At 34.9% G+C, this 72,089-nt stretch overlaps 1 protein-coding gene across 3 annotated transcripts; it reads left to right on the top strand.

The window, feature by feature from the left end:
* The first annotated feature begins 22,009 nt into the window (after nucleotides 1-22,009).
* Nucleotides 22,010-68,212, top strand: ZNF280C (zinc finger protein 280C). Of its 3 annotated transcripts, XM_015238918.3 has the most exons (20): nucleotides 22,010-22,133; nucleotides 30,006-30,051; nucleotides 30,173-30,219; nucleotides 34,084-34,230; nucleotides 36,624-36,689; nucleotides 36,790-36,926; nucleotides 41,692-41,806; nucleotides 44,681-44,851; nucleotides 44,991-45,100; nucleotides 46,825-47,045; nucleotides 50,714-50,871; nucleotides 51,566-51,666; nucleotides 52,446-52,592; nucleotides 56,244-56,375; nucleotides 59,817-60,127; nucleotides 60,589-60,729; nucleotides 62,679-62,741; nucleotides 66,116-66,234; nucleotides 66,377-66,413; nucleotides 66,540-68,212. In XM_015238918.3, exons 3-20 carry the CDS (start codon nucleotides 30,189-30,191, stop codon nucleotides 66,553-66,555), a joined length of 2,223 nt encoding a protein of 740 aa, XP_015094404.1. In that variant the 5' UTR covers nucleotides 22,010-22,133; nucleotides 30,006-30,051; nucleotides 30,173-30,188; the 3' UTR covers nucleotides 66,556-68,212. The 3 variants fall into 3 exon arrangements, with proteins under 3 accessions (XP_015094404.1, XP_072812490.1, XP_031527205.1); XM_072956389.1 differs by lacking the exon at nucleotides 36,624-36,689; XM_031671345.2 differs by lacking the exon at nucleotides 44,681-44,851.
* Nucleotides 68,213-72,089: the final 3,877 nt, after the last annotated feature.

Raw genomic sequence — 72,089 nt, 5'->3', positions numbered from 1 at the left:
CTGTTCTCCTTTTAACTGGTTAAATCAAATGATCCCTTTGGCATTCAAGTTTTAAATCTGCAAGTCTAGACATTACATCAAAATTCAGATGTCCAAGTCGAGGAAGCTGAACTCCAGCCCCGAGAACTAGTGCACAAAACAGAGAGGTCAAACTGCCTAAACTCCACATCGCCTTTTTCTTTGTCTTTCCTTCCTTTTTTTTTGTAAACCTCGGCAGCACTCCAAGATGCTGCGGCAAGTTCTCAAACCGCACTCAATTCCAGCAGGTCGCTCAGCTCTTTATTGGTCCCTATAGCACTGTTGCTGGGATTCATCTTAGGACCACTTCCAGCAGGTCCTAAGACTGGGGAAAGAGGCTCGATGAGAGACCACCGAAGCCAAACTGGGGAGTGGGCAGATAGGACAGGGGTGTTGGGAAGGAGGAAGAAGGTTGGGGGCGCCGGGCTGAATTCCAGTGTCCCATACTAGTTCCCAAAGTGGTGCGGGCAGGAGGCGGGAGAGCCCAGGGTCAATTCGGCATCCCGCCAGCAGGGCGGCGGCGGCAGCGAGGAGAGATGTGAAGTGACAGGCTCGCCCCGCAAGGACAGAATTGACAAGCTGCAGGGAAGGCGCCTCTGGCAGCTCCGGGTCCGAGCGCCCGCCGGCTGTCCCCAGCGGAATCCTGGGGTGGGAAAGCAGGTCCAAGGAGTGCTGTTTAAAAAAAAAAAAAGTCTCGCTGTCGTCTGGCATCCTCCTCCCTTGGCTTGACCTCCTACCACTTTTGCGGTCCAGCCCGCAGCCGACCAGCCCCGGACCAGCGGAGACTGTGAGATTCGCTGGGCGTAAAAGCCGCGCGCTCTCCCACGTGCCCCGGAGCCCAGGCGCCCGCCCCAGCCCAGCGAGCCTCCCGCGGGCTCGCGATCCAGGACTAGCGCCCCGCTCGGCTCCCCAGTGTAGAGCGGACTAAGGGCTCGGCGCGCTACCGAGGAGTGCAGGAGTTGGGGCGCGAGCCAAGGGTACTACTCTCCCCGCCGCCCGCCCGAAATTGCCGGCCGCCCCACGGGATTCAAGTTCCTTTGGTGGGGAGAGCGTCTCGGTTCACTTTGCCCCGCACGGGCTCTGGGTCCCGGCGTGGGAAGCGGCTCTCGGTCCTGGCCGCCCCTTCCTCCCGGGACGAGGTGGCCGTCCCTCAGAATAGACTTGGGGGGTCGCCTCCGACAGACATTTTTTCTTTGGGGTGGTGTCAGCACTGGCTTGGCCCCAGCTCCAGCTCTGGCGCGCCCCCTATGCCTCGAAGAGCCCCTAATTAACCCCTTAGTCCCTGGCTCGCAGGCGCCACCTGTGCGGAGGAAGGCGGGGCCCGCGGGTGGCTGAGGGGCGGGGGGCGCCAAAGAGCAGGCGGGAATCTGGGTGAGGGAGACGCTGCGCAGCGGGAGGACAAAGCCCTCAGTGGGGGAAGGCCGGGCAGACGGAGAGGAATGCAGGCTCCCTGGGGAGCGCAGGGCCAAAGGCACCGTGGCGCCTCCTGCCTTCCGCTCTTCTCGCTCCTTCCTCCGCCCTGACTGGAGCCAGGAGATGCTGCTGCGGACGCATCTGGATACGCTGCTCAGGCCATTGATGGCTGCCGTCCCCTAGCCAGACGCGCTGGATGCTGGCGACACAGGCCTGGGGAGGCTGCGCTGCGCTTGGCGCTGAAGATGGGCGCGTGAGCAAAGGGAGGCCACGGTACCTTGGCCCACTCTTGGAGTAGACTTAGGTTGGTCAAAGTCGGTGCGGAGCTTAATGTAGACTAAAGGGCAAAACCTCCCTAAGACTCTAGAAAGCAGTGTTGGCTTCAGATTTCCCAACACTACACTCACTGAACCCCTCACGTCGACAATCATTTCCTCCCACCAGAATCCAACTTTTCACCCTTCGAATAACAACTGATTTAGAGGGAGAAATAGCTATCTGCCTAAATTCTCAGTCATGGTGCCTCCTGTGGGGGTACTGACTGGTAGAATTTTTCGTATCTATTATGGCCCATGATGTTTTATTTTGTACTTTCTTTTCCTCGCTAGACTGCAAATTCCATGAGGGTTGGAGCTGCCAGGCACCTCTCTACAACACACAACAAAGTAGACCCTCGAAAAATGGGGGCTGGAATGAAATCTGTCAATCATTTGACATTATAACAGAAAAAAAATTTATGCTGTAATATAGTATTTGTGTGTGTCATTTTTAATGACTTTTAATGACACATTTTGTTATTCTCACCAGTGAATTTCCTATAATAGCTCTGTCCACTTGGGACTAGGGTAAACAATATGAAAAAAATTAGTTTAATAACAATCAAACCCTTCAGTTCACCACATGTCAATTATTATTGAACTAAAATCCAAGATTTAAATCTAGTTTATCATAAGCCAGGTTTCAGCATCTATCAACAGTTCATTCCAGCTCTTCTCCTCTATCAGCCAGCAAGAATATCTTTATTTACATTTACTCTCTGAACATTGGTAGATACAAAGTTTTCTCTAAAACTTGCTGGCATTCTTGTTTATTTTTATTAAGGTAAAATTCACATCACATACAATTAGCCATTTTAAAGTGTTCAGTCAGTGGTATCTAGTACATTCACAATGTTGTGCAACCATCACCTCCATCCAGTTTCAGATCCTTTCATTATCCCAGAAGAACACTCCATACTCAGTAAGTAATCACTCCCCATTTTCCCCTCCACCCATGCCTTGACAACCACTAATCTGCTATCTATCTTTATGCATTTGACTATTCTGGATATTTCGTATTTAACAAGTCATACAATATGTGACCTTTTGTGTCTGGCTTCTTTCACATACATCATTATGTTTTCAAGTTTCATCAATGTTATAGCATGCATCAGTACTCCACTCCTTTTTAGGGCTGAATAATTTTCCATTTTACAATTACACCATATTTTGTTTAGCCTTTCATCCATTGATGGACTTCTGCATTGTTTCCACCTTTTGGCTATTATGAATATTCTACTTTTTTGATATTATGACCATTGCTATTATCAATACTGCTGCTACAAACATTACTCATGTACAAGTTTTTGTTTGGATATGTTTTCATTTCCCTCAAGAATAAGTGTTCCCTCAAGAATAAGTGTTGGCAAAAATGTAGAGAAATTGGAACCATCATATATACTGTGGGTGGGAATATAAAATGGAATAGTACCTGTGGAAGACGTTTGGCAGTTCCTCATAAAGTTATAGAGTTACCATTTGACCACACAACCCACTTTGAGGTATATACCCCAAAGAATTAAAAATATATATTTACACAATAACTTATCTATGAATGATCATAGCAGCATTATTCTTAATACAGAAAAAGTAGATGAAACCCAGATATCCATCAGCTGACGAATGGATAAGCAAGTGAGATAAACTCATAAAATAAAATAGTATACAGCCATAAAAGGAAATTAACTACTGCTCTGTGCTACCACATGGAGGTACCCTGGATACATTTTGCTAAGGGAAAGAAGCCAGACGCAAAGGGCCATATATTGTATGATTACATTTGTATGAAACATCCAGAATAGAAAAATTTATAGAGATAGCAAGTAGCTTGTGTTTAATTAGGGCTGAAAGAACATGGGGTGAGGGTGATGATAATTAAAGTACAAGGAGTTTCTTCTTGAAGTGATGAAAATATACTATAATCAACTATGGTAAAGAAGACATGTGAATGGCCAATATGCATATGAAAAGATGCTCAACATCATTAGTCATTAGGGAAACACATCACAACCACAATGTGATACCACTACAATTTAACAATACAATATTATACAGTCATAAAAAAGAATGAAGTACCACTGCATGGTGCCACATGGATGAACCTGGAAAACCTTATGCTTTGTCAATAAGCCAGACACAAAAGGCTATAAACTGTGTGATTCCATTTATATGAAATTTTCAGAATAGGCCAATCTATAGAGACATCAAGTAGAATAGTGGTTGTTTATGGCTGAGGTAGAAAAGGAGGTTAGTGACTGTCTGCTTAATGGATATGGGTTTGCTTTACAGAGTGATAAAGATGTGCTGGCATCATATTGGTGATAGCTGCACATTATTTTGAATATACTAAAAACCATTGAATTGTACACTTTAATAAGGTTAATTTTATGGTATGCAAACTACAACTCATTTAATAGTATATTTTCTATAAATGAACAATACAGAAACAAATAAAAATTATATTTCACTTCTAATCTCACCAAACAGATAGCCAATAAGAACTTTGGGGTACATTTTCTTTTCCTTTTAATCTATGTATGTGTACAAAGATATATAATATATATTTCAAAATTAAAAGTAAGATCTCCTTCTAAATACAACTTTATAACCTAATTATATTTTATGAAAAATTCATACTCTTATAAAATGGATAAAACAGTATAACAAACCCCTGAATCTACCATCTGAATCAACAAATATTCAACTCATGGCCAATCCTGCTTCATCCTTATTTCTTGACTAATTTGAAACAAATCCCAAATATCAGTCCATTATATCTATAAATATATTGGCATACATATTTAAAAGATAAGGATACTTCTTAAAAATATTGCCATAATATCAATGTTATATTTATAATTTTATAATAATTTTAATAACATCAACCTTTCAGTCAGTGATCAGATTTCCCCCAATTGTATCATGAATATTTTTGTTACAGTTCTTTTGCTCCAACTTGGATCCAAGTTCTACACACTACAATTGTTTGATATATCTTAAATATCTTTTAATCTAGAGCATCTCTCTCCTTCTCTTTCAATGCCTGAAGCAATATTGGGTTGTCTGTCCTACAGAAGTTTTCCATAATCTGGGTTTTCTGACTCTGTCATTTCATGTGTTATTTATCCTCTGTATTTTCCATAAATTATTATTTAGACTTAGAGGCTTAGTTAAGTTTTAGTTTGATTTTTCACAAGAATACTTCATATGTGGTGTTGTATACATGTCATCAGGAGGCAAACAATGTCTACTTGTCTCTGTTTTTATGAAGTTAACAGCCACTTAAGATCCTTTCCTAGCTGTATTATTTCATTAAAGATAATAAAATGATGACCTTTATCATTTCTTCTCCATTTATTAGCTGGAATACGTTTGTAAAGAGAAATATCCCCTTATTAAATCTGTGGTTATCCCGAGGAACAATATGCATATCAAAAGTAGGATAAATACATCCTTCATTCTCTTTTATTTTCTAGTTTTTAAAATGAGTTGGTTCCCTATTGTTGTTTAGAGTATCATCCTGACCTAACATACTGAAATAGATTTGATATGTTTCAATCCATTACAGTTATTATTCTCATTGATATTCAAATTTCTCTTCTCTTTGAGCAGCAGGAGGATCTTGAAGTTGGCTCCTGAGTCCTTTTTACCATGACCCGGTGGTTTGTGATACTTAACTATTGGTATGACAAGATGTTCCAGGATCATCTTGTAATTTCCTGTTCCAATCCTAGAGTCAGCTATATCTTCAAGGAGACCTGGAAAAAATGATTTTAATGGCTGCACCTTATGGATGTACGAATACTTATTTAACCAGTCCACTATTTGGAGGGAAAGAGCTTTAGGTAGTTTCTAACTATTCTTTATTATAAATTAAATACTGAGATATTTTATAGAAATAAATGTATATAATTGACTGATGGTGAGCTTATGTTTTCTTTATTATTTAATATTTAACAAAAAGCCTAGTTAGTTGACCCATTTATGGCCTGACCCATAAACTAGTATGCATCATTCACCTATTACAGACATCTGTTACTAGAGGGTGGCTTGCAAGTAATGAATTAAAAGGGGGCAGCAAAAAAAATTAAGAAAATAAAAGGTGGCAGCAAACATGAAATAAAACCTCTGGAGGGAAAAGTATGTATTTTTAGTCCCTAATACTCACTAGCCCTTAAGGATACTCTGCTTCCTAGAATTATAATCCCTCTGACAGTCCCTGGAGACTTCATCACTAGCCAAAAGGATAATACTTGGTGAGAATATGATAACTGAGAGGTGTTTGTTGCTAGCCTTCATTGGAGGTGGCTAACTTCTTGTTCACCTGTGCAAGAAGCTTTTATCTAGAAAACTTATCCTTATTCCTAAGAGTTATAAACAGAAAGCACTCTCCCAATCATGCAAAATTCTCTATCTGGTTGCTTGGCAATGGGTGTAGTGTCTGAAATATTAGAGTGAGTTAAACCATCTTATACTTGGTGTATATACCAAAACAACTGGTATATATTTTGGAATACTAAAAGTTTTCTTTAATTTTTTAACATGATGCTTCTAATTCCAATTGATACATCATACACTCTGTCTCTTTCTCAGACAGAATGTTTGAAAACTATTTTTCTAAGACTCCTGGACATGGGCAACAACTCTGTCTTTTAGGGAGAATTCTCCAGAGGGAAGCCAGCACGTGCTTTCAATTTTTTTTACCACGCTGTTTTCTTTATTTACTTTAAGCCTCATTTTATCTATAGTTTGAAAGAAATATGAGTCAGGTTCTATAGGATAAAGGTGTTGTTGGTCAAATTCATTAAGCAAAAGTAGTTGCAATTCATAGGTGTATTTGAAAAAATTTTTTTATTCTATGGAACAGTTAATAGAGAACCACTCACCCTTCAAATTACAAAGACCTCAGGCATGGAATGCTTATACGGAACTCAGTATGCTTGAAACTGCATGGAGTTTACATGTTCTGCTGTCATGTTATTTATAATCTACTGTGTCAAAACAGAAATCTGGTGTACATGCATTCCTCTAGGCTATTAGGTTACTTTTTCTTTTTGTTGATTTTCTTAATTGTAGAGAGAGTAGAGTTGTCAGATAGAACACAGGACATACTAATACTAAAAAAAAGCATTCACTGTTTATCTTGAAATTCAAATTTAACTGGAAGCCCTGTATTGTTATTTGTTAAATCTGATACCGCTATGGATGAGTAGAGAGTAACAGTGACTAATCTTTGGAAATTAAAAAGGACTTTCTATTGTATAATGTAGAGCAGCAATTCTAAACTTTAATATTTTGTACAAATGAATAATCTGGAGTGGCCGTTAAAAAACAGATTCTGATTCTGAGGCTCTGGAGCAAGACCAGAGGTTCTTCATTTCTAATGGTTGATGCCAATAATGCTGGTTTTGGGAGCACAGTTTGAGCATGGCTGTAGTGGAAATTTGAGTGTGCGTGTGTTTGTGTGTGTATTTGTTTTGGCTGCCCAGCATCTGAACTTGCTTTCTGTGCATAGGGAATTCACCAGTGTATGATTCTTGGAGGAAAGCAGAGCCTGGCTATCACTATGGAAGAAGAAAGGTGTCAAATACTCATTTTACCAGTCTGCCCTTCAGCCTGGATTTAGCTCGATGATCTACACTGGGCCAATCAGAAGCACCTGCATAGGAATTTGAGTTAAGAACTAGTAACACATATGAACTTTGATGGCAGTGAGCTTTCTCTCTTTTGCAACAGCTGCAGTTGTGGCTAAATTGCATTCCCAGGGCGGTGGCGGTGGTGGAGGGAAGGAGCAGAGACCAGCATGCCTGGGAGCATCAAGAACAGCAGTTTTCTCTCTAGGCTGAATCTGCAGCGTGATTTTAGGCATTGTTCCTAGCTGCACAGCCTTGAGTCTGGTTCTCAGTCCTCATAATGATTCTGTGAACTGATAAATGCCTTTCCTACCCTAATCACTCAGAACTGATATCTGTTGCTTGAAACTAAGCTCTCTGATCAAGCCAAAGGGTCTGCCAGCGGGTAGCTGGTTTGCACAGCCCCATCAGCTGGCAGCATATGTGTGAGATGCCATGTAGGTCACCACCCAGTGTGATCTTTGTTTCACAGGGTGAGGACCATTCTGAGAAAGGGGCAACCTCCACTTGTGGGAAGGGTACCTGTTTCCTAACAAGTACCTCTATATCCCTTCTTTTATTAGTACCTCTAGTGATGACTGGTCTTGGGTTAATAGGACTAGATTCATATGCTAACCTTAACACTAACTAGTTATGTGATTTGGGGCCAATCACTTAAGTCTCTACTTCCTTGGCTTTTAAAGGGGGACAAGACTACATGATTTTACTATTGCATGTATTCACATTATTTTACAATTACTATTTACAACTTTTTTGAGGTAAAAACCGCACATTCTAAAATTCACCCATTTCAAATGTACAATTTAATGACTTTTAGTAAATTTACCAAGCTGTGCAGCCATCACCATAATCCAGCTTTAGAACATTTCATCTCCCCACTAAGATCCCTTAGGCCTATTTACAGTTAGTTCATCCCCATATCCACCCTCAGGCCTGGGAAACCACTAATTTTCTTTCTCTCTCCATAGATTTGCTTTTCCTAGTCATTTCAAATAAACAGGACCATACAATCATAATTATTTGTTATACAAGCTTTTTTCCCCCAAATCCTGTGTCTAAGAGCAGAAATTAGTGCAACTGAAAACAGAAAAACAATGAACAAAATCCAAAAAACAAAGAGCTTGATCTTTTAAAAGATCAATAAAATTGACAAACCTCTGGCAAGTCTGACAAAGGGAAAAAAAAAGACACAATTACCAATATCAGGACTGAAGCAGGTAATATCACTACAGATCCTACAGACATTAAGAGGATAGAAAGAAAATATTACACATAATTCTACACTCATATATTTTAGAATTGAGATGAAGTAGACCAATTGCTTGAAAATCACAAACAAAACTCACTAAAAACAAAGCAGTTACTCTGAATACTCCTACAACTATTAAAGAGTGTTCATTTATAATTTAAAACCTCCTCAGAAAGAAATTTCCAGGCTCAGATAGTTTCACTGAATAATTATACCAAACATTTAAACAGAAATAATACCAATTCTACCCAACCTCCTCCAGAAAACAGAATAGGAGGTAACACTTCCCAAGTTATTATGAAGCCAGTATCACCTTGATACTAAAACCAGACAAAGTACAAACACAAAGAACTACAGACGTATCTCCCATGAACTTAGAAAAATCCTCAACAAATTGCCTAACAATATATAAAAAGAATTATAAACCAAAACCACGTGGGATTTATTCCATGTACGAAAGGCTGGTTCAACATTTAAAAATCATTCCGGGTAACTAACCATAACGACAGGCCAAAGAAGAAAAATCCTATGACACTGAAAAGCATTCGGCAAAATTCAACCTCCATTCATATAAAAAGGAAAAGAGGGGAACATTCTCAACTTGGTAAAGAACATCTACAAAAGCCTACAGCTAACATTATGTTTAACAATGAGAGAGCATCATACTTAACCGTAGAGGAATGAATGCTTTTCCTAGGGGAGTGCAATCCACCCCTGTGGCCCTGGGAGAAGAGCTGCGGTCCAGACCACTTTGCCTCTCTTCGCGCCAGCCGCTGGGCAGGCGAGCAGCCCCTAAAGGAGGAACTATTTATCCTTCCGCTTGGTCCCGCGCAGAGGGAGGTCCGACGGCCTGCGGCCCCAGCGCAGTTGTCTGCTCGGATGAGTGGCAGGAGATTAGCCTGGGGCTAATTCAGAATCACTTCACACCAGCAGCCTCAGCCCCCACGCACACTCCCCTTCCCACCCGCTTGCTTGCTTGCTTTTTTTTTTCTTTCTCTTTTTTCTCTTTCTTCTGCAGCGCTTCTCCTTTAAAACTTCTCCAGTTCTGTTCCCTGTCTTCTGAACACCTTTATGCTTCTCTCTAAAGTGAAAGTGAATGAGGAAAAAGAGTGTTTTTTAGAATAGTAATTTAGCATGTTTTCAAGGTTTATGCTAAACATTCTACCACCGTCCAGGCTTTCTTAACAAACGGCACGTAGAGATGCCATGGAGACTTCTCCGTGAGGAGAAAGAGTACATCCCTTCTGATTCTTTAGGGACTCCGTGGAGAACTCTTTGAATATTCGTTAGTGTTCTCTTTTAAGAGAATCTTAAACTGGTGAATTTCTCACTTGGTTTTTAGCTATGGTTCATTCAGAGCACTTGCTATCTTTTTATATCTGAAGGAAAAAAACCAGCAGCACACGCTCCTGCACACATTTTCAGATTTATGAGGCAATTGATACACACTTTTGAAGGAGAAAGATACTAAATTGTGCCTTTTTTATTCACTTGAGTTACATTGTCCTGGGACTGTGGCGTTCCTGAGTATGACTGGCATGGGGAATTAGCAGGCTAATAACAGAGAACCAAGAAAGTGCTATCAAAGCAAGTACATACAGGGACATCAGAACAATGGCTTGAGAGCCTGAGGACTTAGTGGGCCATCCCAGCTCTGCTACAGACACCTTCTGGGACCTTGGCCAAGTTAGGTCAACTCTGTGTCTTCACTTCTTCCTGGTAAATTAAATGAACCTCTTCTTATTCCCTATCTATGTCATAAAAATAAACAGATAATTGATGTGAAAATGTTGAAGGTTTCTTTTTGGGGGAGAGAAGAGAGTGGCAGGTAGAAGGAAGGTACTCTCTGAATGGAAGATTCAGTAGAAGGAAGACATTTGACCTTCAGTTTAGAAACCAGTCACTTCAAATACACTCAACACACGTCTGTTGAGCACTAACTCTGTATATGCAGCATTTGAGCTGTGTGCTGTGTGGCCTTCATAGGATTTATAATCTAATGGAGCAATGCTAATTCCTGCATACTCTGACCTTCTCCCATGCCCATGCCACTTCCCAACCCTGAGTCTGGGCTATTTCCATTCTCTATGTATGCGCAAAGGCAGCAGACCATTCTAGATACATGCACAAAATGATGCTGAAGTTAGGGCCCCCACTTGAGCCTAAGCTGTAACTTGGGGCTCAGACATGTCCAATGACTCCAGTGACTGAGGAGTCTCCTGACAGAGAACGTGTCCTCAAGGAAGAAGGAGTCAAGCACTATAACCTTGTGCCAAAAACAAAGACCAGGTCATCAGGAGGCAGAGATCCTCCGAGTCCAGTTCTGTGTCTCCTAGCCCTTGTCTGAGTCCAGTGGGAGGTGGGGTAGGGATGGGGTGAGGGGGACAAAAAGGGAGAGGGCTACAGGTAGAAAGCTAAATTACCTGTTTCAAACTTTTCAAATTCCACGCTTCATTTTTATCACACATGCTCTCACTTCTTACTCTACTCGAAAGGATCAAGGCATCAACACAAGTGCAACAGGATGCCTGACCAGAAGTGACTTATTTTAATAAGAAATTTATTATCTCATAAAATAAGTTTTGGAGAAGATGGTTCCAGTATTGGTTAATTGAGTTGCTCCAGTATGTCATCAAAGACCCAGGTGGATTTCTTCTTTCTGCTCTGCCATCCTCAGCGTGATAGTAATATCTCCTGTCACCTCCTGGCAAAGCTACACCAGGGATGTCAGATGCAAATGGGGGCATCCAGCAAAGAAGAGGGATGTTGCCTCCTGTACCTATGATGTATTCATTTCCTCTCTCTCTCTCTCTCTCTTTCTCTTTCTCCAAAGGAAGGAAAGCCCTCTCATGAGACCTTTAGCAGATGACTAATGACATCAAGTATTTTTTCATGACCTTATTGGCCATTTATATATATATCTTCTTTTCATCAAGTATATGTTCAAATCTTTTGCCCATTATTGTTTTGTCTTCTTATTACTGAGTGTGTGTATGTGTATGATGGATATAAGTTTTTTGTTTGCCATATGTGTTGTGAATACTCTTTGCCAGTATCTCGCTTGCCTTTTCTTTTTCTCAATGGTGTTTTTAGACATTAATAAAAAGCTTGCTGGGTTTTGTTTGTGTTTGTGTTATACCTATAGATCATTTGGGGAGAATTATCACATTAACAATAATGAGTCATGATCAGGTATATTTCTCTATTTAGGTATTCTTTAATTTCTCTCAGCTTTGTTTTATAATTTCCATGTAGAGGAATTTAATTAGATTTATTTATAAATATTTGATATTTTAATGCTATTGTAAATAGATTTCTTTTTTGAGTTTCATTTTCCAATTGTTTGCTGTTGGTAAATAAGGATGCAATTGATTTTCTACATTAACCCTCTATCCTGTGACCTTGCTAAATTCGCTTATTGGTTTTAATATTTGTTTTCTAGGTTTTCTAGAGTTTTTATATTAATAATCATATCCTCTACAAATAGGGATTTTTTTAAAAAATCTTAATGCCTTCGATTTCTTTTTCTTCCTTTTTGCAATGGCTATGACCTCCAGTACAATGGTGAATAGATGTGATGATAGTGGCATCCTTGCCTTGTTCCTATCTTAAGAAAGAACAGTTCAATCTTTCACCATTAATTATGGATGCTAGCTATAAGTGTTTTGTAGATGCCTTTTATTTATTGAGGACATTCTTTACAATTTCTAATTTTCTGAAAATTTTAATCAAGAATGGACATTGGATTTTGTCATGTGCTCTTTCTACATCTACTGAAATGATTGTATAGATTTTATCCTTTATCCTGTTAGTATGGTGGATTACATTAATTGATTTTTGGTTCCTGGTAATGGATATTTATTATGAGTGGGGATTTCTAGAGAAAATACCCCCTTCAGAACACTAGTGAATGGAAGAAATTGAGTGCAGGAAAGAAAAGAGAGGCAGCAGTGGAAACATTGGGTATACAGTAATGATTACAATTGTAACTAAAAATTATATAGCACTTATTGTGTGACAAGCACTGTTCTCAGTACTTTATAAATATTAATTATTCAATACAACAACTCTATCAGGAAAGTACTCTTTTTATCATCCCCATTTACAGATGGCGCAGAGATGGAAAGTACTTTGTTTGCAGTCACACAACTATCTTTTCTTTTCAGATGTTCAATAAATATGTGTTGAATGAATGAATGAATGAATAGATAGTATGAGATACTAGGATCAGAGATTCTTGGGAACATATCAAATTACAGGGGATATTGAACAATGCTGCCTTGGTGTAGAATAAGTGCAATAGAGCAAGTAGAATAAATGTCTTATTAAGATAAAGTCACTTGTCATAAACTTCGGTGAAAAAAAACATGTTTAATCTTCTAGGCCTCTAAGATGCCAGTTAAGCCTTTATATGTCCCTCACATTTCTGATTAAACCAATTAGCAGTAGAGGGCTCTTGAACACGTCTCAAGAATGATCAGTTCACATGTATAATTTCTAGGAAAAGAATTTTCACTCATCTCTGACAACTGTATATAGATATTGACTTAGCCCTTCAAAGTTGAGAGTTTTAAAATTTTGTAATCAGTACTTTACATAATTGCAATATATTAAAGGGGAGTACAAGGAAGCATACAACATAGACCCTTCCTTTGTGACTTTAACATTTGATTGGCAAGCTAGGCTCAACACCCCAGAAATGATTAGTGAGTAATGCAAGAACACTTATAATCAAATATGTGATTCAGACTGTTAAGTGCAGTGAGAATTCAGAGAAATGGAAAATTAGAGAAGATGGAAATAAATGTGGAAGGTCTGGTCTTAATCTGAGTTTGGACTAAATAGGGTCTTGAAGGATAAACACAACTTAATAAGGCAAAGTAGAGGCATTTGAGGTAAGAGGAAAGACATGAAGGAAAGGAAACAACGAAACAAATAAAAATAATCTTTCTATGACTATCAATGGACCAGTTTGATTTGAGCAGACATTGTGTATCAGAGGTAAGGGAGCTGAGTTTGGGTACTAATTCATTTACTCATCCACTCATGGAGAAAATACTTATTGAGCACAATGATAGGTCTTGGGAATACTGTGATAAATGGGACCCAGTTCTTGCTTTCAAGGTGCTTATATTCAAGTGGTAGAAATGGTTCATAAGCATGAAAGTGTTATAATAGAGGTATGCTCTAAGTGGGCTCCTGACTCAGCTTGGGTGTGTCAGGGAAGGCTTTCTGGAGGAAGTTATAGCTGAGCTTAAATTACTGGTAGGAGTCAACCAATCAGAAAGGGTGTGGACAGAGTGGTAGAGATAGTAGCATGGGCAAATACTATAGAAGTACGATCATGTAGCAGCCATGACAGTACTCCATTCTTATCTTCCTATGAGAGCACCTTCTGTGCACAACCACTCTTTAAGATCAACTCTAGTCCATTACCCCAGGTCTGTTAGTTGTAATAGTTACCTAGCGAAGAACAAGTCCCTGAGGTAACTTATGCTAGGGGTAGGTAAGTTTTCAGAGAAAAATTAGGGCAAGAGGTAAGAACTGAAAGACATAACAAGCCACTCTCTGGAGAAGGCAAGCTCAGGTGGGTGTCATGAGCTTCCAGAGTACTTGTCTGTGTTGGCAGTAGGGAAGGAAGCATGGAAAGTGAAGAAGGGAAAGAAGTACCAGACAAACTTCTTTCACAATGTCATAATGCTGCTTGGAAAAGGTTTTTTTAAACAGTGAAGGGAAGGGAATCAAGGATATCTCCCAAAACATGTAACACTCATATGCTTTTCTACTTGAGTTTGGAATTATTTTTAATTTTCATCTGAATATACATCTGTAGGAGTCCTCTTCAAAGTAAATACGACATGACTCAGGAAATGTTAAGAAACTAGTTTTCTTATCCTGCTTTTCTATTCAACTACTTGCTGCAACTCTGCTCCATGTTTTCGTGGGACCATGCTTTCTCAACATGATATATGGGCTTCCCTCACAATTTCAGTGACCAAAAGATAACTTAAGATGGGGTGATATTTAATTTTTCCATAATCTCCATCAACCCACCTATTAGCCACCACCCCTCTATTGGTATGGACAACCTACCGTTTCTCATTCTTATGTAGAGTGCAAGATCTAAAACCTACTTCCAACTAATCGTGTTGGGTAAGCCTCTCCTATACAGAAACAGAACCTCAACTGGTCACTGACCTTTCTTAGTAGAGGAAAGAGGGTAATTTGAGTTTGAAAGGACTTCTCTGTAGACAAACTCAATGCAAGGTGTAAAGATATCCATGAGGTTGTGGATTAGGTGATTTCGGCATCAACTCTCAGCAGTCTTCTAATACTGAGGCAGTAGGTGCTCAGTAAAGTCATTGATTGCAGTAAATAAATTAAAAAGAATTAGCACTTAAGCATTAATCCATTGGCCTGATTTCTCCATTCCCACACTCTCAGTGTCCTGATATTTCACCTCACAATAAAGTGCTGGTCCTCAAGTTTGCTCAGGCTCTGCTTTTCTAGACCTCTGTTTTCTTAGCCCAGGGTAAGACATTTGCTGTCATACAAGAATGTGAATCACTTGGAAAACTAAGAATTCTTGGCAAAAAAAGAGCCTGAAGAATTATGATTTTTAAAATGAGCATTTAAATGCTTATAACATTAACCAGAAAAGGCAAAATACAGATTTGTATATGCAATCTAATCTTAATTTTGTAAAAATAGAAAAAAATAATTGAAGGAAATAAAAATTAACGGTTGCCTCTGGGAGGTGGCATTACGCATTTGGTTTTTCTGTAAACTTTCTCATACACTCAATTTTCTATAAGGAAACTGTATTTCTTTAATAATCAAAAATATATTAACAAATCAATTTAAAGGGGTAGGGGTATAGTTTAGTGGTAGAGTGCGTGCATAGCATGCATGAGGTCCTGGGTTCAATCCTCAGTACTTCCATTTGAAAAAAAAAACTTTTAAGTACACGTCTAAAAAAAGAAATCAATTAAAAACTCCAAAATAATAATATGTAATCTCAATCAACAAAAAACATTTTATGTATGTGTGTATGTGTATATATATGTATATATGTAGCAATTTATCCCATTTGCTTTGTCATTTGATCTATCTATTCATCTGTGGTGGACTGAATGTTTGTGTTCCCTCTAAATTCATATATTGAAATTCTAACTCCCAATATGATGGTATTAGGTGGTAGGACTTTGGGAGGTAATTAGGTCATTAGGGTGGATCATGAATGGGATTAGTGTCCCTATAGATGATACCTCAAAGAACTCTCAGATCCCTTTCACTATGTAAGAACACAGCAAAAAGACTTCAGCCTATGAACAATGAAATGGGCCCTCACCAGAGCTGAATCTGCCAATTTCTCGATCCTGTACTGCCCAACCTCCAGAACTATAAGAAATAAACACTTGTTGTTTAAGCCACACAGTCTATGGTATTTTTGTTACAGCAACCCAAAATGACTAAGACACTATCTATTTACTTATCTATTGACACACACAAACACATACACACACACATATACGTATGTTACATTTTTCTGAAACATTTGAGAATAAGCTGAATGTATCATGACCTTTTACCTATAAATACTTGGATATGTACTTCTTTTACCCATGAATACTTCAGTATATACTTCCTAAGACTAAGAATATCCTCTTACATATGCACCAAATTTCAGTAAATTTAATGTTGTTATAATATAATAATCTAACATCTGTATTTCCATTTGTCAATAAGTCCAATAATATCTTTTTAAAATATTTACCCTTGAGTTTGTGACACAGTCTAGGATCAGGTATTACATTTAATTTACTCCCCTTTAATCTGGAAAAATTTATAGCCTTTCTTTGTCTTTTATGAATTGACATTTCAAAATAATGCAATCATTTTTATAGAACATTCACCATTTTGGGTTTGTCTGATGTTTCTCTTGATTAGATTCAAGTTTTATTAATGGAATATTACTTGGCCATAAAAAGAACAAAATAATGCCATTTGCAGCAACATGAGAGAGCGCTGAATCCTAACCAGTAGACTACCAGGGAGTGCATCATTTGCAGCAACATAGATGGGCCCGGACATCGTCATTCTAAGTGAAGTCAGCCAGAAAAAGAAAGAAAACTACCTTATGATACCACTTGTATGTGGAATCTAAAAGCAAAAGACTCTGATGAACTTACTTACAAAATAGAAACAGATTCACAGACATAGGAAACAAACTTATGGTTACCAGGGGAGAAATGGGATGGGAAGGGATAAACTGGGAGTTTGAGATTTGCAGATACTGACTACTATATATAAAATAGATAAACAACAAATTTCTACTGTATAGCACAGGGAACTATATTCAATATCTTGTAGTAAACTATAATGAAAAAGAATAGGAAAGTAATATATGTATATATATGTATGACTGAAATATTATGCTGTACACCAGAAATTGACACATTGTAAACAGACTATACTTCGATAAAAACAAAAAGTTTTATGTATCTAGCTAGAATATATAAGTGATGCTGAGTTTTTGTGTCCTTCTCAGGGCATCACATCTGGAGGTAAGTGATATTTCATCTGTACCTCACTAATGATACTAATTTTAATCATCTGGTCAAAACTGCTGTTTTTTTCATGTGTGTATGCACTTAAATATCTGTAAGTTTCCCCTTACACCTTGGCAACACTGTCTTAAATATTGTAGTGGGATTCATTATTATTGACTTATGCACCCCCCCACCATCCCCTTTACCTCCACATAAAATATAAGAACCACAGAAGCAAGAATCATTGCCAGTTTTGTTCACTGATACAATATATTCCAAGCACCTGGTACCAGAACCATATTTATTGACTCAGTGAATCAACAGATGATTACAGTTAATAGGATGTTAGATAACAGAGTATTTATTATAGTAAAAATCCTTTGTGGAAGAACATTATCAAAGCAATGCTAAGTCAGTACTTCATGATAGTAAAACATAGGAACATAATGTAAAATATGTGACTGATGATAATCTTAAACCCTCCCCCCATTTTTGCCAATATATTTGACTGAAACCATCAGTAGCAAAACTGACTGGCTTAGGTTGTATTGCATATTCCTCTTGCTACTCTCTGGAAGCAATATTAGTAGAAATAAAATTACTAAAAAGTGGGGAGAAGGAAGAGGTATGAAAAGGAGAGAACATAGGCACAGTTAAATTTTGCCCACCAACGTTGAGCGATGGATATGTTCTCCTTTTGTGTGATTCTGATATGCACACATTACCTATAGCAGAATTTGGTTTAAAAAATGCCTGTCCAAAATAACATGGTTCAAACTTCAATTACCACCGTACATGGAGTATAAGGGAATAATATGAACAATTGTATGTCAACAAGTTAGATAACCTGGATGAAATGGACAAATCCCTAGAAAGACATAAACTGTGGAAATTAATGAAAGAAGAAATAGAAAATCCAGTTTCATAAGTTAGAAGACTTGTCATATTGTTAAAGTGGCAATACTACCCAGACTAATCTACAGATTAAACGTAATTTCTATCAAAATTCCAACTGTTTTTGTCATAATGGACAAGTTTATCCTAAAATTCATGCAGAAATACAAGAGACCCTAAAGAGCCAAAACAATCTTGAAAAAGGACAGTGAAGGACTCACACTTTTTGATTTCAAAACTTAGTACAAAGCTAAAGTAATCAAGACAGTGTGGTACTGGCATAAGAATAAACATATAAATCAATGGAATAGAATTGGGAGCCCTTAAATAAATATTTACAGTCAACTGATTTTTCACAAGAATACCAAGATCATTCAATGGGAGAAAGAATAGTCTTTTTAAAGAATGGTGCTGGAACAACTGGGTATCCACATGCAAAAGAATGAAGTTGGCCCACTAAGTCACACTATAAACAAAAATTAACTCAGAATGGATAACAAACCTAAATGTGAAATCTAAAACTATGAAACCCTTAGAATAAAACATAAGTAAACTTTTGCAACCTTGGATTAGGCTACAGTTTCTTAGATACGGTACCTAAACATGAATAAGAAAAAAAGATAGATTGGATTTCATCAAAATTAAACTTTTACACATCAAAGGACACTATTAAGTAAGTGAGAAAACAAGCCACAGAATGGGAGAAAATAATTGCCAACCATTTATCTATAACAATCTAGTATCCAGAATGTTTAAAGAACTCTTACAACTCAACAAAAAAAGATAAATAGCCCAAGTAAAAATGAGCAAAGGATTTGAGTAGACACTCATCCAGAGAAGGTGTACAAATGACCAATAAATACATGAAATATTATAGATTAAGGAATTGTATTAGGGACATTAGGAACATATATCAACACTGGGATAGCTATAATAAAATAAAACCCCAAAACCAAAAATAAACAAATGAAAAACCGCGCCAAAAAGCCACACACACGTACACACACAGACACACAACAAATAAACAAACTGAAAAGTATTGGTGAGGGTCTGGAGAAATTGGAATCCTAGTAACTCTAATGGAAACAAAAAATGATGCAGCGACTGTGAAAAATTTTGGCAGCTCATCAAAGAGTTAATCATAGAGTTATCATATGGCCCTGCATTTTACACTTTTAGGTATACACCAAGAGAACTGAAAGCATATTTTCACAAAGAAATGTGTATATGAATGTTCACAGCAGCACTGTTCATAATAGGCAAAAGGTGGAAACAACCTAAATGCCCATCAACTGACAAATGGATAAACAAAATGTGGTATATACATGCACTGGAATATTATCTGACCATACAGAGGAATGAAGTACATGCTACAACATGAATGAACCTTGAAAACATTATGCAAAAGGAAAGAATCCAGTCACAAAAGATGACATATTATATGATTCCATTTATTTCAAATGTCAGGAACAGGGAACTCTATAGAGACACAAAGTAGACTAGTGGCAGCCTAGGACTGGAGAGATAGCTGGGGGTTGGTGGGTAAGGGCATGCTAGTTAATATACATGGAGTTTCTTTTAGGGGTGATGAAAATATTCTAAAATTGACTGTGGTCATGCATATCTGGGATTACACTAAAAATATTGACTTGTATACTTTAAATAGATAAATTGTATGATACGTGAACTATATCTCAATAAAGCTGTTTTTAAAAAAACCTTGTACACCAATATTCATAACTGCATTATTTATATATCCAAAAAGTGGAAACAACCTAGACAACAGTCAGCTGAATAATGGATAAACAAAAAGTGGTGTATCTATACAATAAAATACTAAGTAGCCATAAAAAAGTATTGATACATGTTACTACATGGATGAACTTACCTCAAAAACACTCTAAGTGATCAGGGAGGGTGTAGCTCAGTGGTACAGTTCTGGCTTAGCATGCATGGGGTCATGGGTTTGATACCCAGTGCCTCCATTAAAAAATAAATAAAAATTAAATTTAAATAAAATGCTACATGAAAAAAGCTAGATACAATAAGCTACATATTGTGATCTCATTTATGTGCAATCTCCAGAATAGGCAGATCTGTACAGACACAAAATTGATTAAAGATTGCTTGGTGATGTGGATAGGAAGGAGTTGGGCATGCCTATTAACAAGTATGGGGCTTCTTTTTGGGGATGATGAAAATGCTCTAATTAGGCAGTGGAGATAGTTATACAACACTGTGAATATGTTAGAAATCACTGTATTGCACACTTTAAAATGGTGAATTTTTATGTTAATTTATCTCAATTTTTTAAAATGCCCCCCAAAAGGCTGTACAGTAGTAAATCTTGATTAATGGCAGTCCTGGGGTGGGAGTTGGGGGACACGTGGCCAGTTAGTTAAGAGAACTAAGAAGGTGATTTTTCAAAAGCTTGAGAAGTTTTAAGGATAGAGTGGTCAAAATCATCCAAACAATTTCCCACGTGCTGATTCCATTCTCACAAGGCATCCTTTTTACTATAATTTGGCTTCTAGTGTACATTTCCTTTTGAGAGAAAATTTGCTGACCAGAGTTTTCCGGTCTTCTTGGCCATTATATTTTTAATGAAAAAATAATAAATTGAATTGGAATTTTGGTTTGATTTATAAACGATTTCTGGTTATCCCTCTGAGGCAGGTTGACTCTTTCCTCCTAATTTTAGTTCAGATGTGCAGGCTCATTACACTATACATAGAATTTGAGAGAAATTGTATTACTCGAGGGACCCCTAGGGAGAGAAGGGGGAACAATATGGTCAGGGCTGGCTTGAAACAGAGGATGAGGGAGTCCCCTCATTTACTGTAGGGTCGCAAATTTTAAATTTCCCGCCTGCGCCAAAGGAACAGGCGGGCTGGAAAACTGCCAGTTGAAACTTCCTACCTGCGCCGAGGGCAAAGGCGCCAGGACTGTAAATTAGCTAATTTTAAATTTCCCACTGACAGCAAAGGAGAGAGCGCTGGGCTTTCTTATCAGCCTGTCCGGAAGTGGGGGACAATCTATGAATAAAGATTTTGACATTTTAAACTTTCTATGTTTGTGATTTTGATTATTCTCTGGCTGTTCTTGTAAAGTTTATTTTCAGGGCCAGTAGCAAAGAACGGTATAGGTAAGAAAGAAGCAGCTAGCTCAGATAGAAGAATTGATACAGTTCAGTGACTGAACTTACGTGTGTGTTAAGGAACTACTGAGGCAAGGTTTTAAGTCTCGGTAACTCTTGAGAGGAGGACCACTAGTGCCACAGATCTCGTGAGGAAAATTTGGAGAGGAGATTTTCTATACTGTTTAGAACACATTGTTTAGAAACTGCTTTTGCAAGCAGTTTCGTGGCAAATGTTTCTCCTGTAAATGTATTTTTTCTTAACATTTTAATAACTATTATGGACATCTATATGACAGGAGTAACAGATGCGAACGAAATCATACTCTTACAACAAATTTAGTGAAATTAACCAAATATTTAAATACCCTGACTTTTATTTCTTTTACTCATCGGTTTGTGTCTTCACCTCTCCGGTAGTTTTTTTTACATTGGTGCCTCTAGCCATTACATACTGGGAGGACCCAGAATTCACGTTTCCCTGTACTCAGATATTATACGCATCCCTGATGCCGGGACTGCAACCAGGGTTCGACAGTGGGCTCGCTAAGATTGGCATCACCGCCGAGCCCTCGCCCTGGCCAGCCGCAAGTGGCCCACAAACCAACACCCACGGCCAAAGTGCCGTTGCCTTCGAGAATATGTAAGTCCGCGCACATGTCCGCGCCCGCCCTCCCGAGTCAGTTAGAAAAGAAACCCGGATGTTGGGGGGGGGGGCGGGAGGAGAAGCTGGCGTCTACCCATGAGGCATCGCGCGTAGATATATACTTCTGCCGTGTTCTGAGGCGCTCATTCCGCGCGGAGAGTCGCCCAGGCGGTCGCTACGCCTGAGGCCTCCGCTTAATGTTTTCGCGCTCCTCCCTTTCCTCCTCCTCTTTCTCCTCCTCCGAGTCCCAGTCAGGCCGACCTGCTCCGCTCGCGGTAAGTGTCCCCCGCCCCCGCCTGCGCCGCGCGGAAGCGTGTAGGGCCTCTCCCGGGAGGCGGTGGCTGCCTTGCTCTGAGGGCAGCTGAGGTGCCGCGGCCCTGAGGAGTGCAGGTCGAGGGTCCGGATAGTGGCGTGGGTCGCCGGGATGGCCCCGAGCGCGGGGGAGGGGACGGACTTGGCGGCGCGGTGGCGGGTGGGCCACCATCTTGCGCTAGTCGCGGGGGAGGCATCTCCGAGGTAGCTGCTTGGCGGTTTGGCCTGGCCGCCGCTTTTTAGGCCCCCGGGGGCCGCCCGAGAGCCGCGGCTACCCCCTCACCTTCCGCGGCCTATGTGTCTGTCTGTCCCAGTCTGGTTTCGGCTTTTTTTTCTGGAGGCAACTCCCTTTGGTCTTTTGTACATACGATGCCTATATTTGACGAGACCCGCCCACCCCTAAGTCTCTTCAGTCAGGGGAATAGAGACCAGAGAGGGTCCCGAACTTTCTGGCCTCAGGGGCCTCCTTTCTGTCCAGGTCCCCCACCCAGGTTACTGGCCATTCAATGCTTACACCCTTGTTCTTGCCAAAGGGACTTCGCTCCTCCGTCATAGAAACCGTGCTCCGTTCCGTTATTGTTTAGAGGAGAAGAGCCCTGAGGAGAAATGTGTAGTTAAGAGACACAATTTTTTAACACTGATCTTTGCGGGTTTTACTTAATGAGACGGAAAAAATTATCTCATTTTGAGGTTTTATCCTTCTCTAGACACCGGGGGAGTTCCTCTTGACTTATCTAAAGTTTTAATGCTTTTTTGAAAGGAGAAATGAGAGAAGAAAATGTCAAGTGAACCAGCTTCTGCAAGCACAGGAGACCTTCATAGAAGGAGTTCTCTTTGTTTGGAAAGATTTTTTAGTTTTTTAAAAAAAAATCTGTGAACTTAAAATTTGCCTTTATTATTTTCAGGTTTAAACGGTGATTTCTAATGTCTTTTGGTGCCATTAAACATAAGATTAAAACCAAGAAGTAGAGTTTTAAACTACAAAACTCTCGTCTTAGCATTTGTGATGTATCCTGCTTTGGGGGGGCGGGGGGAGCGGGGCGCGGCTACAGTGAAAACTCAAACTGTCTCCATAAGCAGAAACTTTACTGAGCTTATGAAGACATTAATTTGCTTATAAAAATTAAGGCTATGTGCCCTAGATGTTTTAACGTTGGTGCAAATCCCACTGCAGTTGTTATCTTTTATTTTATATATTTCATTGCTATCTACCTGTTTTGAGGTGGGTGGTGGAGTGTTGACAGAACTGTTTAGAAGGTGAGGAAACAGCCTTAAGGAGAAAACTTGTGGCTAAGAGTGATAGAATCAATTCTTGAACCTAGGTCTTGTGACTCCTCACCAAATGCTCAGTTCACTGTATTATGTTCCATGTTCTATGAGAGTGGGATGGTCAAGGAGAGTAAGCAAGGAGACTCACCTAAAATATATAAGAAATGTTTTTCAATTTTCTTTTCCTTTATATTTAATATTTTTAAGACTTAATATCTTTTCATTTTTTTAGTATTTAAATAATATTGTTATTTTTTCCAAGCATGTTGAAAAGATGAAAAAAGTTCTATGTTGAAACACTCCAAATTTCAGCTTCCCTTATTCAACCCATTTTCCCCAATTATGTTTTCTAGTCCACTCTGATTTCTTCAGCCCAGCTGGAATTTATGTCTCAGCATCAACTTTTTTAGCAGAAGAGGAGAATAAAGGGAAAGGGATAAATAATTCTGTACCTCTTTGTCTCTGCAGTTTGTTTTCTTTATTCAAGAGGATGTGGAGCCATCCGTAATTTTTTTGTTGTTGCTCTTGTTATACTAATTGGACAGGGGAGATACCTAAATGAATAGCAATTTTTGTAAATATAAAGTAATCCATAGTTTTAGTGACAGAATATTGGAAATTTATATTGAAGATATATTTTGTTATTTCAAAAGTAACTTTTCAAAGATCAGAAATATTTATGACATATTAGCTGGTTAAATATATAACCCTGAATATGTTTTCTTTCTTTCTGCTTCAGAGAAGGGCTTAAAAATACTTGATTTTCAGTTGGGTTGTTTTAAATAATGACTGAAGAAGACTTGGTTTACTCAGTAATTTGTATCAAAAATGTGTCTAGACTTTTGTAATTCATTTCTTGCAAAGCAGTTTTCTTTTAAGGAGAAATAATTTACATAAGAATAAAGAAATAGTGAAACCAACTTTATTTATTAGATATTTAAGGATTTAGACTTGATCTACTTCTTTGTATATACTTAGAAAAACAAAAAATAGCTGATAAAAGAATCCAGTTGTCTTTTATTAAGACAGATTTTAAAGACATTTGCAAAAATGTAAATCAGTGCCACTCTTTTCATTAAACTTTTGGTTTTAAAAAGTTATTTTTTTAAAAATATATTTATATGAGCATATAATGGGCTTATTATTACTTTAAATAAGTTAATATATATTTAATTTTTCTAAATTTCAATTTTTAATATGGTAAATATCAGTAGCTATAATCCACATACACAAAAAGCTCACTGACTTCCTCAGTAAGTTTTAAGAATGAAAAGTGATTCTGAGACCAAAGAGTTTGAGAACTACTGATCTGGTGTACTTTATTTGTGGCAATATTTTTAACAGTTCTATACACAGACTAGAATTTTATTTTCTTTTTAGTGCTTATATTCATCAACTTGTAGTATGACTTTCAGTAAAGAAGAAAAGTTGAGCAAAATAATACAAAGTACTGTACAGTAATTTTTCATGTGCTTTTTTTAATCCTCCAGTAGTGCTGCAAGGAAGGTATTACTGTTTTCATTTTACAGATAGAAAGACTAAGTTCAAAGAGGTGAAGTAAACATTCTATAGGTTTGGCAACCAGAAAGTGGTAGGCTCCAAATCCTGACTCAGTTACTCAGCCCTTATGTCCAGTGTTCCCATAATTGGGCTCCACATTTTCACTTGATATTTTCCCTAGTGGATGAGCTTTACTCCTATAAAATGTGAATTAATTAATAATACATTTTTCCTGAGGTAACTTCAGGAATTAGTGATTATGGAATATCTTATGAAACTTATATAAAATATTTATTATATAGTTTGGCTTTGAAAGGCCAGTTATGCATTAGTATTTTCTCCAGGTTATATATTTTACATATGAATTACAATAAAATCATCTTCTTATAGATAAAGTCTTTACTCTGAATATAAAAATTACTTTGCAGAAAGCAAATTTTATTATAATGGTGGTCCCTCCCAAAAACTCACTTTAAAGTGTTTTAAATATATAGACAGTCTTTGCAAAGTATATGCTAATGAATTTTTAATCTAAATGTCAACTAGCTATTTTCTATAAATAGATGAAGTATGAAAGTTAACAGAGACAAAAGTTGAAAACTCAAGGAAATTAAGGGGGAATAGTAAAGTTATTAAAGAAATATCTGCTCAGAATGTACCTGGACTTCATGTGTTCAGGATTTCAAAAAATAATTCCCACAATATAAAAACTTCTTGGACAAAGAAAAGATGATGAGCCTATATTTTCCTTCTAAATTATATGTGATTTGTTCCCAAAACCTGGTTAGAGAGTTTGAATTGTTTAGGTGCCAGTGAAATTGTCTAAGAAACCAAGGATTTGAGTACTGTACCAATTAATTCCTATTATAAGAAAAACATTTTCACAGACAGCCTCTTACTTAAAATGTTGAAGTATTCTTAGAATTCTTATGCAATCATAAAACAAAATAATTAAAACTGTACCATCAATGCTATTTGAATCAACTTTAATACATTGAATAATATATTTTGGTGAAACAAAGTTACTGAGTACTTTTCTTGAGTTTTTCATACCTATGATTCATACCTATCAAAACTAGCAAGATTTTTCTATTTGAACCTTTACAATACTTTCATTTCTATAGCTAACCATATATACTGTCATTTCCCTTTTATTTAGTGCAGATGCATCATTTAGACATTATCACCCTCTGTTCTCTTACTATTAGCCTGCAGGAGTAAAAGTGATAGTATTTAATGATGATACAATAGTAAATACAGGCAAAAACATGAGTACTGATATGATCTAACAATTCCACTTAAGTGTCCATTGTTTGATGAACAAATAAAGAAAATGTAGAATATTATTCAGCCATAAAATAAGAAGGAAATCCTGCCATTTGTGACAACATGGATGGATCTTTGGGGCATTATGCTAAAACAGAGAAAGACAAAGATCATATGACCTCACTTGTATGTGATCTTTAAAAAAAAAAAAGCAGACAATGCATAGATACAGAGAACAGATTGCTGGTTGTGAGGGGGTGGATGGGGAATTGGGTGAAGGTGGTCAAAAGGTACAAACTTCCAGTTATAAAATACAGAAGTCCTGTATATGTATAGAGTGGTGACTACAGTTAATAAGACTATATTATAATATGTATGACTGAATCACTTTGCTGTATACCTGAAACTAACACTGTAAATCGACTACATTTCAATAAAAATAAGAATGAGAAAAAGATTATATTGTATATTTGAAAGTTGCAAAGAGAATAAATCTTAAAAGTTATCATCACAAGAAAAAATTGTAACTATATGTGGTGATGGATGTTAGCTAGATTTACTGTAGTGATCATTTTGTAGTATATACATATATTAAATCATTTATGTTGTACACCTGAAACTAATATGTTATATGTCATTTATATCTCAATTTTTAAAAAGCATGAGTACTGAAATTATGTGACTGAATTTAGTTATAAGATAGTCATTCAGATGATCCTCAGAGTATGCTTATGTTAATTTTTTAGGTAGACAGCAAAACAATATATTGTTTTAGAGCTTTCTTGTACCATCTGGAATATAACTATTTTCCCAGAGGTCTGTTAATTTAAAAAATGTTAGTGTAAGCCATAAGAAAGTATATTATTACTCTGAAATGTAAGTACCAGAAACCTAACTCATAGTAGTTTAACCAGAAATGAACAGTTATTCCCTCTCTTAACTGAAAAGTTTTAGTAGTTAATTTGCTTCAAGCATGGCTAGCTTTAGGAGTTTAAATGGTATCATCAGAACTTAAATGTCTCCCTCTCTTACCCTCTTTTTCTCTACCCCAGAATCTTAGGGCTTTGCTGTTCTCTTTGTTGGCTTCTTTCTTAGGTCATCTTTCTCCACATAGTGATTTCCATCACTGCCAGGCTTATTTCTTACCAGCTTATTATATGCTTAACAGCTTTATTGAGCTGTAATTCACATAACATACAATTCACCCATTTGAAGTGTACAATTCAGTAATTTTAGTACATTCACAGTCTTGTACAACCATCACCACAATCAATTTTAAAACATTTTATCACCCCAAAAAGAAACCCCATAGCCATCAGGAGTCACTCCCCATTTTCCCCCAACCCTCCCAGTCCTAAGCAATCACTACTCTGCTTTGTGCCTTTATGGATTTGCCATTTCTGGACATTTTGTATAAATGACATGGCTTTTTTGACTGGCTTCTTTCACTTAGTATAATGTTCTCAAGGTCCATCCATCCATTTTGTAGTATGTATGTGTACTCCATTCCTTGTTATGATAATATTATTCCATTTTATAGGTATATGACATTTCTTTTTAATCAATCAGGCATTTGAGTTGTTTGCTTCTTTTTTTGCTGTTATCAATAATACTGCTATGAATATTCATTTACAAGTTTTTGTGTGGATATATGTTTTCAATTCCCTCTTGCTAGGAGTGGAATTGCTGGGTCATATGGTAACTTTACGTCTAATTTAGTGAAGAACTGCCAAAGTGTTTTCTGCAGTAACTGCTCCATCTTATATTCCTACCAGCAGTGTATGAGGGGTTCCAATTTCTCCATATAATTGCTGACGCTTGTTATTATCTGTCTTTTTAGTTAAAAGCATCTTATTGGGTATGAAATGGCATCTATTAATTTTAACAATATTTTATCTTGTGGTAAAATATACATAATGTAAAATTTACCATTTTAACTATTATAATCCACAATTTTTTAAAATCTGTAGAATTAACTCTTAAAAGGTAGTTCAATTTTATTTGTATAAAAGCTTAAATAAAAAAATATATAAATGGTAATTATAATTATTCATGTAGTCTCTAAAAACTGAATGGGTTGTGCTCCAAGAGGCCTTTCATTACTCACTCGGAATTCATTTTTCCCCATAGGACCAGTGTCTATGTATAAATATGGGCATAGTGTCTCTACCTAAGTTAATAGTTCTTTTCTTTTCTGCTTATTTTGGTGCCAATTCCAAGTTGCAGAACCTAGAAACCCTTTGGAATTGCTATTAGAGGAACTCAAAGATACTCCTGCATAGTTTGCTAGATATTCCATTTCTCTGACAGATGACTTAATTTCCCATAGAATTCCTTGCCTTGCCACCAAAACTCTGAGGTAGTTTTGAGGGGCTCAACTACCTTATTGGATAGTACACATTTAGACTGAAGTTATGATTCTAATGGCATAGAGTATTTATGGATGTACTAATTGAGGCATCTTGGTGGCTGCTGTCAACCTCAAAAGCTATCTCTGTAGCCATGGGCAGTGGATATGACTTGTTTATATAGACTACTTGTACATTTAGTATTAATTTAGGGTATTTGTACCAATAGATATTTTATATGATCATTTAATGCAAGTGTTCTATATGAGTCTCATAGAACTGTCCAGTTGTGACTCTTGAAAAAGTTCTGTATTCTTGGGAACAGTAGGTCCTTAATGCTGAGCAAGAATTGTCATGTATTTATCTACCTGACATATGCATTACCTTAATTCTAATTTAGGGACAAGCAATAACTATTTAAATAGTTGAGTGCAGAGGTTTCAATAGCCAAACCTCAGAACTAGGGAAATTTACTTAAGTACAGAATTCACTAGAGATTCTTGTAATAGTAATTCAAACATTTATAACAATAATTTTTTTCTGCAGTTAGAGTAGTTTTTTTTCCTTTGGTCTAATTCAGTCTAAATGATTTGAAATTGAAAAAAGCAAGATAGCTTGTGCCAGTCTGAGGATAAAGACAAATGTGGAGACTCAGAGCTGTTTATCTTAATACTTTAGATTATTGATGTCTAAGTTTTAACTTTTTTAAATAGCTGAAATAGTTTTTTAAGCATGTTTATCTTTAATGTAAAGAATACGGTATGTGCATGAGAATTCAGAACAGAAATTCTTGTTTTAAAAAAAGCAATTTAAATTTTTGGGGGGAAATATTTAATGTAACAACTTTTTAAAAAGCCCAAAGAAACAGAGACATTAGATTGTAAACTTATAAAGATAAGAACTATGACTTAGTCATCTTAATTTTTTCCTAAAACTGAACACATTACATTAAACACAGAAGTCAATGAGTAATTTTTTAATGAATTAATCTATGATAAAATGTATCCAACTAATTTTGTGTTCCTTTCAGTTAGCATTGGTAAGAAACCAAAAAAAAAAAACCCTAAAAATTTCTTTGAGTGTGTTTTTCATAATATTATTTCTGAAATGTGAAGAATAACAGTTAAAGATTAATGTTACTTAGCATTTCAAAATTCAGATTTACTAAAGCATATATTTCAGGGTGATTACTCATTTTTTACAAAAGGGTGCCTTTTAAAAATTATTTGTAATTTAATAATTCATCAGATTTCTTCAGGTAAATAATACATTCAGCATTTTATTTATCAAATTTGCATTCATTCAGGAGTGAAACAATTATGGAAAGTGGGTAGCATGTGTATATCAAACATAACAAACTCGAAAGATAAGCTTTTTGTAGAGAAAAATATTTAATGTGTATACATTTACTTTAACAAATCCATCCTAATACTAAGTATCTTTATTTTATAGGGTAGAAAACTAAAACCTAACTTGCTACCTTGTCTGGAGTCACATGGTGAGTTTCTGGAGGTCGAAATTAGACCCAAAGATTTCTGAATTCCAAGTATCATGTTTCAATATTTGATGTTACTTAGAGTGACTCATAAAATTGATTGATGCCATGTGTTAATGCCTAGGTGACTCTGCAACTTGATGGACGACGACAACCCTTTTCAACCAAAAAGTAAGTATTGCTGCTGCAAGTGATACTAGTATGCGTGGCTCTTTTACTGATAAGCTTGCTTCTTGAGAAAAGATGAGAGAGACAGAAGTGGGCACATTAAAAAACACACAGAAATACTTAAATTTATTAAAGTAATACATGCTCATAGTAAAAAAGAAATACATACAATAAAAATGTCAGTAAAGTAGAAATGAAGTGTTTCTTCTTCATCTCCAGAAATAACTACTGTTATTGGTTTGGTATACATAATTACAAACTTTTTTCTATGCAGAGACAAAAGAAAAACTCTTTCTAAATAAGATCATACTATATGCTATATGTGCCTTTTAAAATTTTTTAGTCAACAGTCTATCTTGAATATATTGACAGTGTCAGTACCTAGTTAAGAAGAATGAGGAAGACCTATGTGTCAACATGGTACCAAGAACGTGATATTAACCTAGATATAAAGTTTTTTTAAATTATCAGTATACATGAGTCTGTCTCATTTTTAAAAATTTGGCATTGCCTGACTTTGCCTAGTTTCTTAGCTCTTAGATTACCATGTTAAGTGCCTACTCCGCATCCAGTAGACTACTGTGTGTAGGAGGAAATGCAAGGAAAGAAGAAAATATGTTCTTTACTCTCAAGGAGCCTAAGTTGGAGTTAGACATGTACAGTTAAGACTCATTAAGAAATAATGAGCAGTTTGAGATCATACATAATGTATCTTGAATTGCCTGGCATAGGCTATCAGTGTAGTAAGAGGTGGAAGAAAAACAGAGTCTGATGGTTTACTGAGGAAGTTATAATTGTACCAAGAGTTGGGAAAGAGCAGAGAATTAATATTTTGTTGACTATTGCTTGAAATTAGACACTTCATATAGCTTTTCCCTAAATGTACATTACTACTTCTGTTAGGTAGATATTATACTCATGTTAAGGTGAGAAAACAGATTGAAGTCATTTCTCCAGAGTCACATGATTAGAAATGGTGCAGTGAAGATTTGAACTATTCAATTTGATGTCAAATTCATGCTCTTTCTACTATATTTGAGTTATATGGACAATATAAGGTAAGAAGAAAGAGTATTTTAGATGGAAGTGGTACAAATAAGGGCTCTGAGGGACACAATGAAGATGGCATTTTCAAGAATATGCAAATGCTAAACTATGAATTACACTCTTAATTATTTCACTTAGAGCATTCTGTATATACTTTTTAAAGTAAGGTTTATAAAAGAAAGGGGTAAGTTCATAAAATTGGTTACATTTGGCAGGGTGGGAAGGTTTTTTGTTTTGTTTTATGGTAGGTGAACTACTAAGCATTAAACAACATTATGGCAAGAAATAATTTGGCATACCTGTATGGAAGGGGAAATTAAATTTTAAAAATGTATTAGAGAATGGTACCAATTTGACAAGGTGTTTCATTTGTGTACCATCCTCAAATCATTGTTTTCACATAGTACATTTTAATTTTGAGCCAAAAGTAGAAATGACATTGTTTTAATCTAGTAAAATTACCTTTAGAAATTACTTCATTTAAAAGATAACTTTTAAATACCATTGTCTAATAAAAAAGATATCATTGTCTAAGCCAGAACCCTACAGTTATATTTTGTTTTGTTTTTATTTTTTTTAAGTTGTTCCCCCATCCACATCTCACTCCATATATCTAATGCCACTTGTATCCATCCTGATTGCTATTATTTTAATTTGAGTGCTTTTTAGAAATAATACATGCATAATTTTAAAAAGACAAGGAATCAGAAAGTTGTAAGTTGTATAACCACAGATTCTTGAAGAGTGAGAGAACAAGTGAGAGGGGTGTGCATGTGTTTGGGGCTCAGGTACTCCCTGTTTTATCAAGGCATCCACTTTCAATAGTTTCGCTGTTTTGCTGATGACTTTCATGTTTCTAAATTTTTAGACACATACTGCTGTCTCTTTAATCATCAATATTTTGCCATTATCTAATGATTTTTCCATCAAGAAATATGAAGATTTTAGTTTTCTTACACTTACTACTCCCCCCCCAAGCATCTCCCAATATAGTTATATCTCAGTTTTTTGGTAAATCATATTTCATGTTTTTATGACAATGACCAATAAATATTCTTTGCTGATGAGCATAGTAAGATGATAATGATATGTTATGGATACATTTCCTTTTTCTCTTTTTTTAATATAGCCAACAATTTAAATTTTTTGGTTTTTTAAACTTAATTAAAATCTGTAGCCAAGTCTTCTCACACCCTGCTGTAGCCTTTTAACTTTATTTTCTACATGGTAGAACTTGCCAGATAACCTAACAATTTAATTTTTAATCTTTTGTGTGTGTGTGTGTGTGTGTGTGTGGTTTCTTGGAGACATTCCTCCTGGGAGTAATGTTCTGCTCCACTCTGGCTGATTGCTCTCTGGACCTGTTGAACAGCAATTGTCCTGGGACTTTCCTTTGTCTTTATATTGTGTTGAATGTCATATTTTCTGCATTCTGTGTCTTTCTCCTTAAGTCTCATATTTTGATGGATTCTTCCTAAGAAAGAAATAATGAATGGCAGGTAAATTTTGTGTCATGTTGCTGGTCTTTATTCTTGATGAAAGATTATGTAACTTCATGCTTGACAAAAATCTTGACTGGGTATAGAATTCTAAATTGAAAATTATTTTTACTAAGACTTTTGAAAGCATTATTCAAACTTTCTTCTCTCTCTCAAGATTTTGGAATATTCTCTTTATCTCCAGCATTCTGAAATTTCATGATATGTCCTTCTATTGTAGGTTTTTTTCTTGATCATTGTGCTAGGTGCTGGTGGGCCCTTAACAATATGGAGATTTGTGTCCTTTAGAACTAGGAATTTTTCTTTGATTATATCCCCTGTCCTTTTTCTCAGACTTTTATTATGTGTGTTGTACCTTTGAAATTGATTTTCTAAAAATTTCTATTTAGTATGTGTGTATTTTTTGTCTTTTAGTCCCACTTGTGAGACATTTACTCAATTTTGGCTTTTGATTTTTCTTTACTGAATTTTGGCTAGTTTATTTTTAATCTTTTTGTTTCTGAATATTACTTTTTATAACATTCTTTTCTTATCTCTTAAAAATGCCAATTACATTCCCTAATATTTTCTCCTATCCTCTGTATTATCTCTGTTTTCTTTAGTATCTTTTGATCTGTTTTATTGCTTTGGTCTTTCACGTTGGAGATTTTAGTCATATTTCTGGTGTTCATTGGTTGTCTATCCAGATTTAAGAATGAGGCACTAAAATGCTTCCTCGTAGCTCTGTGTGATTGGTCAGCACTTGTAGGCTGGTAGTATCCACAGTATGTTCTTTACTTAGTTTCTTCAGGTGAGAAATGTTTAATCTGCTCTGGGATGGAATAAGCCTCACTTAATTACCCTATTTTCATTCCAGTACCTCATCCCTGCTTTGCCCTGTGCCTAGTATCCCTGAATCTGCTTCAGTTTTTCTAGTATATCTCTCACCTGTTGCTTCTTATTCTCAGTTTATCTCCTTTTTCTTAATATATAAGTTTGTAGAGTTTTTTTCAGATAATAATGAGATACAATCTTTTTTTCATGGATATAATCATTCTAGTCGTAAAACTGAAACTTTGATTGGATTTGATTGTTCCTAAAATTTATTGGTCACTGTAAATAACTGCTGTCATCCGCTATCTATCTAACTAGCTTAATTTTACTAGTTAAGGCTTTAGAGATTGAGTTCTGAGTTTCATACTTTTGTTACCATGTACCGACTACAAATACCAGTTCAGTAATTGCTATTAGAATTGTTAAAGTACATCTTTAAATATCATACTATGTATTGCAAAAAAATGTATTAAAAAATAAGATTTGTTTCCCTCATTGTGAAAATTAGGTAATTCCAAAATGGCAGAACTGTTCATGGAATGTGAAGAAGAAGAGCTGGAACCATGGCAGAAAAAAGTAGAAGAAATTCAGGATGAAGATGATGATGAACTGATCTTTGTTGGAGAGATATCAAGTTCAAAACCAGCCATTTCAAGTAAGCATTTACTTTCAGTGAAGCAAAGTTTTATAAGACATTGTTTCTAATGGAAAAACCTGGGGCTGTCTTATATGTCCTTGTTAGTCTAAAGAGCTGGAGGTGAGAGAGAGGGAGCATAGAGGTCAGTAAGAATTTGTGAGAATCAAAGGAAGGATGTGGTTGGGGTCTTGACTAAGGAGGTGTGAAAGATTAAAATATCATATGAGAGAAAAGGAAAAAGTTAACTAGCTAAAGGTTAAGATTACCTAATAGCATTGTAGGCCTTTTGAGATTGGAAATCATAATTTTATTGGAGCCAGGTAGCCTGTTTACCCGTTTATTTGTTAATCTTTCTTTTTCTCCCTTAAGCCCAAATGTGCCTAGAAAAGGAAGTGTTGGAATGCTTTGCTTAAAATATCAGACTACTAAATAAGTTTGTGTTAGTCTCTGATGGCGCTTCTCACATCCAGGCAACTGCCTCATCAATGTCATCTTGATTCATGGCTACAAAATAGGTGCTGGTCTGTGTACCAACATGGGCTGTAGCTTCTGACTACACCCATCTTCCAGCAACTCCTGATTATGTTCATGAAGAATACACAATGGCCTGGTCTTTAGCCACTGTACTGGGATGATTTAGGCAGTCAGCACACTTAATCCTCATGGCTTTCTAGCAGAACATGTCCAGTATCTCTGTGGATTTCTGTTAGAGTAATTAGACTTGACATTGTTATAATGTTAAAGTGAAGATATTGATGATACTTGTTACAATGTCCAGTCAGAAATGTGTAAAATGCAGAAGAACAACATACTGAGTTTCAGCAGAAAATGAAGAAACAGATTCTTTCTCATTACATTTACTTTTGTTAATCCAGGAGAATTTACCAAAGAATGTAGCCAGTATACCAGTGTTTTCTTACTTACTATGGTAGTGCAAATAGTGTGGTTAAAAGAAAAGCTTTTAATTTTCTGAAAGCCTAGTTCTTGCTTCTCTTGACTCTAACCTTGGAACAGCACTTCTATTCAATTTTATCAATGGTAGAATAATTTAATTTAGTTTAATTCTCAGTTTCATTTCCTGCAGCAAATTGAGAGATGCTATGTAGAGTGCCACTTCAATGAAGTACTCATGTTGGCATATTTGCTGCTGATAGAGGAACAGAATATTATAGTTTCTTAATTATTGTTTCCGAGTCACTGTGATTATTTTTATACTGAAATATTACCATATTTCAAAATTATTCAAATCATCTTATTGAAGGCATCACAGTTCATGTTGGATTTATATCAATTATAGATGACTACAACTCAACTAGAATAATGTATATTAGTTTTCAGTGATTCTATCAAAAAGAAAATTGACCACAGTGAAATTTCTTTTCTAAATTAACTCGGAATTTAAGTGATGTTTTTATGTGTGAGCCATAAAATATTTTAACATAGGAAACATGAGCTAAATATTTATAAAGAGCCACTGTAAGGAGAGAGAGATAAAAACTTGTGTTTGATAGACTGCAGTCACCAAAAAGTACTATAGGAATAGCTCTTTAATGGCTTGAGTCAATACTTTTTTTTTTGCCAGAGATAATATATTTTATTTATTTTTATTTTTGAACTTTTTTTATTGAGTTATAGTCAGTTTACAATGTTGTGTCAATTTCCAGTGTAGAGCACAATTTTTCAGTTATACATGAACATACATATATTCATTGTCGCAATACTTATCTTGAATTTCTGAATGAAAGTAATATCAGATTGTTTGAATGGGTGGATTTTTATCCTAAAAGACTTCTGTAGTGCTTAGCCACAGAGTACTGCATATTATGAAACAATCCTACTTTTGTGTGACCTTTTACTTTATAGAATTTTTTATGAGATCTGGTTCCTTTATACTAGGAGGAAAAAAGGAAACTTTTGGATGTTTTGTGGGATTTTTTTCCTTCTTTGTACATTCTCCGAATTACAATTTTAGGTAGACCTCTACTCTTCCAAATTTTCATTTGATTCCTTAATAATCTAGAAATTATGGGTTCACATGGGTACAAGAGTGAGCAATCTAAATCAGGCTCAAATTGACTTTTGGTGTAGTAGTAAATGTGCGATAACTTTTGTAAACTCTACATTCAATTTAGTCTGCAGTCTCTGATAGTATCTTCTTCAGAAGTCAAGAGTAATAGTACTTGCCCATAATGAAACTTTTAGGCTTTTAGGGGTGTGAACATGGCATGGGGATTGGGCAAGGGCTTGATTTTTTGAGTCATGTAACCCAAGTGTAATATATAACCTTGTCACCATTAAGAGAAAGAAGTATACTTCAATTATTGGCTATATATTTTTGGAAAGTTTTTCTATTATCTTAACATACATTTCATTCAAATAAGAACTTTTAAAATAAATGTAATTTTTTATAGATATTTTAAACAGAGGTAACCCCAGCTCATCTTCAAAGGGAATAAAGAATGAGACAGTTAGTCCAGGTATAGTATTATTGTATTATTTTAATTTTAAAGTGAAATATTTTTATAAAATTGGTTGTGTAGAAAAATATTCAATGTATTGTATAATTTTAAAATACAGGTGTTACTGATGTGTTCAAGCCTACAAGTCAACACTACAAAGACCCAACAGCATATCCAGTGGTTGCCTTGCCTAGATTTCGTCCTGAATCTAAATCTTCACAAAGCTCTGATATTGTTCAGAACGTGTCTAAACCTGTAAGTGTTTCTGAAACTACACATTAGCTCAGGGACACATTGGATATTATAATACTCAGTTAGAATTGTGGACTGTCTTAGCTTGTTACCATCTCAGGAGAAGCATAATCACTATCAGAAAATGTCACCATCTTTATGATAGCTCAGCCAATACCCAAAATAATAGCTGCAAGAACTAACTATCCAACCTGTTAATAAATTAGGTAATATGCTTAAATTAAACAGGTATAATATTGAAAACTGCTATCTAAAGGTAAGTAAAAAAGTATAATCAATAATGAGTATTGCATGATGGCAAAATTCTTAAGATAGTAAACTAAACCAGGTATTCTTAATTGGGAAGATTTTTCTGAGGTCATTGTTGCTATTTATTCTGAAAACATACTTTCATAGTCTAGTTTTTAAAAACTTTTAACAGAAATAATAGATAATGGTAATATTTAACATTTGTTAGTCTGTCATATGGATAAGTCTTAGTTCTAAATGCTATATACAAGTTAATCTCTTAATTCTTATGACTTCCCTATGAGGTAAGCACGATTATTTCTTTCATTTTATAGTTGAGGAAACTGAGGCTCAGAGAGTCTGAATAATTCACTCAAGACCACACAGCTGGTAAATGATGGATCTGGGATTTTGACCCAAGTTAGCCAAGAGTTTTTAAAATATGCACATCCATCCATATATTTAAGTATATACTTTTAAAAATAAAAGCATTGTGTTAGAGCAGTGGTATATTCCACAGACCACTGGGGTTCCCTGAGACTCTTTTAAGGGTCTATGAAGTCTAAACTGTTGTCGTAATAGCACTAAGACCTTTGCCCTTTTAACTCTTGTCAACATTTATGCTAGTGGAGCAAGGACAATGGAGGGTGAAACTGCTGATGCCTTAATAGGAATCAAGACAGTGGCACCAAACTGTGCTAGTAGTTTTTGCATTGATGCCCACCAAGCACTCACAGTAGAAAAATTTCACTTTCACTTAAGAATATCCTTGAATAAGTAATAAATTGCTTCTAATTAACTCTCAACCCTTGAATATACTTTTTTTAAATATTCTGTGTGATGAAATGGGTAGTATGCATAAAGCATTTCTGTGTCTAGTTTTAAAGTATGAAGTTTTTCTTGAGGAAAAGCACTAGTGAGATTGAATTGCAAGCTGAACAGGCTCGTATTTTAAAAATGGAATGCCGTTTTTACTTGAAAGGATGACTGACAGAGCATCATGGAGTAATTATTTATTGCTGCAGAACAATAGTACCACAAACTTAGCAGCTTAAAGCATTTATACACTTATTATTTCTTGGTTTCTGGGAGTCAGAAGTTGGGGTATGACTTAACCAGGTCCTCTACTTCAAGATCTCACCAGGCTGCAATCAAGGTGTTGGCCAGAACTGCAGTATCAGTTACACTGCTTCCAAGCTCACATGGTTGTTGGCAATATCCAGCTCCTTGTGGATTGTCAGATAAAGGCATCAGTTTCTTGCTGCTTTCAGCTGGAGACCATCCTCAGTTCCTTGCTATGTAGGCCTTCCTAATATGACTCGGTTGCTTCCTCTAAGCTAGCAAGGGAAGGAAAGTCCTCAGCAAAATGGGCAATGTAGCATAGTCATGTACATCCCATCACTTTTGCCATATTCTGTGGGTCAGAAGCAATCATAGGTCCCGCCCACACTCACCAGGAGATTATACAAGTGTACAAGTGTAAATATCAGGAGAAAATCATAGGGGCTACCTTTAGAGTCTGTCTGCCACGTGCAGTTTTGCAGTACTCAGAAATATACAAAGTGTGCCTGTCATGGAAGAAAACTGATAGTATTCTTGCCAATGATAAAATTTGAGCTTTCAAGCAAAAATTTGAATTTTGGAAAACTTGTATCTGCACTCTGAAACTATTATCAATGGTAATATGAGCCCTCGACTCATAGTCCAAGAAACCTGAATTGAAAATGAGAGACTTGAATGCTGATTCTGTCTTTGTTGTAAGTAGAACATTGTCACAACCTCTATGGGTCTCACTTTCTTCATTTCCAAAATGAGAGCATTTACGCAGACCACTGGCTCTCAAACTTGGATCCTCTAAGCATCCACGGGCTGTTTTTAATATTTTTAAAAACTTAATCGGTGCACCTGAAGGTGGCAGGCTATCAGAAATGCAAAAATTATTTAATTTTAGCTGGAATCAGATTAATTTGGTGGTTTTCTCATACTATAATAAGCTGTTTGGCATTTAGGGAAAAAACAATAGAGGAAACGTCATTATTTAAATGCATATAGATGAAAATCATTCCTATTTGGACCCAGGGAGAAAGAATAATAAGTGGGGAGGGGGTGTCTTTCTTGTTAGAAAAGTTAGAAACTGGAGCTTATCCAGACTCAGAATTTTTTTTTATTTCTGTGGCCATGATTGTCTAATCAAAGTTCCTCAATCAGGTTCCCAATCCTAGGGAGCTTTTTAAAAATAGAGATTTTTATCAGTTGGTCTGGGACCTGGGCATAAGAGATTTAAAAACAAAAAACTCTCCAGGTGATTCTAATGTGCAGCCAAGGTTGAGAATGTCAGACATATATTCTCAAAGGAATTGAGAATCCTATATAAGGGAATTTTCTCTTAAATTTTTAAACTTTTTCATTCTCTGTAACCTTAATAACTCTTTTGGGCAGGCAGGGAGATAATTATTATTATCCCTTTTAAAGTAAGTGTGATGTAGCTTAAGGCGTAGGCTTTATAAAAAGGCTGACTTGGGATCTAATTCCAGTTTCATCATCAATAACAAGCTGGGTTGTGCTGGGCACCTGATTTAACCATACTTAACTTTGGTTTACCTATTTAAAACATGGGAGATCATATTAGGTCTTCATTAGTACTGCTGTGACGACTGCTTAATAGAATGAGTACATGTAGTATAGATCTTCCTTGACTTACGATGGGATTATGTCTTGATACACCCATAGTAAGTTGAAAATACTGTAAATTGAAAATGCACTTAATACACCTAACCAACCAAACATCGTAGCTTAGCCTAACCTATGTTAAATGTACTCAGAACACTTGTACATTAGCCTATGGTAGGGCAAAATCATCTAATACAAAGCTTATTTTATATTAAAGTGTTAAATATCTCATGTGTTTTATTGAATACTGTACTGAAAGTGAAGAACAGAATGGTTCTAAGTGTATTGGTTGTTTATCCTCGTGATCGTGTGGCTGACTGGGAGCTGCAGCTCGCTGCCACTGCCCAGCACCACAAGAATATTGTACCACATATTGCTAGCCTGAGAAAAGATGAAAATTTGAAGTACGGTCTCTACTGAATGCATATCACTTTCACATCATCGTAATGTGGAAAATTGTAAGTTGAACCATCGCAAGTCTGGGACTGTCTGTACTATGAAAGAGGCAAGTACATTTTAAATAGACAATAAGTGGTGGCTATTATTTCAGTTGGAAAGGTGAATAGCTTGAATCTCAGAAGTGACTTGCCCAAGGTTCCATAGTAAAATGAAAGGTCTTCTGAGTCCCAATCTATCACCTCCTGTACCTTACCATTGTATTTGGTATCTTTCTGAAATATTTTATGAGCTATTAAAAAATCCCAGTTGGAAAATTATTTTAACAAGCTACATGTTTAATAATGTGTTTGCTCTCTGAAATGGTGGTACTTAATTGACCAGAGTTATCACCTAGGAAAGGATTTAAAGTATAAACTTTATTTGGAGGAACTTCTGACAAAGAACTATTTTGGAAAATACTAATGAGTATTTTCCATTTTTAAGTGCAAATATTTGGAGAAAATATTTACCTTGCAGTAAGATTATGCTTGGTTACAATTAAGTCATCTAGCTATTATTGATTTTATATAATACATATTAAGGCCCAAATGCAGAAATCTGCCTGTTAGGCCTCAAATTCTAGGAGTAGAATGGTTTGTGTCACTTCGATATCTGTCTCCATAACCTCTTAATAAATCTATGTCAACAGAAAACTTAGTAGCAAAGTAAAATTCTTAATACCTGATTGTCTCTCAACCTGTAAGCACAAAACACGCAAGCAAGATCCTTATATTCCCATGATAAAGGTAAAATGTATGGGATTTGGTGTGGGGAGGCGGGGTTGAAAAGAAACAGAAAAGAATTTTTTTCTGCAGATGGTTAGTGTGTTATATAAAGTATATGAATCAGGACTTTATTTTATGCACAGATATCTATTCCTCTTTTTTTCACCAAACTTTATATTGGAACATTTCTTTTTGTCATTGGATATTTTTCAAAAACATAATGTTACATGATAGTCTATCATTTAATTCATTTAACCATTCTGCCGTTGCAGGACATACAGGGTTTTGATTCTTGCTATTATAAATGATTATCCATTAAACATTTTCATTTCCTTTACATAAATTCTTGGAAATGAAATATTTCAAATAATTGGATCAAAAGATAGGAACTTTTTAAAGCCCTTGATAGAGAATGCCAAAATTTTCTTGCAGCAACATTGTACCAAAATATAACCTCTACTTTGCTGAACTTTAACTTCTAATTTAAAACTAGTTTTAGATATCCAGAAAAATTACAAAAATAGTCCAGGGAGTTTTCATATACCCTTTACCCAGTAGATGCTAGTTTTGACAGCAAGTAATAATTCTCTTTGTGTTTTCTAACTTATTAGTAATTGAATCATTAAGGTTATCTTTATAGTATTGACATACAGTTAAATTTACCTTTATAAAACTTTATAAAGCTGGGTAATTATAATTTTTTACAGGATTTTACAAAGAATTCATCACAGGATGAATCAGATGATTCTTCAGATTTACTGTTTGATTTGACCCAGGATACAATACCACTGTCCCAAGATGGATCAACAGTTTATGTAGAAGGTTTGGTTTAGTACTTTTTATAATATAATAAAAAGAGATGATTAATATACATATACAGTGAATTTCTATTTTGAAGCTCATACCTTCATGTTAAGTTTTTTATATATTGTAAAATGGAAGCTAATAATTCCTGAATTCCTTTCTTGGGTGATTTTATATCAAATTGTATTTTATGATAGAATATTTTATTTCTTTTTATTAAGTTGGCTAACATATTCTTTGAGCTCATTCTCACTCGGAACCAGCCATGCACTGAAAAATCTTACTATAATTCCTGTGAGTCAGGGAAGGCCCCTGATACCCTAGTACTATGGTTTATTTGGAATTATTTGAGAAAAAGTGAATGGTTATAGTTGATTTCCTAATAGGCTAGTGTCTTTCTATCCAAGTTAATGTTGTAGATGTGGATAGTTAAATTTGACTATAGAGTAGTAGTATAAAATGGCAGTACTAAAAAAATAAGTGATTTCCACATAGTAAAGTACTCAGCAAATATCCATTGAAGGAATAATGAAAGTCTCCAATTGAAGAAGAATTATAGTTCTTTGATTATATATCATAACAAAGTTCTTCATTAACCTGAAATAAATTAGTATGCCACAAAGGAATTTTATCTTGTGGAACAATTCCTTATAATCAGAGCAATTACTATTTCCATATTAGCAAATTTGATATATTTCATTAAATGGAGAAAGGTACACAAGAATTTTTGTGAATGTTTAAATTGTTTACTAACAGATTGGGGTATATTTACCAAACCAAAATAGAAAGAAATTTATAGTATTATGTGTGCCAAAAATATTTCCCCTTGATAATACTTGGTTTGATATTCACTTATCTAGGTGTCACTTTGTCACTTATCTAGTTAGTAAAATAGCCAAGAACCAAAATAAATAAAGAGATAAAATAGATGTCTAAAATTTGATTTTATAAAGCACACAGTCTTTATTCAGAGAAAAAAATCTGAATTCTTGAAGCTTCTACTCTCTCTCCAAGTTATTATACTGCAGGAAGTAGAATTTTGCCCTGATGGTAAAAAGGGTTATAGTTAATTAGGAAAATACAGACTTGAGCCTCTATTCTAAATATTTTTCTGGCCTTTATTAATTCACTTAACCTCTTTATACTTCAGTTTTCGCATTATTAAGATAGATACTTTTATTTTCGTCATATAATGCACTTCATTCTCCAGACCTGAAATCAGCCACTTAGCTATATAATTTTGATTCTTGCTCTGCTTATCTCAGGGCTTTTTTTGAAGCTCAAATGTGATAATTAAGAAGTAAAAAATGCACCAAAGCTGTAAAGGACTTGACAATAAACATTCTTAGAATAATAATTATGAATGAGAATAGTACTATGTGTTCAGAAACATGGTTAATGGACTCCTGTCTAGGATGATCATAGGCTCTTGGAGAAGGCTGGATTCGAACTTGATTTTGAAGAGTAAGAATAGGATTTTTATTGGCACTGTTAAGGTTAGTGAATGGCACAAGCCAAAGGCAACAGAGAAAAATGAGTTAAAGAATCAGAATTTAAACCTATTGAGCTCAGAGAGATTTTATTTAACTTGGAGATTTATGCATGCTTAAAAATTATATATAAAATAACCTACTAGATAACCAGTTGCTTAATCCAAAATATCAGCACTCATTGGTTGTTCACTTAACCTAAGCATCTGAAAAGAATGTTAGTGTGAATACACTGAAATCAGTCCTAAGTGTCTGCAATATAGCTGTCAGTAATCATGTGCTTAGCTTGAAGATGAAAAAAAAATCACTTCTGTGTTACCTCAGAGAATGAAACACAGATTTGATAGAGGAGCCCACTAATGTAATACTCTTATTTTCCTGGCATATATCTGTTCTGCTTTTCCTATTAGGGTACAGTTGGGAGCACTGAAATATGTGCAGTTTTAGAATCTTTATCACAAAATACAGTTGTCTGTTATTTTCAAAAGGACTTTTTCTGGGTCTGGTTATAGCCTAAATAGCCCCACTTCTCTTGTGAATGCCCTAAATTACATAATCCTTTTAGCCTTTAAGGTGATGGTTTTCAAAGTCAAAACTACTTTTAGCAATGAAATCTCTGTTCAAACAAAATCTGTGTAAAAGTCTAATTTTAAAAATAAAAGATAAAAGGAGAATTGCTCTATCTGAGATGCCCATTGAATTCCCTAAGACATCATCATTAGGATCAGGGGGACATAATTTACAAGCCATCATAACTCCAAACTTTTTCATATAAATGAGTGAGGTATTGTCATTCAAAATATTCAAGATTACTTGTCTCTACTTTGCACCTAGGGATTAAATAGATAATTTAAACTACCTATCAGTTTGTTAACTGGAAAAAGAACTAACTTGATTTTCCATTAGACATCTTAGGATATTTTTTTAAAGTATCTTAAGAAGTTTCTCTAAATTTTTAGATTAGAATGTAAATTATTTTTGTTTATAAGCTCAAATGCATTTAAGCATCTAAAGAGAAATTCAGTTTTTGGAACTGAACTTAGAGTATTCTCTGTGCTGCTTTTTTTTTTTTTTTTGGCTTGGATTTTTTTGGTCTGACTTCCTAAATGATACTTATTTATATTTCTTTATTTGAAAACATCTTTAGAATATTCTTGCATAAAAAGTTTATTTCATGAATTTTTCAAACTGTGTAGTCCATAATAGCTGTGCAATTTCTATATGTTGATTATATAAATTCTTTATTGTCAGTTGTATGATATGATAATTCAATTATATCACCTTTATCTCCAAAGTATTTTTTACTTAATTTTAAATGTAAGGCCATTTTAATAGCATTTGTAAACAATATTCTATACTAAAGCAATTTCAAATATCTTTCCCACTATTTAAATCACTGTAGGTCTAGGTGAAACTCTGCCTATAAAAAAACGTTCTACTGCTTCTAAAGTAAAAAGTGTTAATCCAAAAAAGCCAAAGACCGGCGAAAGTGTTTCTGAAATAAATCCTTGTTCTTCATTGTCTTTAATTAACTCTCCTTCAGTGGCATCCTCCCATGTTATGATATCAAAAGGTAAATATGAAACTGGCATACAAAAAAGAAATTATGTATACCTAAATTTCAGAAATTATGATGAATTTTGAAATAATTATTACTGGCTGTATTTAAGGTTAAAAAAAGAAGAATTTTAATCATTAAAGTTTTATTTTAGGTACCAATACCTCACCAATTTCTCATAAAACTGGAATGCCTTTTCTGAGATCCTGTCCAAAGTGCAATGTTCAGTTCAATCTTTTGGATCCTTTGAAGTATCACATGAAGGTAAAATTTTTCAATATTTGACTTTTGAAAATATTCACAAATCTCTGAAAATATTAAGGACTGATATTTAGTAAATGCTAGTTTGTCCAGATATTTAGATAAGATATCTTCTCATTGGTATTTTCATTTAACTTAAGTAAAAACTGATATTCATAATGATTATCTTTATACAAGATTTAAAAATCCTTCTAGTCATTAAATTTTTAAAATTAAGTTTACATACACTATAGTATATGCATGTTATATTTTAATTTTTAAGGAAAATCATGTATTAATCAGAATATTTTATTGACTAGGACATGCCATTCTTCAAATTTCTTGTGAAGCAGGCATTTTATTGGGTGCTTAATCTTTCATGTAACTTAATTCCTTTTTTTAAACTTTTTTTGTTTGTTTTTTTTGGTGGGGGCAGTAATTAGTAATAATTAAATAATTCTTTTATTAAAAATAAATTTTTTTTTTAAGGAAGATACTGAGAATTGAACCCAGGACCTCGTGCATGGTAAACACTCATTCTACCACTGAGCTGTACCCTCCCCACTTAATTCCTTTTTTGGCTTCATTTTTTTTGTCCATGGTGACATATGCATGTCACATTACTCAATGAAAATGTTAGCCTTGCATTTTAATTTTCAGCACTCAGACATAAACTCCTATAGGTGGGGCATTTAATATGAAATGATAGTTTTAACTAAATCCAGAATATAGTTTGTGTAGTTATTATAGATTAATTCTAGCTTTATATTGGTGTAAGAAGCTCTTGAAATTAGGTTTTAGGAGATTTTCAAAGTACTAATGAAAATATTTTAGTAGATATTACAGTGTCCTGTGCATCTGTGGAAAGATAGTCTGTATTCTCTTTGCCCAATATAAATGGCAGGAAAGGAGGCAAGAAAAAAGGCAATGTAGATTATATACAGGAAAGAATGGATGAGAAGAATGCAAGGCAAAGGAAGCAATTTGGGAAAAGTTATTGCTCACTATTTCAAAGATTGTCAATGTTTTCACTGAAATTCAGCATTTTACAAAAAAACATAGAAAAGGAGCATCCTAAAAGTCCAAATAGTCTCTTCATTTTTGGGCAAAACTGTATTTGATCTATCACTATTTTCACCTCTCTGAGTGTGACTTCTGTTAACTGGACTTTGGGGTTTGGTTTTAAAAGTGAGAAGTAACTTCTGCAAGTGCTTTCAGGTTTCCTATTTATGTAATATTGTGTAGAGATGCTTGATGTTTCTATGTTTTGCATCAAAAATGGAGAGAGAAAAGAAAGGGCTGAGGTTTTTAGCTATCTTTGGCTTATTTAATTTGGGGGCTGGGTAATATAGTCAGATGATTCAAAAAGTACAAGAACAAATATATGAAAAATCACACCCCGTCTCCTATTTGCCTAATTCCCAGTATGACTCACAAAGGAAATTTTTTTTTATTAATTTGTTTTGTATCCTCTTTGACTTTCTGCATATACAGGCACACATGAATGGTCTTATTTTCCATCTATTATGCACAAATCATAGCATATTATATACACTTCTGCACCTGGAGAAAGTGGCAAACATTTTCTAAAATGTAACTTTTATTTATTATAGAACTGTTTGTGATTAAAACTCTGAGAGACTATCTTTCCATGTGAGCTGGCCCTAGTTATAAACACAGAATTTTTTTTTTGGTATCTAATTTTTCAAGGAAGTATAGTAAGATTTATATATATTTTTATCTTTCAGCGTTGTTGTCCAGACATGGTAAATACATTTTTGGACATGATTAAAGTAGAACTTTCAAGTCATGAAAATAGAAACAAGACTGGTGCAGAGAAAGGGAAATTGATTATGTTAGTCAGTGACTTTTACTATGGAAGACATGAAGGAGCTGTTGATGATGAACAGAAGACTTACACAACCTTTAAATGCTTCAGCTGCTTGAAAGTCCTTAAAAATAATATTAGGTATGTAAATACTTATTTCTATTTCTGTTTGAAAATAGGAATGCAACAGATGTAAATATTGTACTTTTTTATGCCATCCTAGATAAGCGATTTTAACTCTTTCTACTAAGAATAAAGGTAGATTTTCATGTTGAAAAGCTTTTGTCCTTTCTTGTATTTTTAGGAGTTTGACACTTGGATCCACTTAGTTGCATTTCTTTCAGATAGCTTAAGAAAAGACAAAATTTATTTTAACCTAGGGAAAAGTTATTCTTTTCTGTATATTTATCATTGAACTAGGAATTTTCTATGAGATGTTTTTTCTTTTTTTTCCAGTTTTCAGTTTTATTAGGTAGAATTGTTACAATTTGACTGCACATATACAATATATTGCATGTAAATACATATATACAACATACTGCACATTTTTTAGTTTACATATATGTTCTGATCATTGTTTCTAAGAATAGTTTAGAGCTTTAGCTTTTTAAACTTACATAGTTATCAAAGGAATAAAGCCAACCACAAAATAAGAATTAACAGAATGCAGTAATCCAGTCATAAAGGATAGTCAAGTGTGCTTACACATATTCAAGAAATCGGTCATCTAAGTTATAAATAATAAGTAGTTCATTTGTGTCCTTCTTTTTTAGATTCTACATATAAGTGATACCATACAGCATTTTTCTTTCTCTTTCCAGCCCACTTCACTTAGAATGACAATCTCCAGGTCCATCCATGTTGCTGAAAATGGCATTATTTTATTCTTTTTTATTTTTTAGCTGCTTATGAATCTTACTTTTCCTGTCACAGGAAGAACCACTTTATCCAATTTGACCTCCTCCATACTTGTTGTATTTAATGCTCTAACTTTTCCATTCATATTTATAACTTTTTGGTACAGTTACCTTGTGCAGAAAATGATCTTTTTGATCATCTTTAGAGAAGTACCAGTTCTATGAAACATGTCTGCTTTGATTTTATAATTTAACAAATGTTAAAAATAGAGATTTAATTGGCAATGGAATTTTGAAGATTTATTTAATTGGCAATGGAATTTATTCTTTAAATTTTAGGAACTTGTACTTTGCAGTCTTTGAGTTATGTGGTATATTGCATATCTATCATCCTAAGTGAGATAACAAGAAAAAGTAACAAGACATACTGATTAGTATTTTTTAATTGGCTATATAGCCTGAAATTGTTTTTCCAACATTTTATTATAAAAATTTTCAAATATTCAGCAAAGTTGAAAATTTTTACGGTGAATGTCTCTATGTATTTACTACCTCAGTTCTACCTTTAACATTTTACTATACTTGAATTACCACATATCTGTTCATCCATAGACCCATCTGATATTTTGATACTTTTCAGAGTAAGTTGCAGACATCAGTGCACTTCCCTTAGGTGAGATATATATATATATATATATATATATAATATGTATGTCTGTACCTATATTGTGACACACATGCACATACAAACTTTAAAAAATATTTACCCTTGATAACCATTATTTGTAACTAGCATTCTTAAACATCCTATAGGTAGGTCATTTCTAAACCCAGCATTTATTTTATTTTCTGGTGAATTCTTGGGTCAAAATTGAAGTACATAGAAAAACACTGAAATACACTCTAAGCCTAAAACATTATGAATGCTACACTTATGGTAGTGGTTTATAGTTTTCAAAGATCTTTCATGTATATTATTCATATGAGTTTTCACACTTATTTACCTCCTTTTATCAAGCCCTAACAGCTGTCAATTGCTAATGTTCCCAGTGTCTTAACAGAAGAGAAATTATGCTTTGAGATGTAACACTGAAACAAAGTTAGAATGGAACTCTGTGACCTCCTTCCATATTTTTATCATTCTTACAGTAAAATATATCAGAAAATAATGTTAATAAATTTGGTAAAATACATAGAAAAGTGGTTCACTGGTTAAATTCATTGTTATACTTAAACATGCATATGATGTCAGAAGTTCTTCCAGCATTAGCTTTTTGGCTTTTTCTTTAAGATGAGCCCATTTAATATTAAACATGAAATTTTTTTGTTTTTTGTTTTCATTTCAAAAGACTGATTACAGATTTCTAGATTATCAGAATATCTAGAAATTTTAACTAGCCTTATTTTATAATACCGAGGAATTTGTAGCATTTTGGACATAATATTTAGTAAATGAAACCAGAACAGTAAACACTGAACAGCTTTGGTTAAAGCTGTTATGTGTGTTAAATAATATTTTACCGTAATGGTAAAATCTAGGATGGCAAATTGATGGCTTTAAAGGATAGTGGAAGCTAATAACTTAAGATTTCTCCTCTCTGCTCTGTCAACATATTATAGGATTTTTTTTTTCCTACAGTGAGTGTCACCAAAACCAATTAGGGCTATTTCATTCTGAGAGTAGCCTTGTGAGGGGTTTTCCTTTTCCCCCATTTCCATCTACTGGTTTGAGAAGTGTAAGCTGCTTATGGGGACCGGGTAATAATTGAGAGATAGGTAGTTAGTTAACAGATTATTTTATATAAATAGATTTTATTAAAGTTGTGAGCTGAAAGGTTAATGGCTCATGACCTTTATATGTAAATATTTAGGCAAGACTAGGATTCTTACATAGATTTTAAAGATATGATGTTAAAATGAAAGGAGGGAAAAATATTTCAAAGTGTACCATAAGCAGCTCTAAAGAGTAGTAGTGCTTTAGAGATGTGAGACAATAAATGTTAAAACCTCCATAATGATTGCTGTCATTATTGCTCCATTTCAAGGTTATTTCCTTGAGGGACTCATACTGAATAGCTGTTAATATTGGACTCAGTCTTAAATTTGTTGTTTTGATTAAATAACTTTACTTTGAAATTCAGTAAAACATTTCAGTAAGCCCTGTGAAATCGATATGCCTTGTTATATTGTACTCTCTGGCATTGAAGGTCATAGTTCCTTCTCATAAGAAGCCTTTTAGGGATTCTAACATAGCAGAATGTAGAACTGAAAAAAATGGATGCTGCTACAAAAGGCACAGTGTGAGAGTTAAAATGAACCGTTTGTGCTAACAGTAAACTCCTATCATTAGATAAAAGATTCTTGTGATTATGGGTATTAAAATTGCTATTACATGCACTTAGAAACCAAGACAGTGCTCGCTTCGGCAGCACATATACTAAAAAAAAAAAAAAAAAAAAAAAAAGAAACCAAGACATAACTAAAAATACGAATAATTTGTCTCTTAAGCAGCTGAAACATACTGTATAACTTCAAGACCATCAAAAGATTTCTCATGATTCTGTAGCTACTTTTGTTGGTAGAATTGCCTTCCTTTAAGTATCTTGTTTTAAAATGTAAATAGTATTTTGTTTATGGAAAAGAAGCCTGCTGTATTTACAAAAAAAATTTAATCTAATATAATGGTGAAGAAGCAACTTAGTGGTATTTCATATTAACTATTTTAATGGAATATTGTGAAACAAAGGTGTAGAAAAAAGTGTTTACTGAGCCACTTAATGAGAGTGATTATTTGAAGTGCACATTTTTCCAGAGGAGTTATTCCAGAGGCTTTGGAGGTGTTGTTTTGAGTAACACAGCTGCATTTTTAACATTTAAGTTCAGATACTTATTTGTGAGATTTGTCTTTGGTTATAAATCTGAATATTCGCACCTGTTAACAATCATTTATAGGTTCATGAACCACATGAAACACCATTTGGAACTTGAGAAGCAGAACAGTGAGAGCTGGGAAAGCCACACCACCTGCCAGCACTGCTACCGTCAGTATCCCACACCGTTCCAGCTGCAGTGCCATATTGAGAGTACACACACCCCCCATGAGTTTTCTAGTAAGTCACAACTTTATTAAAGTCCTGAACATTAGTGATTTTGATTATCTAAGCTAGAAGGGATTTTTAAGAAACCTGATAGAAAAATAAGAATAAGAAATAGACTTTGTAATTTGGGGGCAAAACTGAAAAACATGTTTTAACTTGTATTAACTTTTCAATAAAGTAACTTACTAAAATTGAAGTCCCTCTTGTAAATCAAAACTTCCTTGACATAACTCATGTATCATATGTAGGGGGCTAAATTAGAAAACTCGAATTCCCTGATTTGCAAATATGAATTCAGTGGTCTTATTTTACACTCTAATAAGAAAAGTAACTGCAATGATAGTTAAAATCACAGACTCTGGAGTCAGACAGCTTATATTCAAATCCCAGCTCTGCCTCTTTTAATACAGTTATGAGATGTCATGCAAGTTACTTAATCTTACTGTGTCTCAGGTTCCTCATCTGAAAAATGGGGATAAGATTAGCAGTACCACTCTCAGTGATAGTATGAGAATGAAACAAGCTAATATAAGTAAAGTCCTTAGAACAGCATTACAAAGTTAACAACTATAGAGTTGTTGGAGCCACCATCACTACTGCTTTATTATTATTACTTCTTGTTGCTGTTGTTATGGATGTACAAGTTGAATCTCTGATTTATATACATCCTTAAAATAGTGTAATGTGTTTTTTTTTCCATTTTCAGCTATTTGTAAAATCTGTGAGCTATCATTTGAAACAGAGCATACTCTTTTACAACACATGAAGGACACTCATAAACCTGGAGAAATGCCATATATTTGCCAGGTACATGCACATTTTATTGCGTATTCTGGTGTTTTTTTAATTTTCATGTGCCATGAAATAGTATTGTTCTTTTGCTTTTTTTAACCATTTAAATAAAAACAAATTGCTAAAATAAAGACCGTCTTCAATAGTGGAAACTCCCTTGGTTTAACTGGAGTATGTAGGGGTGGTGGATTGGATTTGGCCTATGGGCCATAGATTGCTGACCTCTGTACTAGACAAACAAAAAGCCCTCTTGGATAAAGGCAAACAAACATGGATTTTCTTACCATGTAGGGAAGAATAGAAGCATGCCAGTGAAATAGGAAATACTGTTAGTTATGGGGAGCTCAGCTAAAGGCTTTGGGGGTGATATTTTTTCCAGAATTTGAAGTGGTTCCCAGTAAGATAGCAAGATAAAGAAAAATTGCCTCTGTTATAGCCTGGATGCTATTTAAAATCCAAAGAAGAGAATAATCCATTTTATGTAGCGGGAAAAACTTTACAGGTCAAGAGGTGTCAGAGTTTGGAAATTCAAGCCAAGATGGGGGGTAGTAGATCTGAAAAGAAGAAAGGAATCCACTTATGTTTAGGAATAGATCCCTAAACTCTAAAAGACAACTTTGCTGTTTCAAAGATTATTTTTTACTTGCGTGAATAGGATCTTTAGTTGTATAAGCAATGAAGCTGAATGAGTACGTAATGTTCCTCTAAACAAATGACTCATCATTACTACTGGGATGTAATTGGACGTCGGTTATAAATTTTCAAGATAAACTAAATCTTCTTTATATTTCTAGGTTTGCCAGTTTAGATCATCCATATTTTCTGATGTAGAAGCTCACTTCAGAGCATCCCATGAAAATACTAAGAACTTGCTATGTCCATTTTGCCTCAAAGTTAGTAAAATGGCAACCCCCTACATGAATCATTACATGAAGCATCAGGTGAGATTTAGCAGTTCTTACTTGTTCATTTTGTTTTATTGAAAAAGTATATATATAAAACTTAGAACTTTGGTTAAATTTGTTCTAGAAGAAAAGCATAGTCGTTCCAAATGACACATTTAATTTATAATTTATGCTGAAGTATTTGTGAAACTTCCACTTCTTTCTCTTGTCTACTTCCTGGTGATAATGAGGCTCATGAATAGTGAAATTTTGAAAGACAGGTAGAAATAGGAAGCCTAGAGTGGTGGGAAAAAAGAAAGATGAGTGGAATATTTACATTAGCTATTTCAGGGATCTAAGAGTGGTGAGAATGGGAATGATCTTAAAATCAAGAGCAGAGAAAAGGATAAGTTTGAACTGAGGAAGATAAGATTGAGGATTCACAATCTTCTGTTTTTCTCTTTCTCTTCAAACATGATTTACACTTTCTAGCCCACTTTTTATTATAAGAAGACATGTGATTGTCATCAGTAACCCAGGATGGTCTCTTGTAGCAGCCAGTGACAAAGGAAACAGCAATGACACATATTTCTAGATGTGTGAACTAAGCTAGAGAACTGTATTTACGTTATAAATTGTTTCCTGGATGACTTTTGCCAGTTCTGCTATGTAATTTCTGGGATGTCAGTATTAGTGGTTGGACTTTTCCCTTGAATTTTCATATTGTGCTTGCTGATTCTTTTTCTGCACAATTAGATCATCCTTTATTTGAGCTGAAAAGTTTGACAAAACAAGAAACCTATTCTTGAGTGTTCGAAAGAGCAATACCTTTGCCAAAATCAGAAGTCAATTAATTTACTGAATCTGATTATGTAATCAAGTTTTGTCTCCTCACTCATCAGCCCATTCATTACATTTTCTTATTATTGAATGAATTATCATCCAATTTATTCAGCACTTGTGCTATCATTGCTTTCAGTTCAGTCGTTAGATACTCATGAAATCAGCTTATAGTTGCTAATTGGAAAAAATCATAGAAGTAGAATATCCAGATACATTCAGCATCACCCATGGATGGGGGTGAAATGGTACCAACATACTTATTTTTTTATCCTAGAATGCTACCTCATCCTGAAGAACCTGTGTCAAAATCCTTCTGTTCTAGGGTTTCCCCAACAGTGTTTCATCAGATGTTAAGTAGATGTTCTGCTCTAAAATTGTTCCTGGAAAAAGAAATTCAGTGAATGGCTAGACTTACAAAATGAATAGTTTTTTTGTTTATGTTTTCAAAATAGGACTTTTCAGAGCTTTTAACATGCTAAAATAAATGCTTAAAAGATCATAAATCTCCAAACAAGAGATATTGTATATATTGTTTCCAAAACTTATTTGACCATTGAATCCTTTACTTGCACAATAAATATTAATATTTTTTGAAGAATAGAGTTTGTGAAACACTGGTCTTGGTGCTCTGTATTTCATCTTTTGACCTTTGGTCTTGAAAGAAAGAATGAGATATAAAGTAGTAGCTCTGTCAATTTTATTATGACACTATTAAAATAATTCTTTTTCTTGTGCTTTACTAAGCTCCAAAGTGAGTTGTAAATATGGAGGGAGTAATAGATGCTTAGAAAAGTAAGAAAGAGACAGATAGGCCTGCTACGTGGACTGTGTCTCTTAAGTGGTTTATCTGATCTGTAGTCACACTTCATACCCTGAGTTGTGTCTTAACTTGCCACATATATAGGAAGGCATTAACCTAGCAGGTCTGAGTTGCTCAAATCATGCACATTGTCAGAAGAATCTACGTGCATAACTAGCCCTTGGCTAACTCCTGGAAACTGAGCCTTTGTTACTAACTAATGAGTGTTTTACATGTGTGGAACCGTGAGCCATGTTGTACCAGCTTTTCTAGATCATTTGGACAAAAATATGATTATGGTGAACTCCTTCTGGGAGTCTGAAGATTTGGTGACTGAACTCCATAAAAGAAAAACTGGGCTCTTAGACTCAAGAGAGCTTCCTTGGCAAAAAACAAAACAAAGCAAAAAAACTTCATATATGTTGCTGCAGTTAGTCACTGGGGGAATTGATAAACATGTCCTATGCAATTCCATTGAGAGAGGGCACTTGGAAACTGATGCGGGCATCCTCCAGACTTCACCCAATGCACTTTCTTCTTTTATTAATCCTCTTCTGTATCCTGTCACTGTAATAAATCATAGCTGCGAGTCTAACGTTTTAGCCCTGTAAGTCCTTCTGCTGAATCATTAAACCAGGGAGTAGTCTTGAGACTACTGACACAGGCAGTTAGATGAAAGCTATTTAAAATCATGAAACTGGGTGGGATATAGGTACAGGTAGAGAAAAGTTTTCTGGAAATTATATCTGAGGAACTTTCTGTCATGTTAATCTTGCTGTTTCTTGACTGAGATTTTTTTTTCCCCTTTACGTCTCGAGTATATATAGATGAATCTGTTTATGTTGCCTGTACCTACGATATGATCCAATGCACCATACTTCTAAAATAGCCTTAAGATGAAACTAAAATAGCAATACAAATACATTATATTTATATATTGATTTGAACTTTGTAAAGAATTTTTATTTATCAAATCCCTGCTGTACACCAGTAATGGCTAGGTACCTTCATATGCGTTACCTCATTTGATTTTCCTAAATGGTTATTTGTGTTTTAAATGGAAATAATGATGAACCTGTAGAGATACAGCTTTAGAGAAAACATTCTTTTTTTTGGTATCTGTATGTTGTTCTAAATTGATATATAAATGTAAAATATATCCTTTATTTGATGAGGGCATAGACATATGCAACTGCTAATATGTAGTAGAAAGAACACTAACTAGCTATGAGGAAGTTACTTAGATCTCTCTTGGGTCCTGTTTCCTATTGGTAAAATAATAATAGGACTGAGTTTGAGAAGAAACATATTTAAGGGGTTCTCAAACAGTAGATTGGGATCAGTTCTTTTTGGGGGGGAATCAGTTCTTATTTATATTTCTATAACATGCTGTCAAATATCATAGTCACTAGCCACATGTGTCTATTTAAATTTAAACTAATTAAAGTCAAAATTAAAAAAATCAATTTTGCTGTTGCATTTGCCACATTTTAAGTGCTCAATAACCACATGTGGCTAGTGGATACTATATTGGATACTGCAGCTATAGAACATTATCATCACTGTTTAAATTTCTGTTAGACAAACACTGCTTTATACAACAATTTCTATAACATAACTTTCTTGGGAGTGTCTGGTTAAATTTGTTTGGTATTAGAAAGTTCAACTTATTTTACCAACTTGTGAAACAAATGGACATAATAAAAAATGAAAAGAATTTGATCTTTCCAAGGATGAAAATAGCTCATTTTCACAGTATCATGTATTTTGAATAGTTTATACTTCAAATTTATAATTAAAAAACTTTCACAGTAGAAATGGTATAGGACTTAAATGGTATAATTTTCATATTGATTGCTGTATAATAACAAATACTTTTGAAACCCAAATATAATGCAAGAAATGCTTTTAAAATGAAATCTTTTGGTATTATTTATGATAGGATATGGTAACATTTTGGTTTTAAAATTATCAAGCTATTAGAATTAAGAGCAATTTTAGGTCCCAGGATTTGTGGTTGTAGAAATTGTTATTTCTAATATTACTTCTAATATTTTTTGAAACAGAAAAAAGGGGTTCATCGTTGTACAAAATGCAGACTACAGTTTTTGACCTGCAAAGAGAAACTGGATCATAAGACCCAGCATCGGACATTTATAAAGCCTAAAGAGTTAGAAGGATTGCCTCCTGGTACAAAAGTGAGTTTTAAATATGTTGTATTTTAATGTTGTATGATAATAGAAATAAACCCCTGCCTGGTTTTATCTCCTCAATATAACATTAAAAATTGGCCTCTGGTTGTCATTAAAATTTTAATTTTAGGTTTTATCATTCTTATAAACAAAAGGAAAGAAATTTTTCTAGCCGTTGTTTTTTGAGTTGATTGACATGTGCTATATTGGAGCATGTACCTTTGTAGTGAGTGCAACTAGATTAACTGTAGACTGAGTCAATGGGTTGTTTGAATGTTCTTTTGTCTGTGAGCTGTTCCAGTTGGCAGCATATATGTCTGCTTTAGCTGCTAAACTATAACGTCAGGAATCATGTTTAATTTATTTTTGTGTCCCCAGCATCTTTCATAATACCATGAATGCCATAGTTTGTTGAAGTTGGTATTACTGAGTACTCTTAGAGGGAAGCAAGTTCTCCTGATTAGCATTGCTATGTTAAGTGAGCAAACACACATCTGACTACAAATTTCATTTTCCCTTTTTACCTTATGTACATCTGTTTTCTCTAACTTCTGTATGTAAAGTCAGCTTTTGACTATCTGCTCCAGTGGAGGGATGCATAATCCAAAGTGAATTAATTCCCAAACGTTTATATTTGGCTTTGAGTACTTACCTTGAATGTGAGTTAATTAAAGCTGTTTGAGCTATTTAAAATAATATAAAGCGATGCTCTGAAGCTCTAGAGCAAGAGAACTATCCAACATCCTTATCCTTCTCTGTAATCCATTCATTCCATGCTGAAACAAGACATGCAGAATACTCATATAAGCAGTGCAATCCTCTGTCATATCTTCTCTTATTAATAATAATAGTAATAATTAGTATATTACATTATCATAATATTATTAATAAATAATACCAAGTGTCTTGTTAGCACTTTAGAATTAAGCTTTCAGTGTACTTTTTCATATATTCTATTATTTAATCCCTGTAGCAAATCAGTGAGGTAGACAAAGCAGGTATTATTCCCATATTACAGATGAAGAGGCTGAGAGGATGTTACTTACTCAAGGTCACATGGCTAGGAAGTGATAGTGTTGAAATTTAACCTCAGGTCTTTTGACTCCTAATTCAGTGCTTTTTGTATGATATCAAACCACATGTATTTCACAGGACTTTCTCCTTGGCTGCTCTTTAAGCTAATGACGGTAGTGAAATGATTTTTTTAAATGTTCAGCAACTGTGTTTTTCATTATTAACCATGACTATAAGCGAACATTTTCTTTTTCTGAATATTAAATGATAATTTTTACATTGGCTCCCTTTAAGAAAATTCTGAATATTATTAAACTCTCCATGCTGTATGATGAGTTGATAAAACCTCCATAATAGCCTTTGGAACCATATATCCTACCCAATGAAACCCCAGAGAGAGCAGGTCACATTTACTGGAGATCTGCCTTTGGTAGGGGGGCTGTTAATTGGGTATATAGTTGATGTGCAATATTTTATAAGTTTCAGGTATAGAACATAGTGATTCTGGAGATCTGTTTTATAGTTACCAAGGAGTGATGCAGGCCTTTCCAGAGTTATTTCAGGATTTGAGATTTAAATTTTAACCTCTATATTTGCAAAAGCTATTTAGTTGTATCAGAGCATAAAATAGCTGTGGAATGTGCTATTTTGATACTCACAAAATTTGCACTAATTTCTAATTATCCATTAATATCTGTGTTAACATATAAATACTATCAATACAAAACTAATACTACAAAAGTAAGTGAATATTGAGATGAATTTCATTTAATTGGTACAACCATTTAGAATAAATGGGAGACAGTTTATCCTTTGATGTTTAACTTTTTGAATTACAGTACATTTTTTGGTAACAGCTTTATTGAGATATAATTCATATCATACAATTCACCCATTTAAAGTATTCAATACTTTAAATACAGTAAATAAGTACAATAATAAATAAATAAGGACTTTAAAATAGACAATACAAATATGCAATGGTTTTTAGCATATTCATGGAGCTGTGACAACATCACTATAATCTATTTTAGAACATTTTATCACCCCCTAAAGAAACCCCACATCCATTGACAGTCACTGCTAATTTCCCCTCTACCAGCGACAGGCAAATTTTAATCTACTTTCTGACCCTACGGATTTTCCTGTTCTGGACATTTTATATAAATGGAATCATGCAGTATGTGGTTTTATGAATGGTTTCTTTCACTTAGTGTAATGTTTTGAGGTTCATCCATATCGTAGCTTGTGTCGGTACTTCATCCCTTTTTAAGGCTGTATCAGTGCTTATGTATTAGTACTTTATTCTTTTTTATGGATGAATATTATTCTGTTGTATGGATATACAATATTTTATTTATCCATCACTTGATGAGCATTTGGGTTGTTTTCCACTTTTTGTCTATTGTGAATAATGCTTTCATGAAAATTCATGTACAAGTTTTTGTGTGGACATTTCTCTTGAGTGGAGTCATTAAGAGTGGAACACCTAGGGTTATATGATAACTCTTATGTTTAACATTTTGAAGAACTGCCAGACTGTTTTCCAAAGCTACTGCACCATTGTGCATCCCCACCAGCAATATATGAAGGCTGCAATTTCTCCATATCCTGTCAGCACATGCTACTATCTCTTATTATAGCCATTCTAGGTGGTCTGAAGTAATATCTTATTGTCGTCTTGATTTGCATTTCCTTAATGACTACTGATGTTGAACATCTTTTCGTGTGCTTATTGGCCATTTGTATATCTTTGAGGAAATGCCTATTTGGATCATTTGCCCATTTGTTAATTGGGTTATTTGTCTTTTTATTGAGTTGTAAGAATATTCTATATACAAGTCCCTTATTAGAGATATAATTTGCAAATATTTTCTTTCAATCTGTGGTTTCCTTTTCACTTTCTTAATAGTGTCCTTTGAGGCACAAAAGTTTTAATTTTTTTATTGAAGTACAGTTGATTTGCAATATTGTGTTTCTGATGTACAGCATAGTGATTCACTTATATATGTATATTCTTCTTCATAAAAGTTTTAATTTTTATCAAGTCCATTTATTCTTTCTTTGGTTGCTTGTGCTTTCAGTATCATATTTAAGCAATCATTGCCTAACCCAAGGTCATGAAAATTTCCTCCTATGTTTTCTTCTAAGAGTTTTATATAGTTTTAGCTCTTACAATCTGGTCTTTGATACGTTTTGAGTTAATTTTTGTATCTAGTATGAGATAGGGGTCCAAATTCATCCTTTGGCATGTAGATATCCAAATGTCCCAGCATCATTTGTTGATAAAACTATAAAACTGTTGTTTCCTTCACTGAATTGTCTGGGCATCCTTGTCAAAAACCAGTTATGACTTGCATAATGTGTGATTTTTTTTAAATATTAGGATGATGATTAATTTTCTAAAATGATACGTTTCCTTCATTTTTATAGGTTACTATTCGAGCTTCAATTGGACCTCTTCATTCAAGGCCATCAACTACATCTCCCAGGAGTACTCCAAGCACTTCTTTTCTTCAGGTCTCACCTCCAAAGTCCAAAAGTACAACTGCTAAAAGTCCTGCAAAATCTAATGCAAGTAAATCTAAGACAGGAAAGCTTTCTGCATCTACATCCACTGCGAATAAGGCTAATCCAAGTAAGCAAGGTAGAGCTATACCTAAATACAAAGCAAAAGCCTCTTACAAGCAAAAGAAACAGCGCAACAGAAAGAATAAAATCAGCATAGCTTTGAAGAATTTAAGGTAATATGTTTTATTCCTGATATACAATGCTAATTAAATATTAAAGGTTATTTTAATGTAGCTTACCATATCACTAGAACTCCCCTGCACATTTACATAATAGTCACTTATCTAGCATAAAGGCCAAGAAGATAATCAAAAGGTACTTTTTACAACTGCTGAATAGAACTTGAATTACTGTGTTTATTGTATAATTGTCTTTTACACTAATCTTACATTTTGAGCTTATATTTTGTGATCGTTGAATTGGTTAATGTGATCCTTTTTATTACAAGGAAACATTAACTGGTGACTTTTTTGCACTTATTCTAGCTTGTTGTTTCAAAGCAAATTTCAAAATTATAAGTCTCTTTAAAGATTTAATTGAAATACCTTGGCTTCAATTAATAAAACATTAATGAGGCTTTACCTTATTTCTTTGTTTTACAATGTATTTTTATCATTTTTTTCTGTCTCCATAGGTGTCGTCGGGGAGTTCACAAGTGCATTGAGTGTCATTCCAAAATAAAAGATTTTGCAAGCCACTTTTCAATATATATCCACTGTAATTTTTGCAAATACAACACTAACTGTAACAAAGCCTTTATAAATCATATGGTGAGGTGAGTTAAACATGTACACTACAACCAAAAACTGCCATTCAAGATACTTGGTTTTTGAAAACAAAGTTGTCATATTAGTAGCCAGTTTGTCACATCAAGGACCTAAAAGAATCTAGCAACAGGGAACTATGGGATATTACCCAGTACTGTTTTCCAGCATAATAACACATGAAATTACTGGAACAAAAAAGTTAAGAACAGTTGGACTAATGAAATTAGAATAGATTTGTCAGGGAAATTATTCTTCTGAGTCTTTCAGAAGTTGCCCATAAAATTTTAAATGTTTCCAAAATATTTATCAAATAAATACATGTAAACACATGAGTAATATCCACTTCAAAGCAGTCACTTTGAGAGACTTCATGTTTGTCAGAGATGCTAGGAACATCGTCAGTGCTCACATGCTCATTAGCCTCATACAGAACTGAAAGCTTCCACTTCTGCTCTTCTAAGGGCCTTGTAGGTCTCTTTGTGCTTCCCCTACTTCATTGGTACCTTACTTCCTTTGTTGTCTCAAGTACCTCTCCCTTGACTGGATACCCTCACTCCTGCCCAGTGTGGACTTTTGTCAGAGGATTGACCTCTGTACGTACAGAAGCTTTATTTTCTCAGAGGTTGAGTACCTTTATTCTCAGCCCATACCAACTCTGTAACCAGAAGTCAAGCCCCCCCAATTAATTAATCTTCCTCAATATATAGTTTGTTCCATATGCAATATGTAAAGTGGCTTTTCCTTATTCTTGGCTATTTTGAATGCCTGTCTCCTTCCCTCTCAATTTACCTTCTATGAAGTATCTGATCACATAGCCACTCACAGGAATCAATCATTTCTTTGAGTTCTATATCACTCAGCTGTTCTGCCTCATATTAAATATGTATCTGTCTTACCTACTTGAGAGAGCACTTCTTTGAAATTAATCATGGCACCTATTCTGAGGATATAGATTATAGCTATTCAGAATCTTTTCCCATGTATATGTGGTATGCTTGTGTCTGAGGGTAACCACTGACTTGCTGTATTGTCTGGTTTGGGTCTGTCAGTGGAAACTAGGGCTAGTGCTTCTCAAACTTCAACTTGCATAAGAATGATCTGAAAACCTTGTTGACACTGATTTCTGGGCTCCACTGCTAGAGATTAATTCAGTGGGTCTGGAGTGGGAGCTGAAAATTTCTATTTCTAATAAGCTCCAAGGTGATGTAGATGCTGCTGATCTGTGGACCACACTTTGAGTGATACTGTGCTATGCTAATCCTGGCTAATTCTACATGGCTTTCTAGTACAGGAAAGCTTTCCTTATCAGTTTAAAAGAGGGTATAAAAACTATTAGCCTTGGCTGCAAGATTTGGTTAGTGGTTTTCTGTTCTGTGCTTAGAGGAGGTATTGTTTTAACTCATGTTCTCTGGTTCCTTTGATTCGCTTTCCTTAAAAGCTCTCCTAGAAATTGTAAAAGATTCTTTAAATGTTTCATTTTACTTATGGTAAATAATGTATTTTAGCCTAAGAAACATTTACTTCAAAGATCATTCAGATTCAACCCCTCACTAAGTATATTAAGATTAGAATGTCATAAATAATTATTATTTGTAACAATTTCTATTACAGCAAAATACATTATTAGCAAATACCTTTAAAATTTTTCTCAACTCTTAATAGTTGAAAAAATTTAATTTGATGCTCTTTGCATTTTTAACTCTGAGGGATCTTTTTTGTATAATGGTGAGGTATGATCATTTAAGATTATTCTTAGGGAAATGTTAGAAAATACACAGATAAAATGAAATGTAAGATAAAAATCTTGAATTAAACAGAGATTCTAATAGAATTTTATAAATTAGATCATGATCTTTTATTAAAAACTAAGAACCTAAGCATAGGCTTGAAATATAATCATAAAATTAATTAATGACTTATTGTATAATAAAATCTCATTTGTCTCTTGTCTCTACAGCTCTCATAGCAACCATCCAACTAAACGGTTTTATATTTTTAAGAAGCATTCTGGAACTCTCAGGTAACTGATTGATCTTTTTCCAATCTCTCTATTGAAAAATTGTAGTAGCTTTTTAACCTGATGCTGGAGTGCCTAGTTTGGAAAATGAAATGATTACTACTGGGCATAACAGTTCTGTTCATTATATCATTAGGTCAAAGTGGGGATAGCCTATATTCTCAGGCTAAACTTCGTTTCAGTGATGTTAGGCATTAAGATGAAACTTCCATGGATTTGTATTATAAAGTTTAAAAATAAGGCTCTCCAATAATATTGGAATATCTAAAAGACATTTAAGATACTTAGTAAAGTGACTAACACTACTTTGGTTTTGATCAATATGTGGCCTTCATAATTCTTGGGGTCTTTTATTTTTGAAATAAATAAAAGTGCACAATCTGTTTACAGAGGAATTGTGAACATTTCTAAAGACATTGATAATTAATTTTGGTTATACCACACACATTGAGCTCAGAATCCACTAAGGACCATTTTTCACATTCTTCTGATTCCTTTTGACTTCATCTTCATTTGTTTAATTTTTTTTCATGTTGTCATTGCTGTTTGAAATAGTCAGTGTCAGGATCTTTGTAGCACTAGGCTAAGACATAGACTTAAGTTTGGCCAATACTTGTTTTGATGCTTCAGGTTAGTGGAAAAGTGGAAGAGGGGATGCTATATCTCAGTATCTTTGTATTTATTATTCCTTCTGCCTCATTTGCTCTTCCCCAGATATCTGCATGGCTAGCTAGCTCCCTCACCTCCTTTAGGTCTCTATTCTGATGAGTGACTCTTTCCTTGACCACTCCATTTAAAATAGCATCCTTTCCCCTTGATCCCACCCCCAGCACTCCCTATCTCCCTTTCTTGCTTTGTTTTTACTTTATGGCAGCTTTTTACTGTCTATTATATTCTATATTTCACCCTCTTGTTTATTATCTATGTCTTCTCACTAGAATATGCGTGGTTCAGATATTTGGCTATGCTAGGCATTTGCTGGACATTAAATGGTGCCTGACACATGATAGGCATTCCATAAATATTTGCTGAGTAAATTAATATTGAAAATGACATATGTGGAATATGTGGATGATAGACCAATAGCTCATAGGCAGAAGAAAGTTAGGTTTCATTTAAAAAATAAATTAGTGCTATTTTTAAAAGGCTACTAAATTCAAGAAATTAGAAAAGATTCTAATAAAACTGTATTAGATGTTACATTTACTGAAAAGTTTTATAAGAATGAAAAGAATTTATTAATTCTATGGAGACCTTAATTTGATTTTTACCTCTGTTAAACTCAATTGTGTGGCTTGGTTCTTAAATTCTGTGATTTTAGAGGAGAGTGTATAGCTCAGTAGTAGAGTGTGTGCTTAGTATGCACAAGGTCCTGGGTTCAATCTTCAATATCTCCATTAAATAAATAAATAAATCTAATCACTTACCCTCTCCAAAAAAACCAAAAAACAAACAAAAAAATAATTCTATAATTTTAAAGATGTGACACACTTTTTTCTCACCTTGGGTGAGTCTCAAATTAAAATAGAAAATTGGTTATTTTCTATGTATGGGAGTTAGCATATTTATAATTTTACAGAACAATAAATTTTGTAATTACTATTTTGTTAAAAGGCAGCATTCATTCTTAGCTATGTATTGTGCATCTGTCATGTGTCACACAATGTAGCAGGTCTTGTAAAGCTGATGGTGATGAAGAAGGCTTGATACCAACCTTCAAGGAATGTACAATTATGATAAAGTGTGAACATAAATAACTACAGAAATTAATACAAGGAGATTTGTAATAAGTGCAGTGAGAGTTACTGATTTCAAAAGAAAGAGAGGTTTCTACTTATAAGAAGAGGTACAGGGGCATTTTAGGTTGAAGAAATAGCATGAATAAAAGTGCAGAAAGGAAAAAAGTCGATGGCATACACAGTGAATGACAAGTAGACAGTTTGGATGGAGCATGAAGTTCATATAACATAGTATTAAGTTCAAAGTCTGGGGGAATAGTTTTGAGATTAGATCCAGATTATGGAATCCTTGAAAAAGGCTAGGGAATTTGGACTTAATTATAACTTGAGGACATTGGGAAAACCATTAGTGTTCCATTAGAATCAAGGGGACTGAAGGAAGATCAATTTGGAGGGGTATACAAAGTGAGTTGTAGCTGTGCGAGGCACATAGACTAGTTAAGACTCTTGCGGTAGTTAGGACTGATTTAATAAGATAACCAAGGTTAACGGTGGTGAGGTGGTGTCACATCATGTTTAAGAACATGGGCTCTGGAATCAAGGGCTCAGTTTCAGACCTGGTCCTGGCCTTGGTAGGCTACTAAACCTGAACCTGTCCTCTATTTTTAAAAAATTTCAACTTACAGCACCTAGCTCTTTGGGTTGTTATAAGGAATAGATTAGATGATATGTCTAAAACGCTCAGCGTAATACAGAATAAGTGCTCAATAAATTGTTAATATGATAAAATTTTTGAAATATTGACTGTTTTAAGGAAAAGGGGTCAGAAATAACTACAATTTGGGGCCTTTGTGTCAGAGGCATCGCATCATAAGGGAGACCAATCAGGAGGAGTGATTTTTTAGGAGTCAGGAGGAAAGCACACAACTTTAGTTTTATGAAGATCATTTTTGATGTGCCAGTGTGACAGCTAGGTGTAAATACACAACAGGCTGTTAAGAGTAGAGCTGCAGGGGAGAAGTCAGTCCAACTGTAACCAGTAGCATACTGGTTTTTATTCCTATACAGGTGAAATATTTAAATGTAAAGCATTTAAATTCAAAGTTAACTGCCAGAGTATATTTATGCTTTGTTAATAAGCTGATAATGATAATTACATCACTTTATTTATTTATATATGATTTATTTTTTAAGACTTCTCATTTCTTATCTGATTTTATCATCACTTAAATAAGACATTAGATTGTAGGCTCCACAGAGTGTACCCTATTTTGTTCCCTCTTGTATTTGTAACACCTAGTAGTACAGAGTATATAAAGAAGGTTCTCAGCAGATATACATTGAATGAATGAATAGTATAGCCCTGCTTTGCAGATGGGCAAAGGCATGAAACAATCATGCCTTGTACAAGCTATACAAGTAATTAGTGGAGCCACGACTGAGCTTTAGGTCTCTTCAGTCATATCTTTCAGAAACCAGTGTGAGAGGAAACAGTTTCTAGAACACTAAATGTTAGCATAATTTAGATATGGCTATGCCATTTCAGATATATCAGGCTCATATAACAAAATTGGAAAATGGTGGTCGTGACACTTAAAAAGCAAGTGGAGTTATTACATGGAAAAATCATGATTGAACTTGTATATGGAGTTTCATAAAAGACAAAAGCCTTTTCTTTCTGTCTTCTTTTTTCCATAGGGGCATTACTCTAGTGTGCCTTAAATGTGATTTCCTAACTGATTCTTCTGGTTTGGATCGTATGGCTAAACACTTAAGTCAACGTAAAACTCATACTTGCCAAGTGATAATAGAGAAAGGTGTGTATATATATTGTGTTACTTTGGATTTCTGATATTTATTACACTATTTTTGATCAGCCACAATACGGGCTCTTACTTATTAAATTGGTAAGCTTGCTTCTCATATATTCTAAGTGTAAAACTCTTCTTCTAATTTCAGTTCCCGAAAGTACCTCAACTTCTGAACCCACTTCTGAGTAAGTTTAATTTTCATTCAGTGCATTTTTCTTTGATGGATTTTAGCACTGTTGCATTTTTAAATATGTATCATTAATAGAAATGAAAAAATATTAAAGTATTTGTTTTTGTTTTTGTTTTTAAAGCCGCTTGTTGAAATAGATTCCTGCTCTATGGAGCTCGTGCAACCTGGTGCAAGACAAGTTGGAATTTCCTAAGTTCAAAGTTCTGAAGTGTTTTCTTACACAAAAGCAGTTTCCTAAGTTCAAAGTTCTGAAGTGTTTTCTCACACGAAGGCGATTAAAGAGCCGAGTTCATGACACTAGCTCTCATTATGCAGCTCTTTTCAGCTTTCAGATGGCACTAGATTCGTATTCCACCTTATCTTTGTGTCAGGTTAACATACCTTAACACATGCTTTTTTTCTCCAGTTGGCTTTCTTCAAAAATGACTTTTGTTGCTATGGTCTTCTCTTGCTTTGCTTAAAATAATCTGTGTTTTTCTCTGATATCCTTGCCTTCAGAATATTGCATTCCAAACAATGTGACTGTTCATCTTTTTTTGTCTGTTCTGTCTGGTCTCTTAGTTAATTTCTTATAAGTCTGACATTTTTAGGTCAGATAGCTGTCTTTTTCCTCATTCCTCGTCTGTCATTGTTCTATTTTTCATATTTTTCAGATGCAGAAGCAACACAGAAATTTCAAAAAATGTCCAGGGTACCCCTGGTCAGTGTCCCCCTTCGATGGACACAACTGATGCCTGTTCTCTCTTTCCAAGGAATGTGAATTATTTGACTGTGAGACCTCCTGTAGGTTGTGGCCTTAAGAAATCAGATCTTGGGGAGAGTCCCTTCCTTCATGACTGGCCTCCCATAAGACTGATACTAATTTGGCCAGAGATGACCTCAAGGCCCACCAAATTGAGCACAACTTCCCACTGGGGGCTTTGGTTCTTGATCTTAAGCTTATGGGTCTATTCTAACCAAGAAAAGCCCATCAAATCAATTCTTCAACATCCAAGTTGAAGTTTAATCATTTTGGCTGCTGCCCTTTAATCTTCCTCTAGCATGCATGCAGTCCAAGGAATATAAAAACTGGTTGCATAGGGAACCAAGGTTACTTTCATATTCTTGGAACACAAGTTTTTGAAGTCGCAGTTCCAAAATTATAGTTATTTTTACTGTCATTTAAAGTTTTATCCAGTATTAAATCCTAGGAATTTTCAGCAATACTAATATTCAATTTTTTTTATTTTTTTAAAACCTAATTTAATTTTGTTATTTTGGTTTTATGTTGTCTTCACCAAATTTATTAATGTCTGTTTTGTTATGTCCTCTTTTGTTTCTTTTTAAAACTTGTTTTGTGTTTGTTTTGTTTTGTTAATAACTCCAAAAAATTCCTTGAAATTCTCTAGAGTTCATGTAGCTACCTATTGGTAGCTTCCTAATTTGGTAATTGTTCAGACCTTTAGACATTATTACATCCTCTGTCTATCTTGGGACTATCATTGACATTATCTTAGTGATTGTGAGTTCAGACACATAAAGAATTGGCAAAAAACACTTCCTACAGACCTTAAAACAAGTTTTAAAGTTACATTTCTGTACATCTAATACATAATATCTTCTTAGCCATTAATGTAATTCCTTTGGATAAAGATAATATATTCAGAGAATATTGGGACCAAAAAATGCACTTGTTTCTTGCCCATATATATATAGATGTATATTTTTTTTAATTTGGTGTTTGTTTATTTTGGTTACATTGAATATAGATTTGCTGAACAGTTTTGATGTTATTATTTTTTTAATAAAATTTGTATTGTGAAAGTGCCTGTGGAATTATTTTCTAATGAATAACTTAGAATACAAGCTGTAGATTTTGTCACATTATTAGGAGCTTTACTTTGCTTCTTACATGGAAGCTTGATGACTTGGTACACAGACTGAGAGCTCTAGCTGTTGAATCCATCTTGCAGTTTTTCCTTCAATACAGTTAAAAGCTCGCTGTTTATACTTTACTAATTTCTAGAACTTTAAAGGCTGGTAAGAGTCCCTTTATAATCCTAATAACCATGAAGTTGTGCAGGCTTGGAAGTTGTTTGACTCAATCATGAGTGGTGTTTTTTCTTCTTAACATTAGAACTTCTTGAATTGTACTTTGAAACCATCTTAATCTGTGTGTGCAGCTATAACAGAATACCATAGACTGGGTGGCTCATAAACGATAGAAATTTATTTCTGTTGTTCTAGTGGCTGCAAAATCTATGATCAAAATGCTGGCAGATTCAGTGTCTGTTGAGAACCCACTTCCTGGTTCATAGACCGTCATCCTCCTGCTGTGTTCTCACATGGTGGAAAGGGCAAGAGAGTTCTCTGGGGTCTATTTTACAAGGGCATTAATCTCTCTCATGTGGGCCCCACCCTCATGACCTGTTCACCTAATAAGGCCCCACCTCCAAACACCATCATATTGGGGATTAAGTTTCAGCATATGAATTTGGTGGAGCAGGTGGGGAAAGACAAATATTCAGCCTATGGCAGAAATATATTGAAAACCATTTTCTTTTTTTTTTTTTCCCTTCTTCGTGGTGAAGGAAAGTGCATCATTTATTGCAGGGAACCAGACAAGGAGTCCAGGGTAGCCAGTGCTCAAAACACCTGAACTCCGAAAGCCATTTTCAAAGACCACTTGTTATATATTCTACTTCTTGTAACTTATAGTCAAAAGAGTTGAATTCGTTAGTTTTAATTTTCTAGGCTGATTTCTGCTGTAAGTAACTTTCCAAAATTTCCAAGAGTTGCTTGTTTCTTGGTAGTGGACTTGGTGATATTCTAATCTTTATTTCCATATCTATCTCTAAGATGTTTTCTCATTCACTATCTTTCTACCCATTTTTGTTTTGCTTTTCAAAAATTGTGGTAAAATATATAACGTAAAATTTACTGTTTTAACCATTTCAAATGAATGAATCATCAGCGTTAATTACCCCAAGTTTTTAACTTTTGCCCAGAAATAACTTCTTTGTGGTTTTAACATAGGTTCTTTTTTTATATACAGATATTTTCTCTGCCTCTGTCATAGTTCACAAATATGGTAAACCACATTCTTGCTATGGCAATATTTTAGGCAGGGGTGCACCTTTGTGTTCTTCCATAGGATTCTATTTCTTACAGTATATATTAGGTACATTTTCTTAAATTATAATGCTCTTAAAGTTCTGTGTCTTATAGCATCTTTTTAAAATTCATTTTTAAATAAAACATGTCAGACAGTCAGACTTAAGCTTGCTTATTATAGGCAGTTGAGTTTTAATTGGTGTTAATGAGTTTTAGCTTGACAATAGTGATCCCTTTACTTTCAAGATATTCTAAATACTTATTTCACCTGATTCAAAAATAGCCATTTCATGAATATGTGTTTTTTAGTGTTTTTTAGTTACAGCCAAATAAAAGGTGTGATTGGCTCAGTTTCAATCCATCACTATTACTAGAAAAATAATCTCTGAACTACAAAGATTTAGTTTCTTGCTCTATTTTGTCAGACTCTGCCAAAATACCTCTTTGGGTCTCATTTATTTGTTTAGAAAATATTGAGCACTTACTATATGCCTGCCACTATTCTACATGCTGGTAAAACAGACTGAATTCTCTGCCCTTGTGGAGTGTACTTTTCGGTGGTAGAAGATAGAAAATGAGAAAATTATATACTATGTCAGATGACGATCAATACTATGGAGAAAAATTAAGTAGGGAGGGAGGATAGTGAGTATGGGTTGGGAGCTGGGAGGTTGCCATTTTAAATTTGGAGATCCTGGTAGGCCTCCATGAGAAGATAATTGAGTTAAAGACCTGGAGGTGAGGAAGTGAGCCACTTGAGTGTCTATCAGAAGAACACTCCAGAGAGACAACAGCAAAGACAAAAGCCCCAAAGGGGAAATTGGAAATTGGAATCCTCATACATTGCTGATGGTAATGTAAAATGGTTCAGCCACTGTGCAAAGCAGTCTGACAGGTCCTCAAAAAGTTAAACATAGAATCACCATTCTCACCTTAGTATCAAGGACCCAGCAATTCTACTCCTAGGTATGTATCCAAAAGAATCAAAAGCAGGGAATCAGATACTTGTATATGCATAATAGCACTATTCACAATAGCTAAAAGGTAGAAACAGCCCAAATGTCAACAAAAGATGAAAGGATAAATAAATTGTAGTATATTCATGCAGTGGAATATTATCTAGCCATGAAAAGGAATGAAGAATGATACATGCTACAATGTGGATGGACCTCAAAAAGATGATGCTAAGTGAAACAAAAATCATAGAAAGTCACATACTATGTAATTACATGTATATGTAATAGACAGAATAAGCAAATCCACAGAGACAGAAAGCAGGTTGGTGTTTGCCAGAGGCTGTGGGAAGGAGGGAATAGGAAACAACTGCTTAAGGGGTACAGGGTTTTCTTTTCAGGGTGATGACTGTGTTTAGGAGACAGCATTGTGAATGTACTAAATACGACTGAATTGTTCACTTTAGAATGGTTAATTTTATTATATGTGAATCTTCTACCAAAAGAAAAAAAGAGAAAGAAACCAACACCACTGACAACATTAGCAAGCTAAGAATATGAAGGAAACCTTCTTAATCAAAGTTAAAAATCTTCAGCTAACATAATGATGAAAGGAGTTGTTTAAAGGTCCCTGAAGTTGGATCATGCCTGGCTCAAGGAACAGCAACAAAATGATGTGGTTGCACTAGAGCTGGAGGGAAGGGGGAGAGTAGTAGGAGATGGGGCCAAGGAGGTGCTGTGGGCCATGTAGTGCAGGGCCTTACAGGCAATTGTAAAGATTTGGCTTTTATTCTGGGACAGGAAGTCATTAGTGGATCTTGAATACAGAAGTGTTTTATACCTCAATGTAAAACAAAAATTCTTAAGTACATTCTTAACAAAATCACTCTAGCTGCTGTGTTGAGAATAAGTGCAGGGGACCAAAGGCAAGAATCAGGGAGATCAGTTAGGATGCTATTGTAACAGTCCAGATGGGAGATAACAGAGGTTTGGATTAGGATGGTAGGAGTGTAGGTTTATAAGTGGCTCAATTGGGGGTATAGCATGACGTTTGCACCAACAGAATCTGTTGATGGTTTGGATGTGAGGTGTGAGAGAAAAACTGTTGTGGAGGATAGTATGGTCATTAGCCTAAACAACTGGAAAGATGATGTTGATATTAACTAAGATGGAGAAGACTAAAGGAGGAGCAAAGGTGGGAGAGAAGATGAGGACTTTAATTTTGTACATGTATAAATTTGAGATGCCTATTAGGTATCCAAGAGGGGATGTCATGGACATTCTGATGTGTGAGCTTGGAGTTTAGGGAAGAGATCCAGGCTGTCAGGGACATTTAAATTTTGTAAAATCACAATACTATGAGATCACCAAAGGCTATAGAGGTAGAGAAAGGACAGGGTCTACAGTTGAAGCTCTGAGGCATCTCAACAATAAGCAGTTAGAGAGATGAGAAGGAAATCAGCAGAGGAGGCTGGGGAGTGGCTAGTGATGTGAGCAGTGTCCTTGACCTCAAATGTCCTATTGTAAAAGGTGGGTATTAACTTGTTCTGGGGTTTTTGGAGTCTATGATTCTATTTTGGTTATACCTAAACATCACTTATAATTTGTTCTTTGAAAAAAATGAA

This window comes from Vicugna pacos, chromosome X, assembly GCF_048564905.1.
Source record: "Vicugna pacos chromosome X, VicPac4, whole genome shotgun sequence".
Taxonomy (NCBI): domain Eukaryota; kingdom Metazoa; phylum Chordata; class Mammalia; order Artiodactyla; family Camelidae; genus Vicugna; species Vicugna pacos.
The sequence above is the reverse complement of the archived record's forward strand: the minus strand, read 5'-3'. Positions and strand labels throughout refer to the sequence as shown.

Excerpts from the sequence above, each read along its gene's own strand:
- ZNF280C (XM_015238918.3), top strand. The coding sequence starts at position 30,189 with ATGGACGACGACAACCCTTTTCAACCAAAAA. Across the intron at positions 36,690-36,789 it reads GAATGAGACAGTTAGTCCAG|GTGTTACTGATGTGTTCAAG; the intron begins GTATAGTATTAT and ends TTTAAAATACAG. Across the intron at positions 66,235-66,376 it reads CCAAGTGATAATAGAGAAAG|TTCCCGAAAGTACCTCAACT; the intron begins GTGTGTATATAT and ends TTCTAATTTCAG.